Genomic DNA, 72,089 nt, shown 5'->3' with positions numbered 1-72,089 from the left:
TTAACAGTTCAAAATTACTTGTGCATTATTATTCGCACAGCAAACCTAGGTGTTTTGGATCACATTGCGATATACGGTAAGAGAAAATGACTTCTTCAGATAGCAAAAAATTATAGATTCCTTAACTGCGTGTGCGCATATGTCTTCATAGAGAAAAGGAGAGTGCAAGTGTAGGTATGTATGGAGAGAGATCAAGATCATTTTGTATTATTCCCTATCAGACTAGCTACTGTACAAAGCAAACATTTTCATCACCACATGACATTTTTTTTTTTTCGCCAAACCACATCTTAAAGAAAACAGGAATATTTCTTTTTTTCCTCTCTCATGTTATACCAGCATGTCAGCCTTTTCCTAGGTCATTCTATCAATCTTGCTGATTGTTCAGCCCACTGTGATCTGCGCAAGCTGTTTCAGCAGTTGTGTACCAACAGCAAACATTCGCCCTTTGCCTTCCTGTGTCACTGAGCTCCTCTCTTTACCCAGGAGCTCCTGGCCAGCTGCCACAGACAGTAAACTCACCATCTTGACTCGGTCATATTTATTAACTCAGTCTAGATAAACACAGCTGATCAGTAGCAGCCAGTGTACCTTACTCAGCTATTTTTCCTGACATGCTCTAGTCATAGGGCCCAACTCGCTTGCTGACATTATTATTATGCTGGCTTACTATTCCAATAAAGCTCTGGAGGAAGAACGAGTAGCATTGAGAAGTGCGCAAACACACAATTCCAAAACAAGCCCTCTAAACTTTTAAAACTCCTAGGAAATAACCTTTTGCAGTTCAGTTGAAGCAAGCATAAATTAAAAGATATGGGCTCAACTAATCTGCAGGTTCCAATGGAAAGTGACATTTCTTGACCTGCCCAAGGAGAGGAAAGTATGTGCATTTAAAGATGGGAAAATATTACAGCCAAAAGGCCATAACTATCTTCAGGGAGGTTGATTAATTGCCTGAGAATTATGGGATCTGAAGGCTGGCGTATGAACCTTCAGTAAGCATGGAAGACCAGTTCATAACAAATTTCCTTGAATTTAACTTCTGCCATGCTTCACACTTCTGCTTTCATCTTAAAGATGCAAGAATGTCTGGCATCAAGACTGCAGCTATACAAAAGATGAATGCTAAGAATGGGTATAGAGCTTACAAAACTAGAGTGGCTGCTGCTTGCAAGAGGACATTCTGGCAGCCAGTTGCCACTAGCATCCTACTTCTCATATTCAATATTTCTTGGGAGGAAAAGGCAAAGATATATGAAGCTGAAGTTTCCAAAAGACAATTCTTGAGTATCATGATATCCAAACAGTGAGCACAATGATTACATATAAATATCCAATCTTTCTGCTGCTTAGTTTTCTTTCTGTGCATTGATTTTTTTTCATTTCCCAGTTTAAGTTTTTGTCTCATTGAGTGCTGAAATTCTGTGTTAAATGCCTCTGTTAAGAAGTGCTCAAAAGAGGAGAATTTTTTTGATGGGCAAGACTAGGAAAACTCTTGTTACTACCATGGATCCATTGTATGAGGAAGGAGAATGTAGTCTTTCCACTAGTGACAGCTGTAACAAAACTTTATTAGTTTTATTGTGCTTGATTAAAATAGTTCTGAGCTGGGCTCTATAAGTCTAGGCTGCCATTTGACCCAGCTCTTCACCCTGAATTTTCACCTCTTTATCCAATAATCGTACTTCTGATGTCTTGAGCTACATTTTACTCTAGATGTAATGTCTACTCTTGCTTCTTCCACGACTGTCTACAGCATGGATAAGGTATAGCGCTGAGGGAGCCTGTGTGTACCATTGTTCACCCCAACAGGACATGGAATGGAGAACAAAAAAAGAAGATGAATAGAAAGCAGGCCATATTCCAGTCTTATTAACTGAATAAAATTACAGAACTGGGTAAAATATTCCCTTTTATCATGATACCATCTGCCTTGGCTTTGGAGTCAACTGCAAGCTGGCTTTGTTTTTGTGATCAAGCCCTTGGGTTGTGGAACAGGGAATGGCGCCAGTTGCCCTTGCCTTTTATTGGCAGGTAAGGGAAGAGCTAAGGGAATGCTCTTTCCAGGGTAGTAATGGGTAGGTCAAGTGGATTTATGTGTACTGTGCACACCTCAAAAAACCCTCATTTTCCACTATTTTGAAGTTATTTGAGCAAGCACAAACCTTTTCCATGGAAAGAATGATATAATAGAAACAATATGCAATAGTTTCCAAGTAAGATTGCCCTCTCTTACTATCTTAGAAAAGAAGTTCATAATATATTTTAACATTTATTCTGTTCTATAATAAAGCTATTGAAGTATACAGCACAAAAAAAGAAGGAGGTACACTGTAACTGCTAGCGATATGCCATTTTCCCAGGTGTTTTGTGTTTCAAAGTTTTTTTTTAATATCATAAAAATAACTGACTTGTTTTTAAAACTTACAAATGAATTAAGAATAAATATGTGCAGTAAGGTCTGGCCAGGTCTGTAAGAAACCTGAGAAAAATATTGAGTTTAGAATTACTCATAGCTCTGATTTTTAGTAATCTCAATTCAGGAAAATGCTGTTAATCTTCCCATGCGTGGTCAAAATGTCAAGGAAAAAGAAAATCATAGTTAGAGATGGTATTTTGTATTGGTGTATACAACTGCACTTGCTGCATAAGGCAAAAGTTATTAATGCAGAAAAAAAGCTGAAAAAGAATAGCAACAGTTTTTACTGAATTATTCAMCTTTCCAGTACAAGGACTATTGTAAGATAGCTTAGCAGTGAAAGTTGCTACTAAAGCTTTCCTGTCTGTTCCCATTTATAAATTCTATTCTCAGTTGTGTCGTGTATAGTTTTCTGAACATTTGGACAAAATTTTCCATGTCTAGTGCCTGTTTTAGGCTGCATTATTTATGGAAAACTTCAGCCAAATTGTTTCACTTCCAAGTAAAAGTTGAAGTTAAAAAAAGTTTTAAAAAAGTTAAAAATACATGTCTTTCACACACTAAAAACACTTTGGTCCYTTTTTCCTGCACAGATTCAAGCACCCCTCTGGAGAAAAACCTGGTCTAGAAATTTGGCATGGCACAAAGGATGGAGAGAAAGGGGTGCACAGGCAGTTGTGGGCTTAGAGCCACTCCCTTTTTATATTTGCCATTAATACCAACAATACCAGCAATTCTCAGGGACTCCTTACAGGACTCCTGCCAGTAGAAACCTGTGGTGGGGTCATGCATCTTTTTCTACTATTCCCTATCCACTGCCCTGTGCAGATCCACCAGAACTGACCAAAATCTCATTCACAGTTGCTGGTAGGAGCCAGGGATCTGCAACGATGTGGGAGTCATTTTACCCTTGTGCCACAGGGTGGCAGGGCCTTCATTTTCAACTTCTGTTCTGTACTTCTATTTTACCTGTTTCTCTCATTTCGCTTTAGTTCTGTATCATGCTTACATGATGTTACATGAACAGTTAGTTACTCTTGCTTGCATGATTTGTCCTCGACAAGCTTAAACAAGGAGTTTAAACTTGGCTCAGAGTGATGAGGGTTGGTTTGCAAGGTGTTTCTACTCCATCTCTAAGGTAGGTTAATTACTTTCTAAAATAACAGAGTTTTATGAGGATAATCTTTACTGTGAGCACTGCTAACCCAGGACAAAGGCTCTTTTTTTAGAACCATTTATTTCCTTGCTCTGTTGGGAGCAGACCAGCCACTGCAGGTGTTTTTTTCACCAACATACATTACAGACAGCATCATAGTTTACCTATACAATACCTTAGCTTTACTGCCAGACAAATCCTTAGGAAAACGACTTTTATTTGGAGAAGGCGGATGTTCTTTGCTGTCATAAGGATAATTTCTGAAATAAAATGACAGCTCCCGCCACTGGCCTTGCCCGATGTCAGTCTCTTCTCCGTCCTGTCCTCTGCACCTGCACAACATGCTAAAGCAGTAGGAGATTTAACCAGGCTGGGACTGGGGACAAATTAGATGTGTGCTCCCCTGCTCAGTGCTTTCATCACTACTGAGTTCTGCACCTTGGCTTGGAGGGCAAGTAGTAGGGTTTCACCCAAAACAAAAATATATTGTTGTTACAAAATATGTTTTGTATATAATATATAAAAATATATATACAAATGTATATATACATATAAAATATATGTAACAAAATATATTTTCCACCGTCCTCTCTAGTTCCCTGTCAGAAAAGAGTATTTTCTCCCCATCCCACAAAGTGTGCATTTTAACATTAAAAATTTTGTACTGATATCACATGCAAATATCTCAGGAGGCAGCAGAGAGTGCTGTTCAATAAGCAGTTATTTTCTTATGCCTGTTTCTTTCTTATTTATTTTATTTCAGTGCAAAACTGCAGAGGAAGATATAAAAGGAAAGAAAAATATCATTAACTCTTTTTGYTCATAAGAAAGAGCCCTGTGACCTCTGCCAGATAGGTGGCATATTGCATATGAAACAAAGTAAAGACAAGAGCATCCTGTACTGTACAAGCCTTGCACTTCACTGTGTGCTTTGCAGGTCCATTCCTCCTACCTGGGCATCTCACATTTCTTAAAGCCTAGCAATGGGAATACAGGAACAGATCCAAAGCCAGACATGGTAAAGGTGGCAATTGCCTGCTACAAAGAGAAGAATTTAGCAATTTAGAATTCCTCCTCTAGCACTGTTCCTTGTGTTCAGACCTGCTTTTCCATACTTTTCCAGCCTTGAAGGGCCAAATCTTCTGGTGTTGAAGGACAAGAGCGCCTTATGCAGCCCTGTAGTGTATTTGGGTCATTTTATGCCAGTAAGTGAATCCAATCTGTCAAGACTAAAAATGTCTCCAGACGTAGACACTTGGACTTTAATCTCTCCAGAGACGTGAGCCTGGAAGTAACTTCTCCCAGATCTATTACTCGATGGCGCAATAATGGCCAACACTCGAGCAGCTTTTAGGCCTCTCACAGCATATTGCAAACTCATAGCTTGATGTCTAATAGACATCAATACTGCTTAATGGACCATATTTATAGGATTTGCTGCATTCCTCAGAAATGCTTTCAAGTACACCAGATTGCAATTAACATAGATTATGAAGAAGTTTTTAAATCCTATCCCTTTAAATATCTTAATATTTCCTCTGACAACAAGCCAGGTTTCCAATCTGAAAGCAACCAAGCAAAAGTAAAACATACAGCATGCACATGGCCTTTTAGACCAGAGAGCAGAATTTTCCAGCAAAATCAACAGCAAAATCAGCAAAAGTCAAGGAGACTTGCAGAAATGCTATTCCAGTTGATGGAATCTCTCAAATCTTTTCTTTTTTTTTTTTTTTTTAATGTTTTCTCTTGTATTGATAATCTATGGTTAAACAAAATAAACCCAGAAGTATTTGATATTGTTACATTATCTTCTTAAAGTGCGACTTTTTCCAGAATTGTGTTAAGCTGTAAGAACTTTTTATTGTCAGATTCCTTGGATAGAGCTGGGCAAAGAAGCACCATTTTTAGGTTAGACAGGTTTCCTTCCAAGAGATTAGAAATTAGCAATGAAAAACTACTATATTTTTCCTAAAAATCACTGCAAACAGGAAAGTCCATGAATAGTTAAATAATGATGTGTTGAGGAAATGATTGCTCAGGTCTATAAAATTAAAGGACAAAGTTTTTTTGGAGGGCCACTGGTCTATAAGGGAATTGTAATTTACCTGTAATGAGGCTGCCTCRTAGTTAATTAATGAGAGCCAGGTTCAGCTCCTAGCTAGATTCTTGCTTTCTAGGGTGGAAAAAGCTAGGAGAATTTACAAGGTGATATATGTAACTTATGGGAGACATAAACAGAAGGGAAGAGGGAAGAGAACAAAAGGCAATTTATTTTTTTCAGTCACTCTCTGATCTCCAGGAGAATTAATAAAGTCTATTTGTGCTTTATAATAAGAATTTTCTGTCTCTCTGGGCTCACCTCAACCCTACAGTGAAGCCCTTTGTTAGTGAAAATGCAATCTGCTGTCCTGGGTTAGATGTGACTTCTCACATTCAGTATTACATGCAGMGTATTTGGAAAATGTATAAAGAGATATTTGCTTAAAATAAATATTTTGTTAGTGTGATCTTGTAGATAATTTTTATTCTTGGGAAATACTGGCAGGTAGAGTTGACTCTCTGGGAGGACTCATGCTCTGCACTGTCCTCTGGTATAAAGAGCAACTAAAGATCTCAGGTGATTTGTAGATAGAAAGAAAGAATAGCACTTGACTTCATTTAAGGAGCTCTCAGGATCTCCGAGGTAAAATTAATAGTATTTGAGCATGAACGACTAAGAAATGAGCTAGGAAAAAAATATTGCAGTGGGTACCAAAGGAAAAAAAAAAAAAGAAAAAAAAAAAGAAGTTTAAATGCAAGATATAAAGCATAAATTGAATGAAGAATATGTCCCACTGTATATTCCATATCTTTCCAATGACTAAAAGATTGATGTATTTCTGGTAGGCAGTCCTAAGATGGGCAAGACTGGAAAAGCCCTCTCTCAAAAAATATGCTTTGCAAGATAAAACATTTACAATATTTATCARATTGGTTATTATCTGCATAACATAATGAAACTTGATTCCTCTAGTATAGTTTGAATAAGAAATTAATAATTAAAAATGTAAATAAAATAATTTGACTAAAATAAAATGAAATAAAATAATTTAATTCTAGTAAGTGGAGAGATGAAAGCTGTTGTCCGTCGTAGTTAYCAAATCCCTTCTGTGTCTGTCCTGGAATCTTTCAATCAAGGGAACAAGCAGAAAACTGAACAATGATTTTATTCTGAGAGAGTGGTGATAAAGAAGTTGCTACCAGCAGAGTCTGTAACACTATCTCTTACAAAGTCCCAGCAGACCAGCCTTCCTTTTTCTGAAGTCATTTATTTACAGAATTAGGGTTGCTTCTGTTTTGACTAAAGAGATGCCCATTTAATTCAAATGTCTCCTCAAAAATGTTATCAACACAGTTCAAACACTTCTCATTTTGAAAGGACCCTTGAAAAGGCAAATAATCAGCCACAATTGCACTGCTCATCAGCCTTGCTAATCATGCACCATCTAAAGTAGGTTGCAAAAAAGATTTTGTGTCTCAGGAAGATTTTCAGTGAACATTTTTTGCTATATATAAGTGTAAATAACCTCCTTTATATTGTTAAAAAATAATGCTTTCATTTTCCTCTTAAGTTCATCAGAATTCTGCTATTTAAAATCTTTTTGATATATTGATATTGCAGCAATACAAATGCTTCCATTCAGAGTTCCTAGCATTTTTTGGAGCATTCATCTAACATTCATCATTTTGGGGAACTCAGTGCTTGTATTTTAAAAACAAGGAAACATATTTCATCTAATCCTTTTCAGTTTCTTTGACATTCAAGGAAATTTGCAGAGCAGATGGGAAAAACYCAAGGAGCACAGTCAGTCCTACCCTTTCGCCCCATGGCAACATGGCCAAGAGCAGCAGAGAAYTGGAAGACCCTTTATGTAGATGCAGAAGACTGAGTGATCAACAGGGAGCCTTTAATGCTGCAAATACTGAAAAGGCAGGACCCTGGAATGTACAGATTTTGCAGGACTGAATATTTAACTCAGTTGCCTTGAAAAAGCCTCAAGCTCTCTTTATATTTTATTACTTGTCCTAAGTAGTCCTGAAAGCTGACAGATGTAGGTTTGGTACTGAAGTGAGTTACCATTCTTCCTTACCTTCTGCAGTTACATGAACTGGGACAAAGTAGATATAAAAACAATTATGTTAATGATGGCATTTAAAAATCACTTTGCACTGCTTAATGTTGGCACTGTTATACAGTATAGGAGACAATGCCCCTCGGTCAGTATTATTTCATATGAATTTAATTTATACTGAAAGAGAGCGGGATGAGTAGGAGAAGCAACTACAAATTTATCAATAAACCTTGGTACATGTGAAAAATCACAGTGGAACTACAAACTTCACAATAGTGAAGTCTGTACATATAGTGTGGGTAATGGAAAGAACTACATCTGGTTAAGTGGAACAGTGCGCTCCCGTCTAATAGTGATAGGAGCAATTTTTGCTCATTGGTTTGGAAAAAATTTGTACTGAAATTTAGCATTTCTGATTAATCTTCTGAGTAGAATGTGATAATCTCAGAACGAGACTATAAATCACATTTTAGACACTTTATTTAATATTCTCCTGAAATCTTACAGTTGTCTTTCAAACTAGTGATACTGGAAAAATAGTAATTCACTTTTACACTAATATTGCAAATAATAATGCATAAATATTGCAAGTTTCAAAACTTTTTTTTTTTGTCACAATAGAGAACAGAATCAACAGAGCTTTTTGTTTCTTCATAGAACAAGAAAAGCTCATTAAACAAGTCTGTAGTGAATGAGAGACAGAAGATAAACTCACTACTTTTGCTAGTTTGTGTATGTACACGAACAGTGCTCATAGCTGTATTGCAGGTGAGTGCTCAGGGCCCTAGGACACAGATTCTGTTTCTCTTGTCCAGTGAGTAGCTATTACTTTGTACAGGGTAGCTTAGTTTGGCAGGGAGGGAGGAAAGGGAAAGAGCAGACCTACAGAAGTAATTCTTTTCCATTCTCAGAAGAGCAAAATCTTTAATTTTTGTTAACAAAATAGTTGACTTCTTAGTAGAATTCTCTGGTTTTGAATGAAGCATGAGAAGATCAAAAGAGATGATGGAACAAACAGAAACCGGGGCAAAGTGTTAGAATAAGAGAGACACTTTGAGAGTAAAGAGAAGAAAACAGATGACAGGAAGCTGCAACAGGAAGGCAAAGGGGTGAAGTAGCATTAATAWATGCCATCAGAAATTATCAGAGACTTGTGTTTTACTTTGATGTTCTAAAAGATAAGTATTAATAAGCATTTTCCAGTCCCTTTTTTGAATATTTCTTGAGCACAAGGTTAGGAACTTTATTTTGTTGGTACTAATTGACTTCTGTTTGCCAGAATCTCTTTCTTAATAAAAAAATATGTGATTTACAGTAACACTACAAGTGCTCATTGTCTTGGCAGGTTTCACACCATATTATTCCAACASATACTGTCTTTTTCTGATTTTCTCCACAGCACAGAAGGACCAAGGTTGTGACTCTGGAATATGCTTACCTGCCTAAGACACAATTTGGTAGTTGTCACATATTTTTCTTTYTAAAAAAATAAAAATGAATATTTAACATCTGTTACAGCCCACCAAAGACACAGCAGTTGAAATGCTTTAGAAAACTGACCACAAGTGATTTATGCTTGGAGTCACACAGAGATCAGAGCAGCAGCAGGCTGCAGGGCCCTGAAGTTCATCCCTTTAGCCCTGAAGGCTCAAAAATAAGAATGCAGCTCAGAAAGGAGTGTTTAAGATTGCCTTTAGAGACAGCTTTTGTTGGTTGTTCCAGTAGACTGTGATATTTATTTGTTCCTGGGATCCATTTCATGATTTCTAGCCTTGCAATAGCTCCATTTGGGGCCCTGCTGTGGCACAGTTCGTAAGAGCTCCCCAAAGCAGGAATTTCTCCCAATATTTGTGCATAAACAATGAACTCATTGCTGGATATGTTCTGAATTATGAAGACTTGCATGAAACCACCAAGTGCAACAGTTTTTGCATGCATGTGAGTCAGTGAGCCCTAGGTTAAACCCTGATGGTCAGTGCATCTCCCTGATATCTCCCTTATAGCCTTGACAAATCTGAAAGTTAAAAAAAAAAAAAAACTTTAATTATAAAAATGTCTCATAATACTTAACAATACAAATAAGTAAAAGATGGTTTATGTCATGGCTGAAGTCTCTCAATCATGTCTAAAAATTTCATGGCAAGTTTGCTATCTCGTTCAAGTCAGAAGTATCAGAGAGCAAGGACCAGAAATTCTTCAACATTTCATAAGTAATATATTTGATCTAAAAACAATCACATTATGCATGAAAGGGGGAGAGTGGAGAATGAGACTAGTGTTTTCACAAGGTGTTATTTATTAAATTTGTGCCTCTTCAGCATCTGGGATAATATGGTCATACAGTCCCTCTTTTTAACCAGCCAGTCTGTTTATAAAAGAAGACCTTGCCAGTGAAAAGGCTTTAGAGCAGCACAGTTCCATTTGTAGCTGCTGGCTGCTCTTGCACCGAACAACACTTGCAGCCAGCTTAGTTGTCTCCATGATCCAGTCATGGATGGACTAACACAGGATCTTATGAAACACAAGACACATCTTGTCAGAGACACATCAACATTTGCCCMTGTATGGGCCAACTCCATAAAACCCAAATGCTCTTTTCTCAGTATTCTTGAATCCTAAATTTATAATAAAGAGAAAAAAAGAAAAATCCCAGATGGTTATTGATTGGGGTTATGTGAATATTTGGCATGTATTCATTACATAGAAGCTTCATGTTGAATAAATAGCAAAATAAAACCGACATCATTTTAAAGTAGCATACAGGTGTGTATATATATGTATATATATTTATATATATACACTTCATACTGTATATATATATGTGTATATATATGTGTGTGTATATATATATATATACACAGTATATAGTATAAAGTAGTATACAGGCAGCTGATCCATCGTGTGATTCCAGAAAGCCCCTTCTTACCCTGCTAAAACATCAGATACAGAACTATTTACATATTTAGGCTCTCACTAGAAACTCTTAACTTATTTATTCACACAAAATACTTTTGAATGGCAAAATTATTAAGAAGAAGAATCACATTTGCTCAAGAATTTTTCTGCTTATTCTCTCTAATCTATTTGTTGACATTTTAGTGTTTACTCAATATCTTCTCTTCTACTATAGTGTGCTTGAAAACAATATTTACTGTCAATTCCTTTTAACTATAACTATTAAAAATGCTATGGGTAACTAACTTACAATGCCTAAGTGTATATTTAGCATAGTACAGTACAGAAAAAGAAAACCAGATATTTGTACCTGAGGGCTTTTTCATATGTAGTGTGACTATGTGTATTTTTGTATTACCTGTATTTTAACAGTTAGCTTGTGTCATTTCTCACTTTTACGTTCATTTAATTTTTTGACCATTTCAGACTTTCAGCTTTTATTTTCTTATTTCAAGTGCCGTAAGTTAATGTGCTTACACTTGTTCAATTCTCTTAGTTAGTACCCCAGAACAGTATTGTTGATCTCCCTTTCTATTTACCCACAAAGCAATCTTTTGCCTTCTGTTCCTACAGAAATTGTAAAATAGCTGCAGGTTAAGATAAAGCAAAGTTTTACTGTATAGAGCAAGTCCTCCTCTTTCACTGGCCATTATCTTTCACAGATATTCTTTCTGAGCCTGCTTTGCTTTACATCATCCTATGGCATACTAGATGGCAACAACAAACACACTTCTGTTCTGATCAAACACTACTAGGCCGGGTGCCCATGGAAAGAAAATCCCCTTAGATAAGCAAATGCATCAAATCTAAAAACAGTCAAGTGAAAGGAAAATAACCCTAAGTCTCTGCTTAATCTTAGTAGCAAACCAAGTCAACATAGGACTGATGCCAGGAGCCCACGCGTCTGCTAGCAATATCTGAGAGAGCACACTTCGTTTAGATAGAGCACCCTGTCCAACATTTATCCTCTTTTCTTATTTAATCTTCCCCTCCATGCTCTGACAGCAAGTTGTTCAAACCTGTCCATTTCTAAGGATCAGTTTCATGGTAAGAAACGGGGAGGCTCCCATTGAGTGTTTTTGCAATAAGATATTCACTGGAGTCCAATGATAACTGTGGAGAGAAATCTATTTTTTTTTTCATGTCTCAGATAAATATGTACAAATAACCATTCAGTTTTTTTTTTTTCAGATAATTTACAATATCTGGATTTTTTTTCCATTTTTCAACTATTTTTATCCAGGAATATGAAACAGAAAAGCGTACTGCTTGCAAGAAGGAGACTCTTCGGTAGTTGCATGTGTTTATTCAAACTTAGGATTTTGAGTTGCCTTTTTTTTTTTTTTTTTCACTCCAAGTGCAGACTGCAGCATCAGGAAGCTGTAAGTAGTCTCTGTGATTCTTTATCTTCATGGCTAATCTAAGCTCCCTTTGTACATAAGCATCCTAATGAGATTGCTATCTCTCACAGACGTTTAATCTAGCCTTGATTAATTTTCTCATCCCCACTGGAGGCATCAGCTTCTTCAATACCACTTTCTGTGAAGCAGATAATCACATAAATTGCCTTTTTGCCTATCCATGCAGGAGACTTCCCTTCTCACTTCTCAACTACAGAGAAGACAGTTTCCCAATCCTGCCCTTATCATGCCATTTGTCAACATTCACTGAACAGATATCTGCAAAATTAGTTCAGCTCAGCTAAATCAGGTTCTTCACCCTCTCTGGACACTGTACAAAAATGCTAAACAACACATAATGTGTGTAACAAAACCCATGGTGGTTAGTTGTAGTGCATGCACTACCATGGCCACAGAAGCACTCACACATCCAAACCAGCTTATTACTGTACCAACACGGCATCACACATTTTATGTAGCACCATGGACAACTTTTATTTCACTGTGCAGAAGTATTGGTTTAAAAATACATTTTTTTGATGTTGAAAGTAATTTTCCACTATGTTGCATAATTTCATTAGGGAGCTGAAAGGTCCTTAGTTAACAAATTGGGAGTCTTCCCTGTTCAACACCACCTGAGTAAAAAAAAAAAAAAAAAAAAAAAAAAAAAAAAAAAAAAAAAAAAAAAAAAAAAAAAAAAAAGGCGGGGGGGAAATCATACATATGGAGTGCAAAAATAAACTTTTAACAGTTTGGCATATCACGGCATATCATGATGCTCAGGATGTGTTAACAGTAGCTCCCAGTAGGTTCATACTCTGCATCCTTGTGCATGCCAGAGACTGGCTACAAGACAGATCTTTATTCCTGTTATCCATATCAAATCTAGCAAACGTGTGCCCAAACCTGCTCCAAAGCTTTATTTAATATTCAAATACCTTAAGACACCTGAAATACAAGTAAAACACACTGAATTGCCAGGGATATGGTAAAAGGTAAGGAACAGAAAGGGGGTCCTGTGACAAAGGACCTTTATATGAATGACTGTAGTGAGTTGGGGCTCTGGCCACATTATCATCCATCTTACATCTCTGGCACTGGCTTCCCTGAGGAGGAGAAAGGTTGCCATACATTCCTTGCAGAAATGTTCTCTCTAAACAAATCCTTCCTGTGGCTTTACTGCAGGTGTCAGCACAGCATGCCTAAATTTGTCTGCGAGATCTGCCCATACATCAATAATTTCATAACCTGTGGATGTCAAGAACCAAGATAAAATAATAAGCACACTCCAGGTTGAATGAGGTTAACTAAGTTGCGTTTAGTTTATTAATTTTACCCATATACATAGCTGGTTTTATAAACACCACGTGAGGAGGCAGGATAAAACGTAACAAAGTGGTAGGGATAAAAAATTCAATATGTAACGTGCCAATGTACCAACTGTGCTTTATATATACTTTACAATGAAAACCAAACAAATCAGAGCTTTTCAGAGGAAGTACACATTTTATTTTGAACTAGCAAATTTAGTTTATTAATAAGTAAAAAAATAAATCTACAATAGCAACAGTGCAAACACATCAGAACTTGCATGGCATACAGAACACAAATGAATAAAAATTATTATACACAGGGTCCGATATTTCCTATGTTCCTGGCCGTGACATGTGCAACAAACAACAGGGAGAGGAGTATATTGCAACATAAACATGAAGATGAGCTGCATATTACTGGTTCTGTCTTGTATGGTCTTTCTATTTCAGGAGGTAAAGCTGTCATGCCTTGGATCTGGAATTAAAATCACCAAAAAGGGTCAGAATTTCTCCAGAGAAGACTAGGAGTCTCTGTTTTGCTCTCTAAATATTTAGCTTCTTGCATCACAATCTATGTTCTGCTCTGTGTTGCGGTTGTGATTCTTACTGTGGAAACCTCAAGCTCAGTAAAAATTCGTATATTCATATATTTCATGCTCTGTTATCAGTGGCATCCRTTCCTTTTAATTTGTGATTAGCCCTGGCATCCTAAACCAGCAGAGTAAGATTAGGCTTTCATTGCMTGATTTGTATGCGTTTTCTTTGTTTTGTAGAGTTATAAGAGATAAGAAAAGAAGCATACATTATTAGAGTGTAATAGTCATATTGAATGATATTTGAACCCATTCTTTTGTACATACAAAGCTTATATTTGTATGTACAATGCAATTAATCAGGCACTCATCTATTTCTATATATTTTCTATTTCTTACTCCTCCCTAAGAACTTCGTATAATTTTTAAGCAATTTGAGATATTCCCCTGCCTGTCCCAGCTTTGATATGAAATGGGAAAAATGTGAGTACACTGTTTGGTTATGTTTTAATGTGCTCCTTACTTGCATAGTTTAATTCTTAAAGTAACACTGCCAAGTATAGTATATTGAAGACAGAAGTTCTGTGAAAAGCAAGCGACTGAGCACAAACATTTCTGAAAGTCTGAATGTCTACTTATAAAGTATGAGCTTGTCTTCAGGGTTTTTCATGTTGCAATTATCCTGCACTGCTGAAAAAATAAACCCTCCAAATATTGACTCAATCTAAGCAGATGTAATACAAACCTAAAACTGACACCATCCCCAGAGAAGAAGGAAGGTATTTTCAAGTCACTTCCTCTGTTCCAAGCTTTTTCTTTCTTCTAACAACTCACCGATTGTTTGGCTATTCAGTTTAAGTCTGTTCTTGATTTTGATGAGGATGGCAAATTAAATGTAATATTGTCCATGAGGGAAGGAAAAGGAAAGAGTCCTGATCTTAGCTTTGACGACTATGCCTTTAGTCATTTGAAATCAGAAACTAATGATAAAAAGCAAGAACTAAGCACTCTTAAGTTACAGTGAGATCACTCTTTGACTATGTTCTCTAAATTGTGAGCATTATTCTTTCATTCTGTAAGATAAAAGGGAACAGCATTTTCCAGAAAGCATATCATTTAAAAAGTAAAGCCCATCCGCTCCTGATAAAATTTACATGTGTTTTCCATCTTTTTAGCTTGTCCTCTGGTAAATAATCAGGGAAAGAGTGGCTATGTAGTTGCTACTGACAAATAGTGGTAAAGGTCAAGAAATTTCATAAAAAATAGTGATTAGTCATAGGTACTGTCAATAACTGCTTTTCACAGAAGGACCGAAGTACAGTAATATAAAGAAAAATCAGAACATCTTTGATTAATAATAGCTCGTGGTATTTCATGCACATCCTGCAGGCAAAATAGTCTGATCAATACTGGAAATATTGGAGAACACTGTTGCAGGAAAGGGCGTTTCTCCACTGTCCTTAAAGCAGTGTGTGTTCAGCTAAGAGATAGAATGGCCTCTTTTGGGGTGAAAAAAGGTCCTTTTTTCAGGGGGAAAAAAGGTCCCTTCTCAGAAGCACTTCACCAGTAGTGTTTGGTATCAACTCTGTGATTTTAGACTGGCTAAAAATCGTATTAGGATATTGAGGAAACAATCTTGAATTTGGCCTCAGTATAGGAGTTCAGAGAACTTTAAGTCACAACATATGTTTTCAGAGTCTCTTTCATGGATCATACTCTGATGATCTAGTAATTCTTTACCAACACATATTGACACTGAAGATAATATTTTCTCCCTGAGGGTACTCTTAAAATACCATTAGACATTTAGAAGAAACAGCTACTTACTGGCCAATTATTTTTATCTTCCAATTTATTAATCAAGAGGAATGAAGAAAGGAMGAGCACAGAAGATAAAATCTTCAAAAGGGTACATGGGAGATAATTAGTGTAAATGTATTTTTTGATCCACTACTGAAGATATCTCTGAGACATAAGCCTAACAAGAGGTAAGAGATGTAGGGAGAGCATTTATATAATCTTAGACCACTTAGAGATCTGTGTTAAAGAAGAAGTTTGTTTCCAGATACTCCTTTGGCAGTTAATACAGCAGAGTGATTCAGACAACAAACCTGCTTTAAATTTAACTCATTCATTTAAAGACCGTAACTGACAATGGAGGGAGTCAACGGAGATTTGTTTTCAAAGTTGGACACCTTGTCTGGATACACATGGATGTTCTCACCAATGTTCCAGATGCAGTGGAAGACTCCATGCTTCCATTACTGACTTCAAATGCCACTTGCAGTTCTAGCTTTTCTACTCTTTTTAAGATACTTGGAACTGGAGTTAGGTGGAAACAATAAAACCATTCTCATCATTAGGTATTTCATTTCTGAAATGGCCATGTAAGCTGTGTGAACACACACAATCAGCTACTTATTCATACCTGATCAAGCAGCAAATGTCATATCAAGCAGTTTCATGTCATTGTCATTAATACTCTGAAAGCTCAGGAACAGACTTACCGACCACTCCGCATTGTCTGTTTTTGAACATCGCACATTCACCGGTAGTTTAAGAACCAGTTCATTATAGGAGAAACCCTCTGATTTGGACCATTTGAACTTGTTCATTGCATCCATAAAAGACAGGTTTTTGTATTGCTTAGGACTCTTGATAATAAAAGGCCAAGTCCTAAAGAATATAAATAAATAAATAAATAAATAAATAAATAAATAAATAAATAAATAAATAAATAAATAAATAGATAAATAAATAAAAAAACAAACAAACAAACAGATAAGTGTAATGCTATTCAGTTGAGAGAAATGAGGGAAGACTTTTGGATAATCTACTCAGAAAACAAAACACTTTAAACTTATATAATTACATGTAACTCACATTCTCAGCTGGTAAGAACTGATGTAGTTTCACTGACTTTAATAGACCTTTGAAAGTCTGGTCTCAGTGTCAGACCTGCTGCCAGATACTTTTAAAAGTGAAGGGCATTTAAGAAACAAATTACATTGCTTTTCTCTGATCTACAAACTGAATACACAGGAAATTCAAAACAAACCTTCTTTGGTGACTTTAAAAAAAAAAAAAAAAAAGAGAGAAAACAAAAAGGCATCCTCCCTGTTAGGCTTGGCAGGCAGCACTGCAAAGAAATATTTGCCATTAGAAAGCTTCTTCCAGATCCCTCTGCCTAGCTGTGGTCACAACTTGGATAATAGGACTAAACTCAGCATAGCTCCTGGGTTGCTCTAACATGTATCATTTGGCAACTGTCATAAAAGACCAAGTGAAAATAACTGGAATGGAAAGTGTCCTGGACATTGCTGGTTGACATGTCCTGGCACCCTGTCTGCAAAGAAACTTTTGGTAAAGCTTGAGAAAGAAATCTGTTATGCTGTCTCTAGAGATGTGACAATTCTCCCATTTTTTATCCCCATCAGGAATGAGTGAGGTCCAATCCTGTTCCCTTCCCGAGATGTGGAGAGGAAAAGAATGATTTCTCCTGCCAGTCCCAGAAGAGGGAATAGAAAAAAAAAATGAAGAAATCTTTTCTTGATTGTTTCTTATTTGATTCCAAGAGAATTAACAAAAAACAGCATGGTGAATACGGCAGGCTTTTAAAAACAGAAAGTCAAAAGCTGCTAGTGCAAAAATGAATGCTATTGACTAAAACTTTATTTAACTGATGGAAGTATGAGTGACTCTTTGAAATAATTTAGACAGATGAAGTTGAGATGCATTCCATACTTAGGTATGTGGGATATAATTTTAATCCCACCTTTACTTTATATTATTGTATCCTATTACTTTTTCATCTCAGCTTCTCATGACTTATGCCACTGTCTGTATCAGAGTAAGGAAAATAAGAGTTTTAAGGTGAACCAATAATGACTTGATTCTGCTTCCAGTTTGTTTTCATGTGTAAGTCAAGTGTGAATTTAGAGAAGTCAGTGAAGTAATTCTAGTACAAAACTGACACAAGAGAGATGAGCATCAGGTCACATATCCTTAGGCTGACAGAGCTTAATGAGACAAGAATTGTGGATTAGGTCATAAATACTAGAGGCATTAATAATCTCGTCTTCTAATTACTATTCCATACACAGCAGACAGTCTGCATACTTACTCTACTCAAAACATCTTCATTTCCTCAGGCCAAATGTACTTTTTTTTTCCTTAAATACAGTTATCATGAATGAACACTAAAGAGAGTTAGAATATTTTCTTTCTAAGCTCAGAAAGACTTTCTTTGGTAGGAGCTGTTTAGAAATTATGTTCTTCTAGTATTAAAAGAAGTTGTAAATAGAAATGACAAGAAAAATGAAGCAGGCACTGCACTGTGACTTTCTTCAAACTTTTCTGTTGCAGATACAGACTTAAGACCAGTAAACTTGTACAACAAACAATTTTGCAGTAATAAATTTAAGAGGTTTTGTTAAGAGTTACTGCATAAGGAAAACTAATTTTAAAACATGATTATAGGCTATTAGTCTAGCAATTGTATTTTAAAATCCTACTAGTGCCTTCATTTATGGCAACTAACTTTATCAATGTAATTTGCACTTCAACATTAACAATGTACTACGACAAAGAAGTAAGGGTCATTTGAAAAATCAGATTTGTAATCTCACAGACCAAAACAAATGACAAAAATATATACACACATTAATAAATATTTCACTTGCCTGACTGGTCGATATATTTCCTTTACACCAATAAACTGTAGTTGTTCCATTATGTCTGGAATACTTGCACATCGGGTGAGGTTGATTCTTGGGTAATAGAGTAGATACGACAGGCACATTTCATCCCTGGTGCTCAGACCACCCTGAAAATGAAATTTTTCTTTTATTTAAGATAGTTGTGGAATTTCACAGATAAAAGCACTGATTAGCATTTTTATGATAATTAAACRTGTAATGAGAGGTCCAATTTGACAGGTATCTTTTGCTCATTAGATTATTAAGTAAAAAAAGTTACATAATTAGTTACAAAATATCTTTCAAGCTCAAATGGTATCACCTGAGCTTAAAAGACATCAGAAAGAGTGTCCACCAACTTAATTGGTAGTAGAGTAACAGTAAGCTTCATATTATGTTGAAAAGTATGATTTGAGAAGAACAGATCTATTGCAGACTGTCTCTAAGGTTCTTATATTCACCATGCCTCAGAAGGATGGATTCAGACTGGAACAGATATAGAAAAAGTAGAATGAGCTTTTTTATGAGAAGAGATTAAATGAATTTTGCTTAGTAAAATGGAGGTTGGGACAGAATATATTTCTACATGTAATCTCATCATAAATACATAAGTGAAAAAGAAAAAGAGTGGTTATCAACAGATAATGTTGACTTAAGAACAAATAAGCACTAACTATAAATGAATACCTAAAAATAAGAATTTTCAACTCTCAAAAAAAAAAGTCATGAAATATTTTTCCATTGAGAGTTGTGGGCAAACTACTAATTTAAAATTGATCTTGAGAAGTATGGACAAGATAGTGATATGCATGTTCCTAAATCCTGTGTGAGAACAGTGCCATGGATATCAAAAGTCTGTATTTTAAAAACGATCATAATAATCCTTATGACTTTAAAATCTAAGAATCTGTGAAATGAACACTAACAATACATAGCAAACTGAAACAGTCTAAAGTGTACACAGGATTTAGCAGGCAGGTTCACACTTTTAATAGCATCCTATAAAAAAAAAAAAAAAGGTCTTTAATATTGTTTTTGTACTTATGTTGATCCATTAATATTTTTTCTTACCCATGTCATACGAATTCGGTCCACAGTACTGTAGTGACATTCTGTGATTAAATTATCCCCCTGAAACACAAGATTTAAGATGTTCACTATTATTTTTATTAGCACTAGCTTCAGGTGACCAAAAATGACTGTGAAAACTTAAGCAATAAAGGTTATAATAAAGGTTATAACAGTCAATGTGAGTTTTTGAAAGAGCATAGAATTAGGTAATTGGTCTAGACTAGAAYTGAGCATTTAGCATTCATATTGTCTGAGATCCTCTGTGATTTGTGACTGATTAAATGGAGTCTTATCCTGTATTTCATACATTTTTTTTTCAAATAGCAATGAAAATGCCCAGTTATGATCCTACTTTCAGGGAAATTATATATGCAGACAACGTGCACACACAATTTTTGCTCCAAAAGTCTTCCAGTGCTACTTTGGGTATCTTGCCCCAGGCTCTTTCATCCTGCCAAAGTCAATAAATTTGTTGCTAAATCAGGAAAAGAAGGTTTTCCACATCACAGTAACAACGATTTAACTACCAAGCCTCGGAGTAGAGGAGTGGCAGGCAAAGACTCATCTACACTGACAGATATGTATGGGAAAGGCTGAGTGATTACCTTCTCAAGTACCTGCAACTAACTTTCTGCTGTTTTGACAAACTGATCTACAGTGTTTCTAAATAAAAAGAAATGGTAGTACATTTATCCTCTGTACCTAACTAAACGCATATCTCAAAATCACCCATATTATCAAGTGGAAATAAAATTATTGAGGCATTATGCTAGAACATGTAGAGAAGTGTGCTATAGAGAAGTATTTTTGCATAAGGTGAAAGCAATAAATGGCATTAAGCAAGGCGCACTTGGGCGCACTGAGTATATCATATACTGTCAGATACCCCGTTTCTCTTTCTTTGCTGTCTACTGCCTTTTGTCCTGGAATTTTAAAAGGCCTTTCTCTATAATTTACTTGCATTTTCCTAAAAAGATTACAGGCTTTTTCTGTAAAAGGCATCTAAATTGGTCATTTCAGCCAGTCTTCTTCCTAAACCCYGAAACGCTTCTTTCCTGTAGGAGATAACACAAGTTTGTCTTTGACGTCCCAGTAGAGCACAAGATCTTCAAAGAGTAAACGTCGCACCTGCATGTCTAGGTTAAATTAAATAAGGAAGTTGCTATTTGGGATTCTTGCCTTTAAAGGACAAATAGCAAATTTGTCCCAGTTGGGGACAGAAGATATAAAGAAGGAGGAAAATGTGAATGTCTCAAACTATGATGTTCCTGACCATACTCATAGTTCAGTCATTTCATCGGCCTTTTCAACTTCCTAGCTTCAATTATGAACAAAATGTAGTTGTTTAGTTTTTTAGTATGCATTCCATTWGGTTAACAGGATTGTTCATGTGCACGTGCAACACAAGCGCAGCTATTCAGCTGGCCAGATCTGGAACAACCAAAACTCTGCAGCACTTAACTTTCTGTCCTCAGGCCAAAGCTTCAGAAATGCATTGCCAGATAATGAGATAAGTAAATAATTTTTTAAATGAGTACCCATTCAAAGAATGTAGGCTCTTTTCATGAAAAATCTATGGATAGTTAATCATTTAAAGTTTTATAATACATTTACATCTTTTTTAAGTATATTACATTATTATTACAAGAAGAGCAGTAGGGTTGCATAGTTTCTTATTCCAGAGTGCTTTTTTTGGTTTACTCAGCAAAACCTCATGTGGAACATTAGCAGTGAGTTTTTCTCCCAGCAGGAAATAAAAACATGAAATAACAGAAGGCCTACTTGGCTGATCTGTAAAGGCAAGTTTGCAAAGATGAATGCTTGCTGTGTGCAAGTATTTGGGATGGGCTGCTTAGTTCCACTGGCTCAGTAAAGCCACATCATGGTGTTTCCATTCTTTACTTGGATGGATAGATGGATGCACAAAGATGGTACAACCACACGTGCATGAACATACAATCTCCTTTGCACAAACATATATAGTAGTAAATTTCAGATCAGCTAATTGTGGGCATCAAACACACCCCAAACTTAGCTTAAATGGATAGTTCAAGTCAATTTTTTGGTGAATGAGCGGAGACATTTTTTTGGGCAGTGCATCTGTGACCTTGTGTAAGTGGAAACACAAACAAAACATCAAAGAAAAACAACAACAACTAAAAAGAAATTAAGCAAATCCTGCTGCAAAAATAATCCTTAATGTGAGCAAATGTTAAGCACACGTTCTCTTAAAGCACACTCTGGAGAACAGTGATGGGTGTCCTACAGGCAATATGGTCCTTTCTTCTTTCAGATACTGAAACTCCTGGAAGTTGAAGTCAAACTCATCATCATAAGCAAGCAGCTTCTGTTCCTCGCCGTTGCGGAAGTGGCGCATCCTGATAGCTCTGCCGGCAAGATGAGCGTGAAGAAGCACCGCAAACACATGAATCCCACCAGGCCTCTCAGCACCTAGAGCCTGGCCACGAAACCAACATCATTAGTGTGCCCAGACGCCAGGGACAAACAGAGCTAAGATATATTCAGAAATGCATTTCATGTTCCCTTAATCTACAGTAAAATAAGTGGCATACAGGCAGGAGCAAAAACAAATCAGTATGTGAAATTAAATGCATATATAAAAAGGGCGGTTTGGAGGGGAATTTCTTCTGTTTTTGGTAAAGATGCGTTTTAACTTGATGCACACAGTTTTTATCAAAATCAACTGGACTGCCAATAATGCTCAATCAAATATGACCTGTAAGGGTATTATATCAAAACTGGCATATTATTTCACTCCTTGGACTGATAGGGCTGAATGTGGATATTTAAAGTGAAAAAGCTTTTGAGTTGAGAATGTTATCTTCAATGTTGTGCCAAGAGAAGCAGTTTAAAATAAGATGATATAATTACTGTATGCTCTACTTCCTATCTTCAAGTAAGTTGGTAGTAAAATATTGAAGATTTATATCTGAAATTTTCTTTCCAGGTCAAAGCAATTTTAAAATGAACTTTGCCAGAACAGCACATATCTGACATCATTCTCATTGCAACAGAGATAAGCAGATCCAAAGTTTGGCTGTACTAARCTCTGACTCTTGGCTTGATCAGAGYCAAAACTGGAAATAACCTGTAATTGGAATACAATTTAAGTAAAGCTTTTATGCTGGAAACCTCAGTAACAACATTCAAAATTCAATATCACTAAGAACAAGCTTAAATTCTGTATCTAACATGCTCTTTACACCAAACTATAACATAAAATACAAATACTGATTTGGACAAATGACAAAATATCTGAGAATCAGAGCTTATGCAATACTTCCATAATGTACACATTAAAATCTTCCGTAGAGAAATTATTTTAACATTTTTAACAATTAAAAATTTTAATTTTAATTATTTAACAAAACCCAGGTATTTAATGAGTTCACAGTTTTGTGCTTTGGGCCATACAAAATAAAAACCTATTCAGGTTTTCAGTTTCTACAGTTGATCTAAGAACACTTCTCAGGCTTTCACTTCAAGACAAGGAGTCTTTTACACATAGATCTCAGTTAATCTCTCTCCATTTTTCTGCCGACTAACTATTCCAGCCACTAACAGCTTTGCYATAGAAGGTAAAGTATAAGTATAAAGTATACATTAAAGAGAAAATTAAATCAGTGTATACATTGCATCTCTCAGTATTACTTATATCAATAAAACAACATGAATACTGAATATCAGCTTAACAATTTAATAGAACTTTCTGAAATCTGAGATGACAATAATTTAACAAACTCTTTTTTTTTTTTTGTAAAGTACTAAGGTACCAAAAAGGTTCAGAGTTCTGGTGTGTACCATGAAGCAAATGTTATTGCTCACATGTCTTCAATGAGCATCTTTCAATCTTACCAGTAAGTTAAATAGGCTGCCCTAAATTATGTCTGCGAACACAACCCAGCCCCGTCAGACAGGAGACATACCTCTTCCAGACATTCCAGCGTGCAGTGACCCTCTGACACAAATTCAGGCATGCCTGGTGGGATATTGTGGAAGAGGCTAACCCAAAGACCGGCTTCAATAACCCCAGCATCATATTTCCTTAAAACTGGAGTATAAATTAGCCTCAGTCCAGAGTTATCTATCAAGCCTGCAACAAAAGGACACAGTCAATTGTGGCTATAAATCTGTACAAAAAAAAAAAAAAAAAGAAATCGAATCATTTCACATCTTTCAAGGTTTGTCCTATTTTTTTTTAAATGTATATTCAGGAATTAGCCTCAATAACCCACAAAAGAGTCAAATCATTCATGGAGATGCAGAAATTGTCTTGTGGGCAGCTTATAAGAAGTTTGTTAAGCATAATATTTTGGTATCTGCAGTGGTCAGAGGTGAATGAAAAACCTGTCATTTCTGTTAAGTGTTCCAATTGTTGCACAAGTGTTAATTTCTGTGTTAGCTTATCTATTATTCTACTTTGTTTTGCCCTTTTAAATGTTAGCTTTAAAAATTAAAAATGCAAATAAATTTCAAAGTACCTGAGAGAAAGCAAGGCTTCCCAGTGACCTCTATAAGTCTTCTTACAGACAAAATAGACATAATGGTGTCTGAAACCAGTTTATCAATATGAAAGCAGCAAATGCTAGAGGTATAGAGTAGGGTCTAAGGTGTCTAGTCACCCAAATAATTAACAGAGAGTAGTATATTACTGAGGAAATTACTRAGGAACAAAGGATATGACCTATAGACAGCCAATTAAGCATGATAATCAAGAAACCAGTAATGAGACTTYCCAGAGGATACAAATGATAATCACTGCTGCAGTGATATGTGCTGTCCCACAACATCTCAGTTTTAATGCACTAGGGAAACCAACTTCCTTTCCAATGCTCTTAGTACAACCTCATCCAGATGAATTTTTCCCTTGCCACGAGCTATTCCACATTCGGCCTGCCTGTTACCAAGACCAAAGTGTCAGACATGCTTATGTGATCTAAGGAAATGTGTTTCTGATAAACAGTTTCAAAAGCGACTGTCTTTCAGATTAAAAGCGAATGTTAACAACTTCAGAACCAGCAACATTCAAAAAGAAGCAAGTTAGGAGGAGTTGAAATATCTGTGAGTCTAACTGAGAGCCAACAGTTCCTCGGCCTCTGAGTCACTTGGGAAAACATTAGGCAACAGCACTAAGTGGCCCTGCTGGTAAACAGTGCGCTCCTTAACCGCGAGAGGCAAGCCTGGGAAAAACAGAGCTGGAACTGGGAGAAAAAAACTGCTTTTGTAGCAGTTTGACCACCGTGCCCTCAGTCCTGGCAGGATGGAGGTGGGGGAGCCAGCCCTGCACAGCAGCCTCATCCCTTCAGCAACCCTCCAGCTCCTCACACTCTTGCATCATTTGCTATATTAGCAAGCAGAGAAGGACAACTTCATTCCYGACACCCATTCCTGCCTCCACAGTCTGAATTTTCCCTGCTCTTCTGTGGACATATGAGCATCCCAACAAGGCCAGACTGTCCCCACTGCTTACAAAGGGGCAAGAAATGTGATTAATCCCTGGCCTCTTTAAGACACACAGCATCAGTGATACAAATGAAGTTTATTGACTCCCCTGCAAATGTGCATTCTGAATGGATGGCATTTGTCATTGTTTGTCAGTTTGTCCAAGCAATTTTAAGATATCTCACCTGAGTTATCACAAAGAGGAGAAGTCGCAGTAAGGCAGAATGCACTAACCAGCACAGAGAGCACAGAGAGCTTTATTTAAATGCATGGGGATATAAAATAAGACCAGTGCATTATGCATTTTACCCAATTCAAGTGCACCAGGCATCAGAATATATTCAGGCATAGCAGCTCAATATAGTTTTGTTTAAGAACAAAAAAAAAGCACTACTTATCTTCTCAAGAGTCAGCTTTGAACTATCCTAGATTTTCTGGGGCACTTGGCCTCACAGGAAAACAGCTTTTTACTTCCTTTAAATATAAGTAAATTTTAGAATGAAAACTTAAAAAGAAATAAAAACCCTTCTCTTTTAAGGTAAACTGCTTTTACTGAGGGAATAGTCTGGCAAACTGAGACTTTCACGTTCCTTTGCTTTCAGAAACTGCCCTCAGCTGAGGTCTTAAAAATACTAGAAAAAAATAAATAAAAGGCCTTAAATGACACTTATTTTTAGTGTTTCAAGGCCAGTGAGTGCTGAGTAATTCTGCTCAGCTATGTGTCAGTCTGATTGGATCTCTCTATGAAAGGACAGGATATAGAAAGAGCATAAGAAATGTAGTGATAAAGAGATGCATTCATCTGGTCCAGTTCTCTGGATATCTGAATCTCTCCCTTGTAATTACAAGAAACTACTGACTGGAAAAAAATGAACCTCATATTGGTTTTTGCTGTTTGCAGTGGGATGCAACAGGAAATGCTTGCATCCAGTACATTTCCCAATCTTGCGTATTTTAAAGAGTATGAAGGTACAAACCTTCTGTATATGATGGGTTGTCATAATGCACCTCCATAAGTACAAACAGAGGATCACCTGCTGTGCCAATGGATAAACCAACATGAGGCGGGTAGGTGAAGCCCTGGAATTCAAAACATATTGCTGTAAGATTTTTTTACAATGTTTATTCCTTTTTTTAATCCATCCAACCATCCATCCATTTATCTAAATGTATAATTGTAACATTATATTTTTATATACACATATAAAGAGAAAGCAAATACTGAATGCATTAAATCCTTATGTCAACATAAAATATTAGGTTCTCTGCTTTCTAGAGGATATAGCCCAGAGGAACCTGGTCTGACCTCACAGCTGACCCTGCTCTGAGCCGGAGATTGGACTAGAGACTTCCTGAAGTCCCTTCTATCCCAAATTATCTTATTATCTTATGATTATTTACCTTGCATTTGTTACTTCAGCTAAAAAGGAAAATCCATTTTAAAAACATAAACATTGCATCATTATGCAGTTAGTTTGACAATAAAATCCTTATTAAAAAAAAAAGAGACTCTTCATTTAAAATGTCCCTATTTTTAAAAAGTGGTAATTTACAGGGGATACTGAGGTTGCATGCAATAACATTGCTTTCACTGTACAGATCCTTAAATTCTGTATTAGTAGGAGATGTGTTGCAAATAGTTTGCAAAATTGCAATAGTTTGTGCTGGGCCTGTTGCCCCCACGCTGTGATTCAGGGTCATTTCCTTTGGACAAGCTCTGGCCTGACCCCATACGCTTAATGCCATTAGTGGCTGAGGGTGCAAGGTTCAACCTCAAGATGTGCGAGGTGGATTTCTCCCAAGGGAACTGTGCACAACCTCAAACTRTTCATCATGCAAAACAGATCTTTGTATGTGGAGAAAACTTAGAGGTTTACTTCAAAAGCACAATTCTGATCCAAAGTGCAATGCTTCTAACTACTAAGTGAAGTCATCTAATGAATTCACCTTATCAGGAATCATATCTGCAACATTTTAGAGAACAGATATAACAATATTTTATTGTGAAGTTTGAGATCCTTTATAATTTTGATGTGCACTAATGAAATAATCTGATTGATACACACCAATAAATATTATCACTTCTGTATCACATATGACAGAATCACAGAATGGTTGAGGTTAGAAAGAAGCCCTAGAGGTCATCTAGTCCAACCCCTTCTGCTCCAGCAGGGACACCCAGAGCACAGGACACAGGGTGGCATCCAGGTGGGTTTTGAAGATCTCCAGAGAAGGAGACTTCACAACCTCTCTGGGCAGCCTGTKCCAGGGCTCTGTCACCCTCACCGCAGAGTTTCTCCTCATATAGAGATGGAACATATGGGTAAACCGAAGCCCTGTGATCTTCATGGCAAACCTTAGGGTAACCCAAATCTGCCAGATTCTTCTCTACAGAGTTTTAGCAAGGCAGCCATGCTTGCAAAAGCCTTCATAAGCCTTGTTAAATTATAATTTATTTATATAAGTTTTTTATTTCACTTGGTTGAAAACAGTTGAAGGTACAAATACTAGGTCAGAGTATAGCTGATGGCAAAAAAAAGGCCCAGAGTACACATCAGGGACAATGCTCAAAGTGAATCAAAGCTGCTTTTGATGGGTATGTGTTGCAGCTCTGTGCACAGCAGCTCTGAAATCTCTACCAACAGTCCYCTGGGCCAGTCCTAGGGCCACATGATGCAAACAAAGGCCATAGATATTGCAATCTGCCTGGTGTCTGCATCACTGTTTGTGTGGGCACACAACAAATCAGTGGGGTAATGAAGGGGTGGGATGTTTCTTTTGTAGTAGTGCTGAAAGTACTGATTGGAGTCTAAATATGAAGGAATATGAAAATACAGCTTGGGATCATTAGGGCACCACATACTCTTTTCTGTAGATGTAGCCAAATGCCATGAAGCAAGTGATTTTTTTTTTTGTGGGATTTACACCAACATAAGATTGCTCCTACATGGAAATGTCTCTTAGACCTGACTAGGGTAATTTCAGAGTCACAGAAAGGGGCAACACTGTAACCAACATGGTGATGAGGCATGAAATTAATTGAAACAACACCTAACTTAATTAGGAAAGTGTATTCTTGCCTCCTTGTCCTTTATACAGTTGCCTATATATGGTACTTTCACTGCTCTCTTTGGCTACAAGCAACAGATGCTGGCTGGCCATTAGCAGTGGCAGTGCATTTGATCAGATGGAACAATCTGATAAGGAGACAGACTTTCACGCTCCTGAGTTGCCTTTTTCCCTATAAGGCAACAGCTACCTCTATATTATTTTCATTACATTTAGTTTTTCACTCAGGATGTTAAAAATATTTCATACTTAAAAGGTCAATAAGAATTTGGTGGTGAGGCATTTGTGGACTGTGGTTATATATATACACACACCTTTAAAAAGAGATAGATTAAGTAATCATTAATATACTAGGAAGAAGCTTTATAGTAATACTCCCTTCAAGCCCTGTTGATGATCCATCTAGAAAGCTATTTATCCTACCTCTCCTCCAATGGCCCATGCAAAAATGACTGTCTCACACGTGAGAAAAGAATCTGGCATATTGGGGTGGTAACATTCATGTCCATAGTCCAGCACACTGTCGTTCAAATTGCTGYTGCACTGATAGAGTAGGATATGGTGCACCAGATTCTCATGGCCTTTCTGTATTAACGGTTCAACCTATTGACATTGAAATAAAAAAGACAGAAAACACATCTCAGATTTGATCATTTCAATGCAAATATTCAGACAGAACTGCAAGTTATGTGGTACATTTATTTTAGAGGAGGAGGTATTAGACTGCATGTAGGTTGAGATGAGCTTTGGCTCTCTGCAACTCCAAATAATAAAACAAAAAAAAACTCTTACCTCTACTCTGTCAACAGGGAATAGAAAAAGTTCTGCATCCCAGCCAAACCTATGATGTTGTGAATTGTCTTGTTTTCTATTCTCCCACCCCAGTCTTGCACTCTCTCTTGTCTTTCTCCCTCCTTGATCTTGCATAACCACATTTAAAACTGAAATAGATATAAACCAGTCAAATGTCTTTTAACATGCAACAGATTGGTATTTAAAGTACTCAGAAACTTTTGTTCCCCTTTTTTGCCTCTTCTGTCCAATCTTAAACTAGAAGTGCCCATAAATTCTATATATTTAGGGTGAGGTCTGCAAGTACACCCCATATTCCTTAGAAGCTTAACATATACTTTCTGTTTCTTTTGACATCCATAAAAAATAGAAAGTTTCCATTCTGCTAAACTGCATGGAGTTTATTAACATGAACACATTCCTTAGAGGTTGGGTGTTCCTGTCTTTTTTGYGGCAGTAATCAGCTAGAGGGCTCTTAGGAGTGCCCTGGTGCCTCCAGTAAAATTTCACCACCGAACTTAAGGGTAGGTTGAACTGATTTCATTTCCATCTAACATTTTATTCACTCTGTCTTCGGATGGATGATGTTGTCATGTCTGCCTGAGATCTTATCCCTAGGACAAACATGAATACTACTGAAGCAAAATTATTTTTGATTTTCAAAAAGATTATATTCAAAAAAATCAGCATWTGGAAAATAATATTCAAATGAAAGGAATGCTTGCTTTTACTTTCAAAGATTTCATCCCATCCTCTACTATATCTACCTTAAATCAAATAAGAAACATTCTCTGCAAATGTTTTCACAAGAAAAATAAACACTTTTGGCAAAGCAGTATTTAATATGTGGGTATATCGTGCAATATTGCCTTTTAATATTACTAGGAAAAAGAAGTTACTTAAACAAGGAAAAAATGCATATGCACCCTATATTTGCATCCATTGGTTTTGCAGGCACAAGCACCCCAGGCAGTAGAGGTACAAATACCATTAGTAAGAACTTTTTTTGATTTTTTTAATTACCCTATTAAAATATCTTCAGTACAATACTGTTACCAGAAATGTCTCCCTCTTACCTTATACAAACCACTAAACTGAAGTAGAAAATAGGTCAGGGGAGGAAGAAGCAATCAGAGTTTTTGCATATCAAGACCACCCTTGTTGACATAAATCAAAAAAACTTCACTGAAGTCAGGCTCTAGGGGAGTCCAGTTCCTTGCTGAGTATCTCCATGTCTGTCCAAGAAGAGCAGAGCTGAAAACCACCCACTTCACTGTACTCAGAGGCCAATGGAATGATGCCAATTTAAACGGATGAACCAAAGTTTTATTTTGACAGCAAAGCTGAAATACTTCTTTGCATAGAGATCTTTTGTAGTAAGTAAGCCCTATTTTGGTTAGCATCACAAATTATAGTACTATAATTTTCAAAGTATTTTTAAAAAGAACTAAGATAATGCAGTCAGTTTTCCCACCAGATAAGAATTCATTCCCAAATATATTATAGTAAGAGACAAAGATTCAGAAATTCACTTCAGTTTGATAYTGCTCCTTACCTCTTCTACTTCAAATATTCACATATTTATAGAAATCACACCCATATCACACTATCTTATACATCCATCCATGTCTCAGCGTATCACATAATGTATAGACTAGTCACTGGGGCTATTATGGGGACATAACCTGTATCTACCAAGAAATAAGAGTGTTCAAAAATGTGGTAGTTCTGCCTGCTGATATAAGATCCCAGCACCCGCTGTGCTTACAATCACTGCTTCAAAAACAATTTCCCCTCAAAACAATGGGACATCACCAAAATCAGAGGCGCTCATCCGCCCTTGGTTCCTCAGTGGCAGTTACCTAAACAGTAACAGCACTTCAGAAAGTATTTTTGTTCAGCTTTCTTTAGCTAAGAAAAGTAGAACAAACCCTCAAGCATCTTTCCAATGCATCCTGTAAAGCATTTTATATTCTTCAGAGCATTTATAAATAATTAAGAGCAGCAGTTTGACCTTTTACATATTTTTATTACAATTTGGTTAAGGAATGCTATCTTTCTCACCTTTTAAATAAACACAGGAAAAAATTACTAGGATGGGTAAAAAATACATTTTAATTGTAAGAAAATTTCATTAATCACAAGTTGTTTATTTCCCAGGAGTGTATGGGAATATTTTCACGATCAGATCTCACAAATTTCTAGTCTCATTTCTGACTGAAACAAGAGAAGGAAGAAGAGTAGCCCCACTGATCTCTTCAGGTTCTCTTTTTCTACTATAAAGAATAGCTAAATATGTGTACTAACTGGAGTACAACTGAAAAGAAGAAAAAAATATTTTTTCTATTATCTGTCTTAGTGATAAGCTAGAGAAGGGATTTAAACCTCCCATTCCTACATCCTAGGTGAGTGTTGTTCTGATTAATCTTAGACATTTGTTATTTCAGTTTACAGAATAATCCAGTTGCTTACTCTGTTTCCCTCTTCTCTCATTTTCCATGGAGAAAGAATATCTGTTCAACTTACCTTGCTCCAAGTTGAAAAGAAATTCCAACTTTTATTTTTTTCCCCCCAATAAACAACAATGAACAATGATTGAGTTCCTCAAATACAAGACCAAGTCCAGCAAGTCACCAAAGAACTTAAATGTGCAATCCTAGGTGTAAAATGAGTTGCTAAAACAGGTAACTACAATAAAATATGATGACTGTGGTCTGGTTTCCAGAATACTCACAGCCACAGTGAACCGTAACTCAACTTGTAGGCCTATTTCCTACTAGCTTATTCCTACTTTAAAACTAAATATCAATTTAAACCCTAAATATAAGCAACTAGTCTTACAGTATGAACTGTTGAATTTATAAGTTCAAAGTTTCAATTTATTTAAAAGATTTAAAAATAAAATTTGAGAGTTTTGATAGCCTTTAATTCCCAAACCACAGAACTGAAAACAAAGTTTATCTAAGGTCTACTCTTATAAATCTCCAGTCTTAATAATAGTGGACTAATGCTGAAAAGTTACCATGACTTTCTTGCTAGTTTGTCTTGGGAAATAACCCAACTTTCAGGCAATTATACAATAATATAATGCAGTAACTTAGGGCAAATTATTGAAAATACAGACAAAAATGTGATAAAAGTAGACATATTACATAAAAATCAACATATTCTACAGATTTCAGTGTCAAAATGATTTTTGTTTGAATTGTCAATTATATTTAGGCTTGTTTATATCATTCTTGTAGTTTAAAGGGACTCTCAGAGATACTGGCACTTGAGGAATTTAGGAAGTGCCAATGGAAGTCGATCTTTCACTTCCAGCAATTACAAGGAAACTTGTGGCTTTAGCATGTAATTCCTTCCTCTTTCCTTGCTAATTCCTACCCACATCTTGTTGGCCATGGGAGTCAAGAAAAAGTCAATATTCAGACACCGTTACTTAATTGAAAGAGGACTGTAAAAAGAAGTGTGTATATAGTTACTGACATATTCATTTCTCCATTTTACCCTATTCTGCTCTGCAGTGTGGCAGAAATGCAAGGCAAACTCAGCTGTCAGGGTTCATCTGCTCGCCATGTCCAGAACAAGCCTGCAGAGACAGCGCCCTGCCAGGGCAAGTCCTCAGTTTGGCCCCTGCAGGCAAAGTGCATTTTCTGCTTGACATTTCCTAACTGCCAGAGGCTCAGAGAACAAAAGCCCCATATCCACCCTACATCCAAATACTAAAAGCCTTTGGGACTGCAAAAAAATATGTAGACACACAAGACGCGATCTCCACTGCTTTTCACCAAACTCACAAAAAAAACCCTGCTGTATTCATGATGATTTACTTCCTGCATCCTGCTTACCTTTCTTGCAAATTTGTTCTAAGGATATTTTCTAACCAAGTACGCCAATATGTATGAACAAATCYGACTCCCAATGACAGACAAGCAAAAATGAATATGCTATAATTCCCCAACCCATCAGACTGCAGTTTCCTAGGAAAGGAGCATCTAAAATATGCTCAAATGCATATTTTCAATTTGCATATGGTTCAAATGCAAAACAAAGATCATGCCTTTTGTAATCAAAAGTTGAGGTTATGGTGTTTAGGCTCATTACCATGACCTGCACCAGCTGTGTAGTTTCTGAGGCTTTTACAAGCACTGTAACTTCTCTCAGCGGATTGTGTCTCTCAGCACTTCTCAAAATGTTTACTTTCAAAGAATATAAAATAATAAATTTTCATCTTATTGTAATGTTAAGGTAGGGTGTATTTCCTCCTGCTAACAGAAACTCTATTAGAGTCAACGAACTTACACTAACAGGAAATGCTTACATTTTCTAGCACATGGCTGTTTGGCTTCAGCTTTTCTCACTCTTCTTTCTATTTCATATTATTCCTTCTCCTACTGCACAAATTGAAAATACCCCTTCTTTTTAATAAAAAAAGAAACAAGTCAATATAGTCACATCACAGAAGCTTGTATCTCAACCTGCCAATAAGGAGAGTAAAGACACTAATGTAAGGCATAATAAATAGAGTGAATATGCAAACTGTTCAAATGACCCAAGCAGTCAGGTTGCCTAGCAGGGGGAAAGAGCTGCACAAAGTTGGAAGTTTTTCTTGCTTATTCTTATTTTCTCTTCCTTTCTATTTGCTTTGCTTTCTTTGATGTCACAGCTGTGGTTTACTCTTCAGGCCCGTTTATGTGYATGATGAAAATGAGTAAACTATATACATATTCTCCTTGTAGCATCCTTGTTAAAAAAAAAATAGTCCATTGAACTTAAGGAAACAAAATGCTGAATTTATTTTTGTATACAAAAACAGCAATGAGTTTTTGATCTAGTTCCAGTGATGTTTTTACACTGAAATATCAATGAAAAATACTGTTTTATTTGCTCAGGCTCAAAAGCTAGTTTCCACTCAATTTTACCTTTTAACATCCTCAAACGAAAAGTGACACTATTGCACATCACACAGTGATATCTAGCCTTCTTTGGCTGAGTGTATACCAACAAAAAGTGGTGAAGGACATTTCCTCAGTCTTGAAGCCTTCTGAGATGGCACATTCCTATATTCATATGGCTAAACTCTCTACTACTTGATTATGTAATTCCCAACCTAGGTAAGAACTATTGCCTTCTTATTGATCACTCTGATCATTCTCACTCTGCTGCTTCTTTCACAAATCCATATGCATATTATGCATATATTATTTGTTCTTTAAAGTAGACACTGTCTTCTTTCTAGAGATAACCGATATTCTTATGRGTTGGGTTTTTTTGTTTGTTTSTTTCTTTCTTTCTTTTTTTGTCTTTTCAGAAGTCTAGTCCTGGAATAAAGAAACATTTACCTAAAATATCTCTTTAAATGTTTCACGTTTTTCACCAGAAAAGCAAACATTGAAAAATACTTGTCCTTAAAACGTTAGGACTTTTTTATCAAAAACTTTTTTGATTTTTTTTATCAAACACATATTTCAGCAAAAAAGTCAATACGAACATGGAGTTATGTTCATATAAACGTCCAGAAAGAATAACACTCATCATTTTCTCTATAGCATTGCCTCTTACACTCAACCCAGAGGTGTGCTAAGTGGAAGCTCCAGGATCTGGAAAGACACCTCTGCAATGGGACAGACATCAAAATCCATCAATGTAGACAAGGATTTGAACCTCTACCATCAAACAGTGACCTTGTGTCAGGAGCAAGGCCTGTCCTGGCCAGCCTCTGGTCTCAGTCTAACCTGCTGCAGACCTTCACCCCGGGGCTCAGGAGCGCAGGGGTCAGGAAGGGACCACCCTCCCCACTGATAAATTACTGCAGCAGTGTGCAGCACCTTGAATGCTCCATGGGCTACAGCTGGGCATGATCAGTGGCGTAATTTGCACATATACAGCCACTGTCCAGAAAACCCTATGTTCCTCTCCCTGGTGTTTCTGATACTTTCTCCATAAAAAGGAGGTATATTCTGGTGACTGACATGCGCTCAGTGGAAGCCACTGTTCACATACATTCACAGTTACCTATGCAGTGAGCATTGAAGCTTGCCTTAATTTATTCTCCAAATGTAAAACTGTTAATCTAAATTATTTTCATATACAGCATTCAAATTCTGAAGATGGGGAAAACTTATATACCCTGTTTTGTTTTTAATAATAATCACGCTTTTCGTATTTTAATATAAAAGAGATGGACATGAGAAAAACGTGCAGGCAGAAGCAACTTCCCGGCACTCTTAGAACCAAAATAATGCAATTAGGTAAAGTTTCCTTGGAGAATGGAAATTTTCCAGATGAAAAAGAGAGATTCCATACAACTTAAGGCATTCAAATTTGCTTGATTCATCCTAATATGTGTGTATTTTTCCCCCAAAGTAAGATTCAAATACACAACTGAAATAACAGTGCTGTCTTTTTTTTTTTTTTTTTCAAATTATATTGTTGGCATTTGGGTTTAACTGGTTCTGCCTGTAATTTAAAACACGTAACAAAATTCTAACATCAATGTGAAGAAAAAACCCTTAGCACATGAATTAGAATCTTATTTAAAGTGTTAAAAAAGTTATTTTCTGTTCTTGATGTAAACAAGAATATATTTGTTTACTTGGTGGCTATGTTGTTTAATGAAGTCTTTTATTCCAACCTTAATGATTCTGTGATTCTAAGATTCTGTGATTTAAGATTTATTAATGGTTACATTATGAACTAATTACAAGACTGTAGTTTTAAGCTGCAGAATTTTCATAGGAATAAAATATGTAATTTTAGAGAAAAAAGTTACTGTTGCATTGTTAGTTTGGAGAGGAGGCTGTATTCTTGAATTCACACAATTCCTTTCATCCACACATATTACTATAATTAAATAAATGCTAATGCTCAAGCAGTTCTTCTAGAATTCTAATCATGAGAAGAACAACTTAATTATTTTTATTGAGGAAGATTAATCAAATAACACAATAACAAATAAAAAAAGAACCATTTTAAACTGAAAACTAGACATGGGCTCGAAGTTTCTTGTTTTTACTGCCTTCCAGTCCTTTCCTCAATCTTTATTCCTAACTAATTGCCTGGAACTCTGTCACTCATAAGAGTTTCAGATTTTAAAAGGCATTCAGTAATTTAGAATAAGACCAAAAGAAGCCAACCTCAAAGTGATACTCATAAAAAAAAAAAAAGTTTCTCCTTCGGGTATGTCTGAAGATTTAAGATAACACATTTAGAAACAGTTGAAAAATACAACCCTGGGGAGCAATTTGATAAAATGGTTGGGTCAAGAAGAAACATGTTTAATTTGGTTATGCTTCCTGACAATACATTCATTGCGCTACTAAGCAAGAGGAGTACAGGCAGAGTAGCTGCTATATTCAGCATGGTCATAGCCTCCCAGTGCAGTTGACACACACCAAGCAGAATTAATCTGCAATTAATCAGTAACATCATTATTTGTCTGTGAAAACAATGTAATAATAAAGTTGTAGGCAACCAAACATGTTTCAGATCAAAAGCCCAAATGAGTAGCCTGCAAAGAGCTTATATTTATTCAYGACCAGTATATAATTTGAATAATATAAATAATAGAGTCAATGAAGGTATGTATTTTTGTTCATGAAATCACCGTCAACACGCAGTGAGGTCTATCTGTTTCTTTGAGGTGGCAAGGGAAGGGTTTTTAATTCCATTGTACCTGTTCTCTTTGATGATTCAGCTTAATAATATTATATGTTTTCTCACACTTTATACACTCCCTCATGGGAATGAACAAAAACTCTTGCCCAAAGACTGAATGTATTTACAATGTGGCCATTTCTGGTATATGGATATGAAATTTAATTTCTGACAAGTAAATGCTGACTTCTACCATGGAAAATCATAAGAAAGCATATATAAGGAAGATATTAAGTTTCCATAATAGTCACCAATTCATACTCTCTGGCACTTAAATCTACTAAAGTGAAAGAATAGAATAAAAACAGTAGAAGTCTTAAGATTTTAAAATGGTATAACTTCATGAGTCAGTAGAATRATTTCTGTTATGTTTAAAAAATTATCATAAGCATGAAAAGGAATCCAAATATATATTGCTGAGTAGTGTTAGGCACTGTCTATGTTAATTTTATGACCTCAACTTGAGTCAGATTCTGGTACCCTGCTGCAGAGTCCCAACAAACGTGAGTGGCACTTACTAACATAAAATACTAACATAAATCTCACAGAATCACAAGGATCATTTTCAGGTAACTTCGTTCTTCTGGAGTATCTGAAGAAGTATTATATATGCCAAGGAAACCTTCATTTAAATCTCAGTGCAAAGAGAAAATGTTCATCATSTACCCATGATTTAGCTTTCATTTGTGTGGATTCTGACACTATGTATGTTATGTGCAACTTCAAATAATAACTTTTGTCATGTGGCAGAGTGGCCACTGCTGTCAATTTTTTTTCTTTTGATTTTATCCTCAAGAGTCACTGAATCTATACTCTGGACTAGTATAACTAGCCACAAAGTATAACTAGTGAGCATTCAATACCTGGTCACTGGGAGCACAAGTGAAGAAAGTATAATACTATTCTCTGAAGACTGAAGCAATAGTTAATGCTGGGGTAGGAGTGCAAGCAGAGTACTGAAAGGAATCACTTCAGAGTGAGATCGGAAGTAAAATTTCTTTCCAGCTGCAAAACATATAAATGACATTGGAGCAACTAAAAGAGAACTTGCCCCAAAGAGAACTTGCTTAGGATGTTGATACTATGTGACTGCCAGATACTATGCGGACTGCCAGAAACAATTTTAAAAAGTTAGCAAGAGAGATRTCCTGTGATCCATCCAGATGATCTCACCTGACAGAGAGTAAGCCAAACCCATAAACTGAGATTTCACTACCTACAAACCTGCTCTTCTGGCATGCACGCAGACATGGTTTATAACTGCTTATCAGAGGCCCAGTCCTACTTTTTGAAATATTTTATTGCCTGCCACAACGAGGAGTGAGGATAGATTGACTGCAGACAGTTCCCAGGCATGTTTTCCTTAAGTTCTCAGCACACTAGCTAACTAAAATTAGCTGTTATTTTAAAACCATATACATATCTAAGGATGAAGAAGTAACAACAAAACAAAGATACAGCACAAAACCAAACAGGGTCATAATAGGAATCCTATACTGATGAGCACTTCGTGAAAATCTCAGAGATTGGAGATAAATCTCAGAGATTCACAAGAGTCATACCTTCCTCATGCTTAATTTTAACTCATGTTTTAAGTTAAAGTTCTTTTCATGTAAGATTTATATCTAACCAGAATTTAGATAACTTAAGACTTTCAGTTAACCACCAAGTCCCCTAAAACACTATTTTCCAACTACATGCTAGCATAGTTGACACATTGCCATAATAGGTGTTGGTTTAATTAAAAAAAAAAAAAAAAAAAAGGAATCAAAGAAACTAAAGTAAATTGAGTAGATGTTCAAGTTTGCTGATGACAGAAATCGAGTAGATTATTTCTGTATGCTAAACTTGGAATAACTAATGCAGCATTAGCTGCTTACTTTAAATTTTCTTACTGCAAATTACACAACAGAAATCAAAGATGATGACCACAAAATGAGAATATTTTCTACTAAGAAATAAAAAGTTTGGTATGAGAGTAAAATCTTCAGTCCCATCTACTTTCATCTTTGATCACAGAGTCTTAGGTATGCATATACCTTGCATATGAAATAATTTAGCAGGATATTAGAGAGGACAGTATTTCTCTTATTTCCAGAGAGAGCTCCTTGGGAAAATTTGAATTTCCAGCCCGTTTGGGTACATGATTCTTTCACACTGCAAAAACGAATGGGTCTATTCAGGCTCGCAGTGACGAGGGAGCCCAGCTGATCAAAGGGCAGATAGCTCATGAGCTCTGCCACGCATGATGGTCACTGAGCTGCCAACCTAATTTACTGAGGCTGAGATTGCTTTTCAGGGAACCATGCCGTAAAATACAGAACATTTGTTTGTTTCGGGCTGCATGATGCAATTTGCCAGAGTTATCACATTTAGCAAAACGTGAAAGTTCAAGCCAGAGAGGAACAAGCAGCTACTGTCTGGTATCACCCAAGTTAAAAATCAGTGCCCTCATTTAGGTGCTGACGGCTACAAGCCGCCCCTCTGGCTTCCAATCAATCAGGCTCTTAAACTGGAGTCCCTTTGTGTTTTCACACTGGGGTCTTTGGTACTACTAAAGCATTCCACTGTCAAAAGCCGAGTTCCCCTTGGCAACAAGATTTTTGGGAGTTTTTGCTGCCTTATCAGAGATTGCCCTGAAACTGAACATGAAGATTAACTTGCAGCTGCGGGGGTGCACTAATACAGGCCATTCTTTAATGGAAAAGAGGCTCCCTTTTCTAATGAGATCAACAACGGAAACTTTGGTGCTTTTATAAAAATATGCTCAATGCAACACTTTGCAGCTAACACTAAACAATTAAGGAGTTTTGTTGKTGGTGGTGGTGGTGGCAGTGGGTTTTTTAACTGAGAGTCACATATCTAATCTACTCCAGGCTAGCTCTCTAGGTTCTTTCTCCAGCCAAAGGAGAGAGACTGAATCATACCAGGAATGTCTGAATTCCTGTATTTTAGACACCTCTTCTAGGATGACATAAATCACTATCGGAAAGTATCTATTTTTTGCCACTGTCTATTGATGTCATCTAAAGCTCAGACTTGGAAATGGTTAGATGAGAGACAGACCAACTTCATGTCTGGAAATTTACCCTCTGTAACATGTTGCCTGGGCTTAATTTAGTATGCATGAGGAGTACTAAATATATACTTCATCTTGACCACATAAACCTAATCCCCAGCACAGGGCTTTTTCCCACTTCATCAGTGGTTAACCTGTTCGCTCCATGCTCATAAGCAGGTTCAAATAACACACATGAAAAGAGTGCTTTATGCAGACATCCAAGAGTACTTTAAGTGCTTACTAAATGCAATGTACTGTCCTCCTCTCCACCTCTGAATGGCCTCTAAAGTCGAGCTTCCCGTTAAAGATGCTCTCTTACAGCTTTTGAAGTATTTTATGCTCTGAGCACAGCTATACCACAACCTGTCTGCCAGTATTCCTCCAACTCTGCTGCTAGTTTCAAAATAAAACCCAGAAAGTTCAGAGCTACATGAACATGAGTAATTCTTAAGTAAATACATGTGCATAAAGATGAATGACTCTATTACTCTCCCTGTTGTGTTTTTTATTCTATATAGACTTGTTTTTCTATTCTTAAGAGTAAAATTCAGTGACAGACATGCTTTTGTTTACGGGATTATCACTGCTCAAGCCTAGGAAACTACTTTCCCTAAGGTAAACAAAGTACATTGCAAAGATGCTATGAAAATAAGAGGGAAAATGGATGGAACATTGAAACYGGCATGGTCGTGCTAGTCACCAAAGCTGAAAAAAATCATGTAAGTAGATTATGGCATGCCTGATATACAATATATGTACCATTTCTCCACCAACAGTAACTGCAGATTTTCACAGGTGTGCCCTCAGCATTAAGCAATTTGCCAGGTGTAGAGATTGAGCATTGTCTCCAGATAAAATCTAGAGACAATGAAAGAAACATGGTATTTTAATGTTTTTGATTGTAGCAGAAAAAGCAATGATGTACATGGGAAACTGGATGCTAGTGCAAAGCCAAAGCAATGACTCTTTAGTACAAGACCCTTTAGTATGGGAGACAAAATAAAGAGATATCAAGAATGGCCAGTTTACAGGACTGAAGGTGCCGCACAGGCAGCTCTGTTCAATGTGGGCTTCCTTCAGTGAGTCCCTTCTTGCCATCCAAGCCTCTCCAGCCCTGGCATGGCAGTGACTGACCCTCTGTCAGGCGTATCCACACCCAGGGCGGCTCAGACRGGCAGACAGAAAGCTTTTCATGAGAAAGGTGGTGCATGGGCATGCCTGGGTGTCAGTTTTACCAGAAGCTTTGGGAAGCTCTTCTGCAGCRGAGCTCCTTCTCCGGGTGCATTCAGCAAAGCAGGAAAACTGTCTTTAGCGACAGGATGAAGAGGCCCAAGCAGGATCAGTCAGAGAGATGATATTTACAGTGCACTACAAAAATCTTAGCAAGAAATAACCTTAAATCCAACTCGAGAAAGTCTTGTATAATAAATGAAACTCCTTCCCTTCCCTTCCCTTCCCTTCCCTTCCCTTCCCTTCCCTTCCCTTCCCTTCCCTTCCCTTCCCTTTTTGTTTTTTTTTTCCCTAAGGAAGTTTACTTCTGAGAAAACTCAAGACTAACTTCTGTATGCAAGAAAAATAAAATCCTACTGTACACGTAGTACTAAGCCCTAAGCATACAACACAGCCTGAAGCTTGTAGCACTGATGTGTGCTCTTCCACAAGAAGGGCAGTCAAAGCCTGGGGTTTTAGGACCACCACTGAGCCACCCTGCAAGATGTCTGGTTCTGCTACCAAAAAAAAAAAAAAAAAGGATAGGGATAGGATCTTATAATTTTATAGGATCTTATATAGTATCTTATAATTTTAAAAATGTTGAGGTAGCCATTGCTTAGCCAATTGGATAGCTTGAAGTTAAGGAGCTTGAAGCTCTCCAGCTATTTAAAAATCATCTTATTTAATTTTATTTCTTAGCATGTAAATTATTATTATAAATAGTTTTAAAAGTTATTTCTCCAAGACTTCCCAGAGGCATCAGAAATCTTGTCATCAAAGGCACTGCAGGGACATGTAGGAATACACCGTCTCTTCTCTAGGGAAGATGTTGCAAGAAATATAAAACAAAGGAAGATTAAAAAGAGAAATYTTAACCCTGGCTGAGTACCAGAAGCACTATTCTCCAATGCTAAATGCAGTATAAAGAGAATTTATTTATCCATGTCCTTATTCCACCTGATAGGAATGCAAGATTACAATCATATCTATTGCATACTTTACATATAACGTAGCAGTTTGTTCAAGAACAGTCAATGAAATTATGCTGATTTTCATTACCTGAAGTTCTTGGAAAGTATCATAATACTATGTAAACAGCAGGAAAAGACAGAAGATCTTACATAATCTATCTTCCAATGATTTTGTTATCTTTTATGCCAGTTGCTTCATTATATTGTGCTAACAGAAAAATGCAGTAYGCTGAGTCTTTACCCAAAAAAAGCAGTTTGATTCTCTTAAAATTAACAGRTTGCTCATGTGAGCAGCTACATGTATGGCTGTGCCTTAACTACCTGAATGGCAAAGCTGGCATATTGGGATGTCTKCAAAGGAACTCCTCACTGCCTCAAGAATCACTCAACAGTTCTTCTGTTTCAGAAGAACACATAGTYCAAAAGCACAGAAGAGAAAAATCGTGTGGACCTCACACCCACACTACCTACTGCAAAGAATTTTTTTATTTGGACATACTCTGTCTGGGCCCCTTGACTGCTGGCCATGTGCCCCTGGGATATACCCAATGTGCTCCCAGAGCACACTCTTAGTTTGCTGCCATCCAAAGGGATTCAGTTCATGACCTCCAAAACTATTCCATGGTACTAACCAAACCAGTGTAAGCAGAAACCACTTAAAGATTCAATTCAGAAGCTCACTAATGTTCCAAACTAAAATACTGATGTAGACGCATCCTATGACCAAGCGCATCACATCACACAACTGTTAGACTACCAACTTATATTTATGAAACATGTTCGCAAATGTTTTGAATATGTTTTGCATGAGACCATGTATAGTTACTCATTTTAAAAATAATGTGAATCAGTTGAAGCTTAAAAATCATTTTCAATTTTGAAACTGTATTCAGAATCCAGAATTTCTAATTAAAGATGCTTAAGAGTCTTGGCCTCTACCTTAACTGCTTGTTCTATTTTTTCTTTCATGAAGGCATCTTCCTTCATGAAAATACTGTGCTTTCATGAGTAAAATGGTATTTTTTAAAAAATAAATTATTACAATTTTCCAGAAGCAAAAAAAAAAATAGAAAACAGCTGAACAATATGAAACAAATTATCATTTACTTGTGATTGTTGAAGGTATTCATCAGCAGGCACACCTGCACATCTAAGCACACAGTTCCATGTTGTTAATGGCACATCTCATTCAGCTAAAGTCAAACCACTACATTTATCATGAAGAAGTGCAGAAATAGACAAAATCAGCTCCCTTGTACACTATTCATGCAGACTAAATTATACCAGTAATAAATTTGTACTGTTCTATTTACTCCTTTTTTTTTTCCCTATCTATTAAAATGGGATGCATAGGTTGTATGAAAGTTGTACTACAGAAGAATTATGAATCGACATCTACACAGTTATTTAGCTAACAAATTTGATCAGGAGACATAATTCACCAGCCTTTCCCTTGGTCAAATTTAATCCTTGTTAGCATGACTTATGTCCTTTGGAGTACTCATAAGTCGAATCACCTGTGTGTCAGTAAGCTTTAGGAAAYGTTTAACAGGTTGCTAAGGATGCATAGACAGAATTCCAAAATAAATCTGTGTATGTCAGCTACAAAAGTCACATAAATGAAAATTTAAGCTGTAGGTCTGAAAGAAGATAAGGATGTATTTCTAGAGTAATTCTTTACTCTTTCTCTCTAACCACATTCTCTTCCTAATAATTTTTTGAATTAGAAAAGTAGTATAAAATTTGTTTACTTTTCTGAAGCCGGGAAATCTAGGAATGACATTCTCATTCTCATTTTAATGGTTAATAATAAATAAAATTCAGTCCTCAAATATGATTTCTAAAATTCTAATATTTTTATTCATCAAACTAAAGAATATGAACTTTTTCTGAAAAGTAATAAATGCATTTCTGAAAAAAAACTTTTTAGCTTCAGGTGAACACAAGCTTGGTTTTGTTTCTGTTTGTGTTTGTGTTTAGTAACTGTGTGTTCTGACTAGCAAAATGTATTTAAAGTATTGCAGTTAAAATCAGTAAATATAAATAACACATAGTTCCAGAGATCTCTGGAAATCCAAACAAACATATTTTACAGACAAGTAGAAATTCCATGGAATATGTTTTTATAAAATTATGCATGTGTTTTGTTGATTTTTTTTAAGGTTAGAAACAATTTTCACTCTTATGCTCTGTTAGGGCACACTAGAACTGGCCCTTGTGATACATACACAAACTCTTTGCTCATTCTTGTGAAAACATCCAAGAGGTCTTGTTTCTACTCCAACAAGTGGGGAAATAAGTTTTGAAAGCACAAAAAAATGATTTGAAGAGAATCTGTTATCATCTGCATTCCTCTAACTGTAAAAACATAAAGGGAATTTTTCACAGTCTGAACCACTCACCTTTGTCACATGATGCTTTTCATGCTGTACAGGAATCTTAAACATTTGGCACCAATATGTTGTATCTTTATCTGGTATAAGCACCTGTCTTAATAAAAAGGGAGAGAAATTACTATTATAAAAGTTGCATTGCCTGTTGCTTAGACCAAGAAGTCTGGATGCCACCTCACCCCAATCTCCACCTAACCCAAAAATCCAAGTAACTTACGTCTTTGTTTATCAGGTCGAAGTATTGCAGAGAGGTAGATGAAACGTCTGCTTTCTCGGGATTCAGTAAACGTAGACTCTTTGAGCCACGATTAGCCCCATGGTAATTTTGACCTGCTTCTCCCATGTCTTTGTGGTGATAGGCCCATATTACCCGCACTGTGCTCTCCTTAAAAAAACAAAACAAAACAAAAAAAGTATAGAAGGAATAGGAAGAATGTCTTCCTCATAGCGTGGTTCATTCAACTTCTGAAATAGATGGGACTTAGATGTTACTGTATCTAAACAATGATAGTTTACTCTAGATGAGAAAGCTAGATCTACAGAAGTTGAATCTCTCTGAGAGATTCCTTCCATTGATGTAGCAAACTTGACTCATATCTTCAAATAGTGTAAAAGATTCATAAAAACAAAGATATCCAACTAAGCACATAAAATGATTTTTTCTAGAGGTGTCACTCATTTGGCCAACAATTGGAAATTACCTATCCAAAATAATTTCCGGTCTTAACTGTGTAAAGACCTGAATATCTCCTGTGAATTRGTATCAAATATATAGGAGGGAAGACAGACATTAAATCACAAGAACAGATTTACATCTTAAAAAATCTCTCTACAGCAACAGTGAAGATTAATTCTTGTAACCTTTTCTCAGAATGCAATAACCACCCAGGAGACAAAATATTCTAATAAATAGCAAACTTAAGATATACTGAGACAATTTGGAGCAGGTGCAAAAATCATAGATCCATTGACTGCCTGGGCTTCTGACAGTTTATACAGCTGTGGATTTGCCTCCYGCTTCTTTCAGCTCCTCTTGTGGTTATTATCACCTCAAATTATGAAAACACAGATAATTAAAATAGCGTTAAACTGTTATAGCAATGCTTCTAAAACAAGAAGYAAAATGTCCAAAGTATAGAAATTGTTTCATATCTATTAGGTCCAATACAAAAGTCACCATAGTCAAAAATTGTTCATAGGAAAGATTACAGATGCCACTAGGACAGCAAAAGAATTCATCATGAAAAGCAAATATTTATTATCATACTCTTTAATGKTTTTTTTTAATACGGAAATGAAGCCATAAAAGACAATTTAATGCCATATTCTTGAAAACTTTCTTTAAGTTAAATTTTGAGAGCAATTACAAGTCAGTGTAACACTTGAAAAGTGTTTCTGAAGTTGTCATGATGGGGTATCCTGTTTCATTCCTGTATTTTTACACTGCCTTAGAAATTAGAGAATATTATGTGCTTATTTAGAAGAATAAWGAAAGTTGAAAATAAAATGCAAGAGTCCATACCTAATAAAATACATAAAAGTACTTTTCTTGGTAAATTTAAGTTGAAAAACTGAAGTTTTGGAAAATATATTGCAAGCTGGATAAACTCATTCTCTAGTCAAATTTATGTAATTCATTACTTTTTACTAACATGGGAAGATTTGAACAACCTGCTTCATATTCGGGTATGCTGTCTTAACTACTTGATCTCTCTACATATTGTTCGTGTATCTTACCGTTATACTCTTATCATTTGGATCACAAGTGTGTAATTCTCTGCTAAAAGCCAATATTGTATGTGTACTATTTTCCATAGCATATTCCAGATGGTAATCCTGCTGGGGGTCCTTTTTCAGTACTCTGTTCTCATCTGTAAAATAATCCTGTTGAAAAAAAAAGGGGGAATCATTATTAAAATCTAATATATTATTTAAAAATACAGCACAAAGACAAATAATGAACCACTTAAAATAGATATTTATGTAAAATATTGAAGCATCACAATTTTGTATGAAATAATATCTTTGGGGTGATACTAAACAACTTTATAACTAAAAATGTATAGTAAGCAAATTTTCTTGATAAACTACTTTTAAAAAGCCTTGATCTATAAATATATTCTGCTTGGACAAAACTAAAATTAAAGGACATACCCAAAAATCTTTTAGCCTACGTTATTGCACTGGAATGCTAGGGACTTCTGGGGAAATTAGTATGAATTTCACTTAAAATATTCACATCAACAATACTGTCATTACATCTTTCCCAACTGCTTTTTCTTTTCCCACAAAAGACTAACACTGGAACCAGAAAGGTTACAATTAACTGGTATAAAATAAGTCTTCTTCATACAAAAAATGCCTGAAGTGCTTTGGTGCTTATTTGATGATTTGGGACTTTTTTTTTTTTTTTNTTTTTTTTTTTTTTTTTTTTTTTTTTTTTTTTGAGTTAAAGAAAGATGAACCCCATCTCCCGTTTAGCAGAAGTATCGCATAAAGCAGAAGCTGCTCCATCATTAACCTCTTCACCCTTGAATTCCTGAATTCCTCAGGTCTGCAGGCAGCTGTGGCCTGGCTGTGCCCCACTCCCTGCTGGAGCCCAAACACAAGGCTTGGGCCACCCATTTTCAAGTTTTCAGCTCTTTCTGCTGACTTTGAGACAGGGGAGGGTGGGCTGGGGCAGCTGTGCTATGCACTGAACACTAGAGAACAGCATCTGGTCCTCGCTTAGAGAAACATCTCCTTTTCCCCAAATACATGACTTTCCTCTCTGGTGTCAAACTATTTTGTCAAGAGATTTTTTCTTTTTTTCTTCTTTTTCCCCCAAACTAGTAGAGCTCTTTCCAATGCCACACAGCTTACAGGCAGACACCATCAATCACGCAGCTTTCTCAGAAAAATAATGCGATGTCTGCTCTTCCTTGGAGGCATTTGCTTTTTAAGATATTTAGACCTTATTTTTACAAAGAGTTGCAACTTTCATATCCTTTTACTGAAGTGGACATAAGGCTGTAAATTTGTAAAATCTTTCATATTTTGATGCTGCTGAATTAGCTGATACCTTTCTAACACATTAAAGGATCATTTAGGAGCCTTAATCCTATGCTTAGACTTAATCTTACCCCTGACATTTTTGTGTGTGTACAAGAGACCATGTGCACACCAGTTGGCATGCACAAGTTGAACAGTCTTTATACATGTAGGAATAACAGTAYGCCTAAATATTAAGGTATATTACCTTATATGAACATTTTTATAAAAGCTTGTTTCAGTCAAGTTTTACTTTCCAGGAAGAAAAGAGTAAAAAGATGGTTATTTTTAACAGAATGAAAATAACTTCAGGCAGATTTTGGATTTTCTTTCTCTTAGAACAAACCTAAATTTCAAATTTTTTGAAAGTACTAAAAGATTTATTCTTTTCCTGTATCACTTTTCATGACTATGGATGTGAAAGTACATATATGACAGAATACAGATGTGGAAACATAATTAGCAACAAAGAGAAAAAGCAGGTCTGCTGACAGAAAGAAAACTGATGGACTATGTTTGTTTAGAGAAAGAATTTGAGATTTGCTTTTCCATATGGAAATAATGGACCTATTCTTGGCTGGTTCTTTAAGAAGGATATTTTATGAGATCACATTGATGGAAATCCCCTTTACTCCTACATCAGAGCTTGGGAAAAGTCTGTGTATATCTACATGCAGCACACTACATGCTTTGAAAATACAGCTTTTCAGAATCTCTGCTTTCATCTAAATAATAGTAAGGGCTTGCCTGGACTAGAAATGTAACCTTGTGAACACTCGACATATCTAAATGCAATAGCTTTGCAGAAATATTACGTTAAATTGGAAGAAGGCAACCTTTATATTGGAGTAAGTATACACACGTTGAATTGAATTATTCAGGAACAGAAATTTAAGAAAGGCTTTTACAGAGTAATTCCACACTGAAATAGATTGAAAATTTTTGCTTCAAAAGGCTATGAAGCAAACTTCAGAAAGGCAACGCAAAGGTAGTATTTTTTATGCACTTGGTCTACAACTGCAAATAATTTTGTGGCAGAACTGCACCATTTCTTAACAACTCCAAGGGACATAACTCTACCAAAAAAAAATTGCTTGTGCTAGATCTCTGACTTCTAGGAGCCTGCAGGGAGAACACAAAAATAATTCAAGAAATTGTATAATTAAGGTATTAGCTCAGATGTGCCTTGATAACAGTGTCAACGTAATTACTTCATTCGCATAGATGACAGTCAAAGAAAGGTCATAGATCTGATCTACTACAAAGAATTCATTTTGTCTTGACAAGCAAACGCTGCTTCGAAGGTGCGACCACTGTGGCCCATCTTAGCATCTAAAGCCACAGGAGAGCAAAGCTCAGCCAGGGAGAGCATGGGGTGCTCGCCTAGCCACRTCACCAGCTTTGAGCAGTTTCTGATGACTCACCTCAACATAAGTTGTGCATAGATGTTAATTTGACCAATTAATGCTAATCTGTCCCATGTGAAAATTTCTGCGAAGAAAGAAGATATAGTGTCTGTCTACATTTGCCACCTGGCATGTTCCACCTTGTCACTTCCCTTGAGTGTGTGGAGAACATTGCCCAAATCCCAACTCTGCAGAGAGCAAGGGGATGCCATTGGGAGACTCAGACAGTGAGCATGTTAGTGACAGACAGTCAATAACCATCTCTATCACTATATGTATTACTTCTGCTGAAAAGATGCTCATCACAAAAATCAAGTCAACTGACAAGAAAAATTCTGATCTGCTCAGAATTTCATTGCTCAACTTCTGACATAAAAAAGGTTTGTTTAGCACTTTGAAAACACAGTAAGGACGCAATGTCAAGGAAACATACARGCCTCTCTCCATTTCACACAGTGGATTTTAAATTGATCTACAGAGGCTTTGCTCAACTTAGCCATCACAGCTTAARAGCCTTTGAGGCCTGTGTAAAGCCTGTTATTCATTAAACAAATCTCCTCAGGCATTAGCATGGAGGACACATACCCTTTGACTTCTATTCTTAAAACATACCTAGTTAAGGTCCTGGCCATTTGGGAAGGTGATGTCACACACACCAAAAACAGATCTAGGGATGCTTTCTTTCACAGTCAAAAAATAAGAAGAAAATAAAGAAGAAGTCTTTTACAGTACAAATCCAATCAAAATGCCATGTTTGGGCTGCCAACACTCCACTTACGTCTGTGTCTAATCAAAGAGAAAACTGGGTACCACCCTGCCTTAGAAGAGTAACACAGAAGAACATAGAAGCGCAAAGAGGATGAATACACCAGAAGTCAGACAGGAAACATTAGTACATGGACTTCAGTGGAAGTTAGGGTAGCTAAATACCCTTCAAATTCTGACTGGAATCTATTCCCATAACACATCTACACATTTTATGGATTCACTTCTATGGAGAATCGAGGGCAAACATTTGCATCAACAGAATCAAAGTGCTTCAATATCTATGGTAGATAGGCTTAAATGGGCCTCCTGTTATAACAGTTTCTTCTTACTGAATAGGAAAAGACTCCAATGCCCTGGCTGCTTTCAGAGAGATTTAGTTTTGCTACTGCTTATAGCTGATCTGAAAACCTGTGTCTTTTTTAAGAAAGATTATACTGATCCAAGTTGCTTGGAATTTCACAGAGCTCCAGAACAGATCTGTGATAATCATAAAACTCTTACATTGAATTTCTGAAACAGGCAGCACAAACCAGAAAAATATGGATTAATTTACTAATTCAGCCCTTGAAACTAGATTCCTCAGCTTCTTGTACATACGAAAGTATGTATTATACCTAAACTCAAAACAGAGCTGCTGAACTTTTACATTAGCTTTAAAGAAGTGTAAGCAGTTGCAGAAACAGAAGATAAGGGTGAAATGAACTCTATATTTTTCTAGTACTAACACCTTATTTTGGTTATTTAAATAATAGACATTTAAAATTTACAAAGTTTTATAAGTGTAATTTGGCATGCTACATAAAAACAAAAAAATTATTTTTATTTGTGCATTTGTCTATGTAAACTGTTTATATTTGAAACATTGTACATTTAAGGTTTCTGCCTGCTCTTTGATTATGTTGCATAAGCTGGTATTTGAAGTTCCAGGTTAAACTGTGCCATTAGTGAATTAATTAGATATCTTGTTCCTTATGCCATCTAGAAGTTGAAACAACRTATGGAAAATGAACTATCTTTCTGATTATACAAGCTATTTTATGTTCTTTACCACAAAYGAAGCTGATGATGTTTCTTTGTTTTTCAAATTCTATTAACCCCTCTTTCTCTCTTAAAAAATGTTTTGCACCATATATGGTTTCTGATTGCATAAACCATCAGGGAAAAGAATTTCTTATGGTTAGAACAAGAAAGATTCAAATAGGCTGTTTTATCCTTCAAGAACATAAGCACAGCTGCACAAGGAACCTTGACTGAAAAAAATGCTCCCAGCTATCATCACCTACCTGAACAGGTGTCTATGGAGAGCCCTCCCCGGACCTYACAACATACAGGATCGCTTTGTTTATGATATCCGTTTCCTATGCTAAATTATATGCAGCACCGTTCAACCTCCAGGAGCACAAACTAACTCTCAGACTGAGGCCCCATCCAGCAATTTTCCAGCAGGCTCAACTTGTGAGCAAAGATCTGACTCCAGGATTCACAAACTCGGCCCAGCTCTAACYTGGATGTTGCCCTGGGTCCAGCACTGACTCAAGCTTCATGAGAAGGCCGAGGGATGAGCCGGCAATGGGAAATGGGAGGGAAAAATAAGCTATTTTGCAATCAGTCCAGGCCTAATGGGCCATGGCCAACTTTGAACAACCTCAAACTACCCAAACTTGTGGCAGAAAACAGGGCTAGCTCCAAGCCTGGCAAGGAAATGGGAAGGCTATATCCAAGGGGAATCTTGGTGCAAAGCAGGATCTATCTTTTTATAAACAGGATAGATGAATTGCTACAGTATGTAAAAGAACAGATTAAAACTTTTGTTTGAAAAATTCCACCAAGCTATGCCTTTCTGGGTTTCAAATAAAAAATCTCCTTTTTATTGTTTCATTTTAATTTAAATGGAATCCTCCTGCTCATGGTTCCAGCACACACTGGATAATACCACAAAAAAAAAAAAAGATGTTTTCACATTTTATTTGGCAAGAAGCAAACAGAACATGAGTTTACAAATAAGCAAACCCAACTATTTTCAACCTCAAATAAATTTCAGCTTGAATTGAAGGCAAAGATCTCACCATACTCTCATTTTATTAAAAAGCAGAGGACACAGGAAAAAAAAAAACTAACACAAAGCAGAAGTCTGAAAGCCTCACCGCATCACACAAAAACACCTTGAGATCATTCCAGTTGACTGACCCAAACTTCCAAACTTTGGATTGGCCCCAAAGGAAAAAAACAATTCCAAAGAAAAGGATATTGTGTCAGCAATTAAGCAACTGAAAAAAGTTCCTAAAGTAGTTGCACAATAGTAAGTTCAGCTGCTGCTTATGAGCATTTTTTTCATAATTAATTTATGGATATTTTTCTTACTTAAACACCAAATTGGTAAGAAATGATTCACTTCTTGTTAAGAAACTCGGACTTCACTCATGTGAATAGTTCCAAGAAATTGTATCTCCTTCTGGTACAATTAAACTGACTCAATTACATTAGAGTAAATGTGGCTTGCTTACTTAGGTAACTTTAATAAGGACAAAAAAAATTGTTTGTACCAAATACCTGTGGGGGTGTCTCCATTTTAAATGCATACATATACAAATCCACAAAGGCACATATTTTCCTCTTCTCTATTTACATAAATAGATAATGTGCGTGTACATGCATATATATTTTCATTGCAAACAAAGGCTGTCTACTCCTTACATGTGAGGCATGGTAATTTACTTAGAGACAACTTTTTCCTCCTTCAAACTGTTAGTCATTTGCATGCATTTCAGTGTGTTTCTTATATCTATTTAAATGCAGCCAGGGGCTGCTTCTTTTTTGCCCAGAAAACCCCCATGGTGTCTATGAAATTCCAGGGAGATTTACAAGTCAGTTATGACACATACAAATGAAAAACACCAAACTGTAGAGAGTTCTCTAGGTTATCACACAAAGACCTAAGAAGCATGAAGGTTAGAAGTTGAAAAATGACATCACTTTTGGGGATAGATGACATAGTCCCCGAAATCTCTTAAAGTCTTTGCCTCAAGAATGCGTGTTCATGTAAAAAGTAATCCTTTAGCTATATCAGAAGCTATAAAGCTAGATTAAAGGCTATTCTAACAAAAGCAGACTAGACAAAACATGCAGCAATGTGTTTTAAGGGAAAGAAAACCTGGAACTAGGAGATACTTTATGATCCAATCTCACAACTGTACTTTATCACAAGGAACATTCCTTGTACAGGAGCCACATTTAAACTGTTCCCATTTTCTTGTTTTAATTACTTTAATTATTTCAATTATGATGAACAGTTTTCAAAACACTTAAGGGATTCTGGAGCAAAATTATCAAAGATGCTGGTGCCCCAAATTCCTCCATGTGCCTAAGAAAATCTCTTCTCAACCTCCTGCTATTTATAAGCTCCCTATTTATGTGAAATTATCCCCCTSTTATTTAGAACTTTTGCATCACTCAGAGTGATGGAACCTCTTCCAGGTGTGAAATGCTGAAYGTTGAAAAGTACTGATTTTTGTAGACCTGTAAGGAAAAAAAAACGAGCTTTCTTGGTGTTTCTAAAATCTTAAGCACAAGAAAAATAATAGAAATACAAAAACCTCACCAAAAACAAAACAAAACCCTTACCAAACTCCCTACCCCCAAGCCACACAGAAGACCTACAGAAATATTCTCATCTTTTGTTCATCAGTTGTTGCTACCTTGTCCTAGATATTCTACCTGTGAAAGAGAAATATGAAGAAGCCAGTCAACAGAGATRCACAGGATAATGTCTCTTTATGCCTCGCACTGAGGCCAAGAGGGACTCATTTGTCACGTGGAGATTTTGCCACAAAGCCCAAAGGCATGAAATACCTCTGACAAAGCTCCAGCTGAGATATGTCAGTGTGGCGTGCACTTTGCGTGTCCCTTTTGGTGCCTTTCGAGTTGTTTTCCAAACACTTCTTTTGTTGCTGTTGGCATGAGTGCACTTAAAAGCAGCATATCGTTAAGTACAAAGAATGCTCACTCTTTTCTGGCCTTTAAAATCTACTCCAAGTGCTTCCCTGTGAGCAATTAAGCTAACGTTTGATAACAGATATTCTTCAGTTTGGGTGACAGTTAACAAGCAAGGCTGTAATGAATAATAAAGTACTTTTCAGCGATACACAGTCCCTATTCACCCTGAGTAAGGACTATTTCTGTGCAAGTTCAACAGAAGATTTGAACAATGCAACCCTCTTGTGTAACTTGCACAAAATAGGCATTCATCAAGGAGGATTACTCTCCCCAAAACTGGGCTCTCAGCAGCTACGTGCTGTGGGTGGGGATGCACAATTCCAGACAGGGGTGGAGACCAAGGAGAAAGCATGGCTCTAGCATGAAAATGCACGCTGTGTCAATTCATACGCACAAAAGAGGGATGTGTAGAAAAAGCAGAAAACCAGATGCAAAAGCTGCCCCAAGAACTGTTATGGAGAGTAGTACATGCTGTAAGGGACCATGGCAATACGTCGGGATAACATTTTTCTAAGTATAGACTGTTCTGCAAACAAAATTTTGCTCTCTTTTTAGGGCACAAAGCAGCTCTCCAGCTTTCCAGTGCCAGACTCCACTAGACTGTTCTTCTTTCTCTCAAACATCCTTACCCAAACCCCACATAATCAGCATCTGTGTCACCACATGGCTCTCAATGACATGCCAGAATAATTTGCTCGCTGATCTCTCATTTTCTCCATCTCCATGGGTGAGGCGGCTCCCTCAGAGCAATATAGGACACTATGCGTCTATGCTATCATGTACTCAATATCCTCCCCAAAATGTCTAGGTTTTCCTTCCGAACACTGAACTCCTGAAACACTGAGATAATAAATGTATCATTGTCTGATCATTCAAAGGCCTCTCATAAAGCTATTCTTGTACTCCATGAAGGCTCTTTCTTCTCTCACATGGCTTGAGACACTTAGAGGGAATTAAAATTCAGTCTTCAAAATCATTTTAGCCTTTGTTCCTTATGCTGGACATCCTTTTAGCTTCAGTATAGCTTCAAAACAGAGAAGCAAAGCAAAACAGGCAGAATATCTTGTTATACCAAAGGTSAGGAAACACCTAAAGAGCAAGAAAGTACAATCTACTACTGTCAAGTATCCAGGTCTTAAGAGTCATCACTTTTTTTTTCAAGGAAGCATTGGTGGGAACAGTATCTTCTTGCTGTGACAGGGTGAAGAACAAATGCAGGAGGAAACGCTTTCTGTCTTTGAAAGCTTTCCTCTACCTCAAAGCACTTTCACAGGTTAAGGAGTATCTGCTTTTACCTTGATTGATGGTAGTCTAAGTATATTTACATGTCTGCTCCCAGAAGATGATAGACTCTTCCTTGTGAAGAACACTTTCTACTTCTATTTAAAGGAGGACAGTGGATTTAAGGCAGAAGGAAAAGAGGCTAAATTCTCCCAAGAGACTAGCAACTTTAATGCCCACTTGAAAGGCAATAGAGGTGTTTTTCAAACTTCTGAAAACCAGGCTACTAACAAGCATCTCCAAACTTTCAGAGAAACCAAAAATAAAAAGCACTTTTTAAGAGTTTTGACCATGATTAACATTTTCCTACTGATGATCATGGAATAAAAACATATTTCTAAAACCAAAAAGAAAAGTAAGTGCTTTCCTTATAAGGTGTACATATTTTATAAAGCATACCTAAGCTGAAGGGCACTATCCATGAAAAAGTCTTATTAAGAATATTATACCCTTAATAGTGATTTAAAATATTAACTGTGTTTGTGGCTCAAATCAATGGGAGAATAAGATATAACTGAAATAGTATTTTAGAATGAGTTATTCTTTTTCTATCAACCTGTATTGACTGCCTAGAAAAAGTCTTTGGACAAATTTTGCTTCTCCAAAGGCTTCCAATCTTCTTTCAGTCTTTCAGTTTTYGGTCTTTCCTTCTGTTTCCCTTTAAAATGCAGTGAGGATGTTTGAAAAAGTTGCTCTGTTAACAGTAGCTCTCAACAGAGTAACTTTTTTTAAAAAAAGACCACACTCAAGTTTAGAAAGAAACCTTGCTGTCTAAAACTGAAGAAATGGGGATGGAGAAATGGATATGGAGAAAAAAAAAAAAAGGTTGCAGCAAGTGCTGCAAACAGCAGTATTTCAGCAGGGCTTTACCTGCTCTGAGAGCACAGCAGAATAACACTTGGCAGAGCAGATATTCTTATGTTAAATAACAATTTCAGGAAAAAAAAAAAAGACTAGTACTCTGTAACAGGAGGCACTTGCTATGATCCATCTCCTTTTTTATCTCAGTTGTAATTTATTGTGTGCTGACAATGAAAAAAAAATCTGAGGAAGAATGGGATTCTTGGTATGGATGAGTCCATTTTAAAGAATCTTGAAAACCTGTAAGAGATGTCAAGAGCCACAGAAATTATTTGGGTTCTAGGGAAAATGCCTTGTAKTGGGATCTTTAAACAGCTTGATCTAAGTATTTTATGCAATATTAAAACTGAAAAGTATCTTGATTACAGCACATAAATAACTATGAAGTGGTGGTGAGGAGTAGGCTTTTTAATTTAGTAAAGATAGTTAAAGCCTACACAAACTAATATTGGAAAGAAGAAATAGCAAAGACTCTCCATGTTCACAGACTACCATGAGAAAAGATGGACTTTCCATCTTTGGATGTCTTTAAAATAGGTTTGGATGACTTTATGAAAGGAACAGAATCTATGTATTAGCCAAAGACAAAGCTTGGGTTTCTTCTACAGCTTAGGAGGTGAATCTTCTTAAACATACATTTCCACCAGGCCTTATGTTCTGTGACCCAAACAGCTCCAGTGCTAGAGGGCTAGAATAGAGGGTTTTATTATTAGTGTTTTATTTAGACTGAGGTTTTCTGAAAAATGATCTTCATTTTGAAATACGGAGAAGACAAACAAACATTTGGAAAATCATTGGTTCGAACTTAAATAAGGCAAATATTTGCCTGCACTTTATGTAGTAAACTAATAGGAAAAAAAAAAAGAAATATTTATATCAAAAGCTCCCCTTTTCTAAAAGAAAGTTTAATTCTTTACGATTACAATAAATACATACTAGGAAAAATATTAAGTATTTTGTTTTCTTGTGCTGAAAAGATTAGTAAGTTAGTAGGAAATTAGAAGTTTAGAAGTTAGTAAGAAGTTAACAAGATGCTATTAAAAAAAAAAAAAAACTCTCAAAACTTTAGGAGTAGCTTCAAAGATCAGCCAGTGGTAGCCTAATGAAGAAAAAGATAACTGGACTGTACTCAAACGACTCAGCTCTGGAACTGTAAGGTCAACACGCTGCCCGCCGGGCGCGCTGAGCCTGCCTGCCCTGCCGGTGACCAGCTGGACACGCTGCCCCTCGCCCGCCGGGGCTTCCCCAGGCTCCTGTCCTCCTAGCTCCATGGAGCAGGATATTCCGTGCCCCTTCCCCTCGCAATTTCCACCTGGCCGGCCCAGCACTTACTGCTGAAGTCCTCTTTAAGGACAGGCTCAAAGCGCTTCCAGGTGAGGCAAGGAGAATGCAAGCGGCCGGAGCCACGGGATGCTGGCGGCAAGGAGCCCTCACTCCAGTGGGGTTAGAAAGAGGACAGTCCAGCAGCTCAGGACAGTCCAGCACCTCAGTTAATCATTAATTGCATGAATAATGTACAGCACTAGGAGGGAGGGAAGGAGGGAAAAGAGCTGCACCTCGCTGGAGCGGCCTCACCAGCTCTCCACCTTCCTCTGCGCTCCCAGGCTCAGGGGGCCAGCAGGGAAGAGTGCCCAAGGCGAGAGAAAGAGGCAGTTGCACCTTCTGGACGAAGAGGAAGGAAACCTGACACCTGGGACGAGCCCAGCGCGGCCGTTTGGAGGGCAGGTTGGCAGGGAGAGGAGCAGGAAGGCAGGAGGCGAGGGCAGAAGCGGCGCGCACAGCGCTGCCCGGCGCGGGGGGACGCGGCGCCCACGCGAGGCGGTCCCGCCGGCTCTCACCTGCAGGTAGGGCTGTCCCCTCCGCACGCCGCCCACGGCGATGTCGGCCGAGGCCATGCCGCCGCCGCCCGACAGCCCGAAGCCCACGTAGCCGCGGGTGCGCACCTCGAGGCGCAGCGCGAGCGCGCTGCCGCGCCGGCCCCAGCGCAGCACGTAGGCGCCCGCGCCGTCCAGCACCGCGCCGTGCGGGTAGCTCCGCGCCGGCGGCGGCTCCGCGGCGGCGCCCAGCGCCAGCAGCAGCGGCGGCAGCAGCAGCAGCGCCCCGGGCCGCAGCCGCCGCATCCTCCCGCGCACTGGCGGAGCGGGGGCGGGAGCAGCGAGCGCGGACGGGAGTGAGTGAGTGAGTGCGTGTGAGTGTGTGCGTGAGTGTGCGCTTGAGTGTGCGCTCGTGCGAGCGCCGGGGAGAGGGGCAGGCTGCCCCGGCCAGCCCGCCCCCGCTGCGGGCGGCCCTTGCCGGCCGCGCCGTCGGGGAGCGCGCCCCGCGGCAGCGCCTCTGCGGAGCGCCCCGGCCCTGCGGGAGCCCCCCGGGCCGGCCGCCCCACGGGGCAGCACCGCCCCCCCAGCAGCCCCCCGGCCCGGCCGCCCCACGGGGCAGCATCGTCCCTCAGCGGCCCCCTCCCCCCGGCCCAGCCATCCCAAGGGGCAACACCACCCCCAGCCCAGCCGTCCTTGGGGCAGTGAGTGCCGCTGCCAGCACCTGCCCGGTGCTGCTGCCCACGGGGTGAGCAGGGCCCCGTTGCAGTCCCCATGGGGTGTGGGGACCCCCTTCTGGCTTTAAGCCTCRCTTAGTGTGACGCATCCTGCCTCCGAAGGCGGTGGGGTGTGCAGATCTCATGTCGGAACAGAGGGTTATTCTTACGGGTTATTCTTACCCCGTGAATCGTAGCTGGGGATCCCTGGAGAGACTGGCCCCGAGGCAGCACGAAGAGTGCAGCTGAACACTGCATCTGTGCCCCGGGACAGGCCCCCAGCGCCAGCGGCACCATAGGCCGTGTGCTCTGGGGTACACGAGTAGCAGCAACTGCATCCAGCTCCCGTTTGTGTCCCAGTCAGGACACACCAGAAGGAATCTTTGGAGTAATGTGCCCYCTGCTCTCTGCAAAGAGGAATGGAAAGAAAAAAACAGCATGGCATCAAAACTGGGGAAATGGCAGTTGACGAGAAATCGTATCAGCCCTTGGAATCTCCAAGTGATGTGGAATTAGCTTTTAAATTAAGTTACTCTGCTGGAACTGTGCTTTGCACATGCTTACATGAGACAGCACCTGGCAGCCAAAACAAATGAAACATTACTTCTGTGAAAACCAAGCAAACTAGGACATAAAGGAAAATAGCAATGGGAAATTAGTAATGCCTCCTTTTTTGGTTTTTTTTTTTTTTTTTTTTTTTGAAGGCGTTTTACGTGATCTACTAATTACAGGAGAGACGTCGTGTCCTCCGACCATCTGGACAGCTTTAATACGAACTGATGTAACTTACCACAAAAAATCTAATCCTGCCTGGAGAATTAATAATCTCCTGCTTCATTTTTTTTTTTTTTTTTTTTTTTGGCGTTTTCATGAAAATATTTCATAAGCACATATTTCAGTGGGGATTCCAGAATGGCACCACATACTGCACTGTGAGGAATACATCAAGCTGAAAAACAATTTCTAAAACAGAAAATGGTAAGAAGTAATTTTTAAAAAAGCCTCAAAAATTACAGGGAATGGAAGCAAAATAATAAACAAATATTAGTTAAATAAAAGTATTTTTAAAAAGGAATGGATTGGTCTGACCTTTCTTCCAATTATAGCAGTAACACCAAAGATACAGACTCTGATGTCTCTCAAAATAGACAGCAGTGGGCTGAGAACCACTTAGTTTCTTTTCTGAAAAAAAAAACATTGCTGAACACMAGCAAGTCCCATCAATTTGAACAGCTGGTGTCCATTTAAGTCCATTAATTTAAACAGAAGTACCTCTCAAAGCCAAAGATGTGGCCTCAGCATCCAACTGGGGGAACACCCCCTTTGCAAGTCTATCTTAAAGAAAGGATCCTAAAACAACTAGGATAAAAAAGAAGTATGATTATGCTTTCCAGGGGTAAAGCCAAAGAAGGAATGGAGGATTTTTCTTAAAATTTGGCTTAATTTTCCTTCAGAAGGGTATATTGTATTCTTACATAAGAGAAACACTGAGGTAAACTTACAACTATGTGGACTTCATAAGCTCRTGCACCAGCTTCCCTTGGGAAAGAAAGAGGGGCTGAATTAGCCACTTGGCAGGAGCGTCGCTGCCATTCGACCACTACAGGCTGCAAAGTCTGGCTGGTGCCCCCCACCTAGAAGGCAGCTAGTGCTCTGTTGAAGAAGCATCTGTAGGAAATAATGGCAAACACTCATTTAAGAATATTCCATGGTGTTTCCATTTAGCTAGGGTGCTTCCGATAGCGCCTTAAAAGCAATCTGGGGTAGTGTTGTAGAAAGCAGCACGACAGGTCACCCACATGATCAATGAGTGGCCAGGGCCCCGTCTCCCAAGCTCTTGAGAGCCCGTGAATTGCCCCTGAATTGCCAGGTGTGCAAGTGTCCTGGGAATGCAGAGCCTATGGCCAAAGCTTCCCCGCTCCACGGCTCTGGAGCTAACACCCCATCGCTCTCAGGCGCTATTTCCCTTTGTGGTGAGAAATGACATTTTGGAGGCTGAGAGCTGCAATGAAAACAATACCGGAGTTCTCGGCCTGCCCCGTGGGACTGAGCGCTCTTGCTGCCACACAGCCTGGGAGTCGAGCTGCTGCTTCCCGAGCCGGGAGCGCCTTTGTCCCAGCCTTTGTGCTCAAAGCCTGCGTGAGCCCCTCTCCGAAAGGGGCCGTGCTAACCTGTCCTTCCATCCCAGGGCTGAGCCCCTGGCACCGCTCGCCCCGGCACGCCGCCTAAATCCGGGATAGGGAAAATGCCACAAGAGCGGCCCAGTTGCTCTCAAATCTCAAACAGATATTTTTCCATTGAAACAAACCATCCAAGCAGTTTTATTGAAGTGCACGCTTCAGCTACATACACAGTAACAAAACCAACCTTGTAAACTCGCTGCTATTTTTAAGCCTGAAAAAACAATACTGATGTAATAAAATTTTCCTAGTAGATTTAAAAGAGGCAGTTTGTGGGCAGAAGAATATAATTCCCAAAACTCGTGCTAAGAGATTTCGGTGACTTCACCAAAAATTCTTGCATCATTAAGAGACCAAACTCGTATGAAAACACACTCTAAATCCAATCTTTGGCTAGAAGTAATCTCACTTACACGAGCATATGTTGCCATCAAATTATCACCTAGTTGAATTCAGTTCCATCTCTTTCTTTTTAAAGGAAGACAGTCACCTAACTAAGCATAGAATGATTATGTGTTTTTCTGTTTTAAGTGTCTCAGTGTTACTATTCAAATGATCTTGCTAATTATTCTCCCCCACAATTTAAAGCCATGGTTCATCTATTAAATGCCAAGCAAAAAAGCTTTATTTGTTTATTTAAAAAAGCTTTATTTGTTTATTTAAAAAAGCTTTATTTGTTTATTTATATATTTATTTATTTTTAGCACTTTATTCTTCATATCAAAAATATTTGAGAAAAAAACACAAGTTCTCTAAAACTTAAAAAAATTCACTAAAAATGTAGACATCTTTTGATACAAGCCAGTGTAGTTTTTACCAGGAAACATCAATTCCCCAAGCTATGAGGAAAGAAAGAACATGTCACAGCTGAAACAACAAGCTGTGGCCATCAGGAGGAAAGCTGAGCCTCAGCCAAAGAGCTAATTAAACTGTGCAAGAAGCAACCCTGGTTAGCACTGGTGCTAACAGTGACACTACAGAACAACTTTGACATCTCTTTTGAACATACCACTTACCTAAAAAACAGTGCTGCAGCAGATACCTCATGTCTGATCAGTGTATGGGTGTTTCAAACTTTCTCTGTGGGGACTATGCTGTGCATAAAAAACAATTAAAATCTGTGTGACAGACACATGGGCAGACAGACAGAAATGTAATGATGTGTGCCACATATATGAAGCATAGGTAACCATTTCTAAAATGCCTCAAATGCTCTTTAAAATGCTTTTTAATCAGAGGTACATATTTTAAAAGTATTCCACTTCTGGAAACATCATTGCTAGTGTTAAGTGTTGATATATCTTAAGAAAATGTGAAAGAATAGAGAATGGGAAAAAAATCAAACGAAAGGGAAGGAAGTCTTCCACACACCTGACGAGAGTGGAAGTGTAGAGTATTTCTGAAATATTCCCTTGTGGCACTTGCTGTGAATTAGCTCCCAGAATTACATCCTGTGAGTGACTGAGGCTAAGCACTTCCTTTCACAGAGGTACTCTTAACATGACGTGAAAAGACACCAGTCACAACCGAAAGGAACGAGTGACCCTTTGCTTTCAAGCTTACATATTTTTCCAACACATCTAATAAGAATCTCTCCCTCCAATTTTCACTTCCAAGAGAAGAAAGAAGTTTATATGAGCTTGATCTAAGGTATCTGCAAATTTGGCAATGTCTGCAGATAGCAACCTGGGAGTTGGTAGGCTCCCAGGGAAGCTAAATAATTCTGCTTATGCTCCAAGCACAGGATTAGAAAAATACTTAAAAAAAAATATATTTCTAATACTGATTTTCTTTTTCTATTCTCAGGCAAGTAGCTTAAAATATCAACCACTATGCATTGATACTCATAGTACTCATCATGAGAATAGCTGAAAGCATATTATACTAGTTGGAGATTAACAACATAGATTGAAGGTAGCACAGATGATCTCCAAAACAATCCTAACTTGAGCCAAGGGCAGAGCTGTTTCAAGAACAGAAAGTTAGAAATATTCTACTTGTGTGCCCAGTGGTGCCAAACATTTCCTACAGCTTCAGTGCTGTAGGAAATGTGCATTGCCTCATAAGAAGAATTTGTGGCTCTATGGTATGCCAACCAGAAAGCAAGAACAACTTTTTCTTCTTCTTTACTGCCTCCCAGCAAAAGAAAAGAAAAATGCAAAACAGATAATGTACAATGAATAATAAGAGGATTAAAAATGACTTACAAAAGCCTTCATGCAGTTATTCTGCTTACAGTGATGGGTTAAAAGTTAGAGATTTTCCATTTTACAATGTAAAACTAATTTTCAGTCTCTGGGAAACAGGGTGGAAAAGGACAGGGAAAGAAACAAAACCCCTAGGAACAAAAGGTGAAGTAATAAAGTAAACTCCAAAGATATATACTCATATACTATAGTGTATAGTATACACTTTAGTATACACACTCATATACTATAGTATATACACAAAATATATACTGAAGTGCTGGAAAACTTACATCCTCATTTTGTCTGACCCATTCCTGTAAAAGGCCTTCTATTTTCAGGAGACTAATGGAACCCTATATTTTTCCACTCAAGAGGCAGTCAATATTTTTGATGCCTTCTGAGCGAGARCACAGTAGTACATAGAACAGTGTACACACAACTTCTCATGTATTTACCTGACTGTGTTGCTATTATCCTAAGTGTAGCATCAATAACAATTAATTACATTCACCGCCATGATCTTTTCTCCCCTCCTAATCCAGTAATTAAGACAAAACAGTTGTTCCAAGACTGAAGATTTTTCTCCCTCTAAATTAAGCACTTTAAGCAAACGCCTAGCAGCAGCCAAATCATTGCAAGTTTCTGAGGAAATGTTTGGCACTCATAGAGACACAGGTGGAACATTTCCACTTTCCTGCTCTTGAAGCAGTTTTGGCCTTGAATCAAGACAGAATAGTTTCACATCTCCTCTTGTTTGTGCTGGTAGTGATACTTGTTAGGAGTCTGTCGTGGTGCTTCACAAGGAATACTGAGGTCAATCCAAAGAGCTTCCTCCTCTTGTCACCCTGTCTGTGTTGAGCACAAACAGAATTATGCACCTCAGAGTCACAGACATTGGTTTTACTCCAGGTAGGCATCCTCCCGCTGTTATAAGCTAATAGGAAACCAGGAAACCTGCATAGGTTGAGACCTATGCAGGTCTCAACCATCCTCTTTGTCTACAAATTGACAGATAAAATAAACCACTGGGTTGGGCTGCTGTCTAGCAAAAATGCTTCAGTGCCACAGCACACCAGCACAGGATTCAGTGATCATCATAAATCATCGTAATCAAGAAATGCATTAAGGAGCAACAATGAGACATCATGTCCTCTTTTTCTGCAGCTCATATTAGCATCTTTAAGGGGTGGACTCAGTAGGGTAGTGTGAGGAGTATCTCGTATTTCCCAAAACTTGCTACTCCCTGCTAAAAGAAACTATTCAACACAGCACTAAAGACTGTCACATTTCATTTATGTATAGATGTTACAGATGTAGCATATAGGGATGAATTAATATGACAGTCATTATATGTAAAGAAATTAAAAAAATATATAGTTTGGAGAAAAATATCTCTAATTTTAAATGCACACAAACATAAGTGACAGATTAACTTACAATCCTAATATCTTTATTGTATATTTAGAGTATCGTACTACAAGAGAGTGGCCTGAGACTTCTGGTTCTGTCTGAAATGGTTTAGAGTACTCCAAAACCTCTGAAATTCCGACACCTGTCAGTTGGCTTCCCATAATCACATTAAAAATTCAATCCATCTTTTAGAGCAATTCAACAATTTTGAGGATAACATCTGGATTTGATTGACTAAAAGCCAACACAGCTGCTCTTGCAGCACAGCTTTTCCCTGTCCCCAATCCTCACTGTCTCATTCTCTGTTAATATAATTCAGTAAACAACCAGTAAACATATATTTTGAACCCACATGATTTTTAAGCAGCTGAAGACCTCCTTTATGTGTACTCACCACGAAGTTCAATAGACATCCATTTTTTTTCTGAATCTAAATAATTTCCACTTTTTTTCCTAATTTAAATATGGACAGATGGATACAGAGCATAGCACACAGACAGGATAGCTTACCTCTGGATTTAATTTCCCTGTTTTATTTATAATGTCAAAATTAGCAGGATGAATACAAAACAGAAGGACGATGGGAGATGGGGCTTTGGTCCCTTTATGGAAATACATCAATCTGCAGAAATGGAGTGCATCTCCCTGAAAACAGACTCCATAGCCAGTCAAAAGCTAAATATGCACCAGAAACAAAAAAAAAAGCAGCAGAAAGAGGATGCCAAACACACTGCATCTTTTAGACAACAACGACAACATCTGTCTTCCCAAGAAATTATGAAGATTAGCACGCAATTTGCCCATAACATAAAAGTTTCCAGAATTTTCAACACAGCAAAGCATTGAACCCAATCCTGTTTCCACTGAAGTCAGTAGTAAATCTCCCAATGCAAACAGGAGAAGTAACCTTCCTTTTGAAAAAGAAAACATTCCTAGGAGGAAAAAACTTACCATCTCTAAAATCTTCAAGAACTCCCTTGAACTAATTCTTTTCCTCAGAACTGATGCAAGACATTTTGCCTTTATATATAATACCTCTAATCCAAACACACACACTCACATAGAAATGGCTTGTATTTATGCAAACAAGTAAGTTTTGGTGACAGAAAGTTGTAAAATTAAAGTGTTTAAAAGCAACAAATTATGTCAGCTGTGGATATTAGTGACGTTAAGAACAAAATACTAACTTCAGGTACACAAACCAGACTTGAAGAAGAAACACGTAACTACAAGATCATAACATCAGGGGTAGAAAAAAAAATCACAGTTACAGATTAGGAGAAGCTTGGATGCAGTGACTCAGAAAGAGGCCATCGGATCACACTAAATAACCTACCAAACATAAACTCCCAGTGTGAAACACTGACAGGGAGAAGACCTTGGCTGTGCAGCCAATAGAGGCAACAACTATTTTTATGTTATGTTCTTTATATCAGGGTCCACATAATAAAAAGACAGTTGAGAAACTGCAAATATACATCAAATGACTAAAAGACTTACTGTAATCCTGGAAAATCTGTCTCCATTTCTTATATCTGACCCAATATTAAGAGGTGATGTAAACATAGTGGGTAAATGCTTACACAGTAGAAAATTACACTAAAAGAAAGATATTGCTTTAAAAATACAAACCAACTGTGTCACCAAAATCAAAAGCTACACAAATTCAGAATGAGGAGGAAAATTTTATGGAAATGTTAAATGATAAATATACCAATATCCTGTCGACAGCTTCCCAAAAGATCACAGCATCATGGAATGATTAAGGTTGGAAGAGACCTTGGGAGATCATCTAGTCCAACCCCTCAGCACAAGCAGGGTCATCCTGAGCACATGGCACAGGATCATGTCCAGGTAGGTGTGGAATATCTCCAGGGAAGCAGGCTCCAAAACCTCTCTAGGTAGGCTGTTCCAGTGCTCTGCCATTTTCACAGTAAAATTCTTCCTCAAATTTAGGCAGAACTTTCTGTGCTTTGGTTTGTGGCTGTTGCCCCTTGCCCTATTTCTAGGCACTGCCAAAGAGTCTGGCCCCATCCTCTTTACCCCCTCCACCACCCAGTGTTGATAAGAGCTCCTCCTGTCTTGAGGCTGAACAGGCCCAACTCTGTCAGCCCTTCCTCACAGGAGAGATCCTCCCGTCTCCTGATCATCTTTGTGGCTATACACTGAACTCTCCTGTAGCTCCATGCCCCTCTTGTAYTGGGAAGCCCATAACTGGACACAGTGCTCTGGATGTGGTTTCACCAGGACTGAACAGAGGGGAGTATCACCTCTCTCGGCTTGTTGGAAACACCCAGGATACCATTAGCGCTCTTTGCCACAAGGACAATTTGCAGGCTAGCAGGTACCTGTGGTGGCGGGCACTCTGTTACGGGCATGTCCAGGGCAGAATCTCTGGTCCTACACACAGATATGTGCCAAACTAACAGACAGTTGTGGACTTGAAGTAGCAGTTTCTCTACTAGCTCTATAATTCATTTTTTCTTTCTTGCTATACAGCCCTGCTCCATATTTCTCTAAGTATAATCTCTTTTTAATACTGTTTATGCTCTCATCAGCTGTTTACCTAGAGCCTGAACTGGATTGTTCTTTCATGTTCATTTTGCAGTTACTTTGATGGAAATACTAATAACTTTACATTCTTGTTCTTTCTTAATAGAGCTAAGCTAAGCATGCTTTCAGTACCTGTAATTTTATGAATCTAACATTTTTAAAGATGCTATGCAAATGTGCGAAAAGGAAGAAAGATTGAAAAAATTTTAGATTCCTTGATTCGTTAAGTTCATATCACAACAAAACTTAGTCATTTCTTCAAAATATCAGGAAGAAAAAATCTGTCAACTGTTCCCTTATGAGGACTAACTATAAAGATCTTCAGCTCCCTAAGGTTCACAGACACATGTATTTTCAGATTATGGCTCGCTTCACCAAAGCTAGAATCTTCCAAACAAACCGTTGCTCGTAGCACACAATACCAATCCAAAGCATGAAATACATGTTATTTCAATTTTCAGAGATGACAGGTTTGCTAAGAGACCCACAAGGCTGAAGTCTGAAACCCATACTTATACAAGCAACCTTTCTACATGTGACTGTACCAGATGAACTCAGAAATATCCACAGAATATTTGCAGAGGTTCCTGGGTGGAAACATTTTGTACTGGCGATATGAATTTGGGCCTCTCTACGTTTTATAAAACATCAGATGAGTCTAACTATGGTAAACTGTGTGGGTGTGTTGGAAGGGGAGAATATAAATCATGCAGAAGCAATTGCTTATTTGCCAGCTTTTGTTTTAACTGAAGTTTTAATTCCTTTTGTATTAGTCATAAGTCATGATATTAACAAAATACATAGATAATTCCATTTTGCTGAAACGTCACTGGGCTGTGGGAAAAGAAATTACCCCTTCCCRTAACCAAGCTTGCTTTAAACTTCCAGGAACTTCAGTTCTTTAATATAAAAAGCTGACAAGTAAGAAAAAAAAAACTTAAATATTTATTTTATTTTAGGAAAACATTTACTTTTAAATATATGACTATCAAGCCCAAAGACTTGACTCCTAAATTTACTTCAGGCCAGGTTATATGTGGCCACTTCATGTTTAAGGATAGAGCAAAGAAGGTAAAGGGATGCAGAAGAGTACAGGGGCCCTCCCTGCTCCTACTCTCCTGCAGAAGGGCCAAAGAAGGAACTGCTCTTGACCTGGTCCTGAAGGCTGCAAGAAGGCATAAAGATAGAAAAATAGCTCTGGTCTGGGGATGAATACGCCCCAGTCTACATACTTTAAATCAATGGGAACATCCCAATCAATGGGAGAGCTCCCTGTGCAAATGTCCCAGCGAATCCAGGGGACATTGTTGGTTTCCACTCAATCCATTTACTGCAATTGTACAGGCAGCTAGTGAATGTACAAAAGTCACCGGTCCTCTAGTTGCACTATCTGAATATGGAAAAACATCTGCACAAACAACCTTCTGGGCACTAGTAGGGAAGGTGGAAGGAAGTCTCAAAATGCACGTTTGTGAAATTTTGTTTTTTCCTTGTTTTCTGCCTGCCTTATTCTGGTACACAGATTTCCAGCAGCTGTCCTTGCTGCCGCTACATGGTGATAAAGTCTGTGAAGCACCTTGCAAACAAAAAACTGTTAGAAAGTGTTTTCAACAGACCATGTATCGCACAGGCCAAGATTTTTGAATCTTTGATAAGGCATTTTGAAATCAGTGATGATCTTCATCAGAACAGAAAAAAAAATTAAACATTTTTTTTTCTCTCTTCTTCCAGTAAATGAAAAACAGCCTTACTGAGATCAACGGAATACAAGAACAGTTCAGCAAGGAAAATCCACAGATAATTACAAACCCTGCCAGGAGTGACAGGTTAGTAGAGCAGATCTTCCATCTGGAAGGGATGTAGAAGTAAGATAGTCCTCAGAGATGGCAGTGTTCAGGAATCATTTGGGGCGCGAAGAAACTCTTGTGCCTCACGGACCCTCTTCAGTTGCTGAACTTGTACTGTTTCTGCTTTTGAAGCAGATCTTCTCAAGAAAACTGAATTCCGTGCTCTTCTCCAAAACCCTTTGTGGAAGATGAAGATGATGGTCATAGTACACATCCATCTGTGGTTGTGACCTCAAAAGACTCATGTGATACCCATGTTGTTGTTGAGTATTTCTTTCCAACCTAGATACGTAGTATTTCATTTGTAGTCAGCAATGGCATTACATGAACTTTAAATCATGACTTTTTCTTGAGCTTCATTCAGTTCTCTCTATTCCTACAAGCCACATATTGCAGCTGCTAAAATCTCAGTTTTCCTCTAAATAGATGGTCTACAGGTAGTGAACTTTGCTTCATTGGTGCTGTACTGTAATTTGACCATACTAAGTATAGATCAGAGACTGACGCCTCAGCATTCTTCAATAGCTTCTCTATTATTTTAACACCATACTCTTGTTATGTGCAATCCGAAACCCTGGTAAAGGAGTACATTCCAAACCCAAACTTCCCTGCAAAATGCTAGTTTACATTCACTAAACTGCAGTCTTTTCTCAGAAATCTCCCTGGGAAGTACATCACCACTAATTCCTCCTCCCCCCAATAAATTAATCTGCAATCACCTGTTCATTCTTCTAGCAAATCAAATCACCATCAGGGAAGTAGACTAATAGTCTAAAATAAACCTAGAGGGGTTTTCACCCCTGCAGATTTAGGTCTATGTTGTATTTTGATAGAATCTTTTCTTGCCTCCTCTTTTTTTCCACGTGGTATCCCTGATATGGGGTCTTACAGAAGGAGGTACAAGAGGCAGAGAAGTGTCATAAATGGGCTGTTCTGCAAATTGTCCAGCAGCTTCTGAGGCTTTTGAGGAGAAAAATATAGCCTAAATATTAGCTCCACAGTTTTTCAGACTTCAGACTCTACCACTAGGCTATCGTTGGAGATTCAAATAGACAGTCAGGGTTTTGAGTTCTTTTTTTAGGAAATGATTTCCCCRTGACCACCTTGGAAGCAGCATTGCTTTCAAGCACAGCCCTTGCCTATCTGCTATGTAGCAGGCACACACCAGTCCAGGCTAGATGGAGCCTTGTGCCATCCAATTAGATCTCTTACATGCCATCGCTCACAGCATCTTTAACAAAATAAACACTCAAGGTACTTTGGCACCCATTAAAAGCAAATCAGTACTATTAGCACTGTAATGACTAATAGTCATTAAGTACCACTCAGCTCAGTGGGAAGTATTCTGTAATGCAAATCCATGGAAAACTTTACAACTTCGGATAAGCAGAAAGAAAAAAAACAACAAACAACTCCTGAAAACAACTCTTGCCAGAGGCTTGATTAAACCTTGTTCAATTTGCACCATCCTTTCTCATTTTAACTTAAAAAATACACATACTTTTTTTCTTTGGCATTGGGGAATTCTTGAATAGACAGATAGTTTCTCGAAAGACCATTTGATCATGGCGTACTTCTACCTTCATTGAACACTTCTGGTCTGAATCCATTCAAGACCTCATCAACAGATGCTCTGTGTGTCTGCATTGCAGAACCTCCAAGCAAGGACATGAACCCAGGGTCTGTTTTCCTCCAGGGTGCTGGCCCTAACCTTAAGGCTATGAACTCATGCTGCTACCTGCTCTCTTGCTCCCTAAACTTCAAAACTTATCTGGGATGGAAGAGCCCACACAGGCACTGAGAGCAGTGGCTCTACAGAAGAGCCTGCATTGACAGCTGGGTAAGAGCAGGATTTAGGCTATTGGCACAGGGAAATTGTGGAGAAAGCACAAGTGAACAGAACATGCATTGGAATCAGCAAATTTCCTTCACCAGCACAGTCCTGATAAAACAAGAAATGATCAGGGGCACAGCCTGTGCTTCAGTCCTTAGTACATATTGTCTTAGAATACATTTCTCTTGCAAAACAAGAACATACTTGGGAAGACAGGAAAAGTTTAGGGATTTGAGCTTTCCCCTAAACTCATAACCGAAATGATTCCAGCAGTTACTTATGATCCAAAAGAAACAACATGCAGAAAAGCTAGTGTTTATTTTCCTCCCGAAAACAACAACAGCAGAGATAGTTTTTATAGGTGCAGAAAAGGACAGCTTTAGAAGGCTACTCATACACAGGTAATTTTATAAATCTGAGTCATCGATAATGGATGACAGTTGTTCATCATTTATTGCACAGAACAATGTTGCACAGTGTTACTCCATACAGCCGTCTGCTGCTACATGCAGTTTCTCAAGCCTGCACCTGTCATAGCTGTTTCTGCTTTTCTCTACTGCAGAAATTATAGAAAGATTCTTTTCTATCTGACCTAACTCTTCCTCAAATATTTTTCTGACTTTTGTTTAGTTTTGTGGTATTTATGGAATATTTCTGGTTTTCAGTGCCTTACTAGTACCTGGTTAAAAAAAATTCTTTTTGTCTTTTCATCCAGAGTTGTGTTTCTAAATGGATGAAACACAAATCTCATAGCTTTTTTGTAAGAAAGAAATCCACTGAAAATACAGAAGTATTGCATTTCAGCTAGAGATTTTAAGGATGTCATATACCTGAGAGAAAGGAGAAAGTTGAGGCCAAAGTTCCACACTATTGACCACATTCATAAACTAAAAGGGGACAGAAGAGGTAATGGAAAGGTTGACTTCCAAGGAATTACTTGACTCTATGTGCCCTTGTCTACCTTCAGGTGCAATCCCATCATAAAATCATAACTGGTGTGATTAAAATAAAACAAAAGAACTCAACTTTGTGCCTGCCAAAAGTCCTATAAAGTTTCCTCTTCAGGATCTACACTGAGATCAAGGTTTGTTGAGAAATGCATGAAATCTACTGAACTGATTATGAGAAATCACTCTATTCCTGAACATCTTCATTGCTGAGTGAATGCAAGTCTACTTCAAGATTAGAGCTACAGACTTGCACTGAGATCATGTAGTCAATCTAAAGGACTTCATTTTTCAGGAAGAAGGATTGAAAGACCCTTAAAGACAAGCTGATTCTTGTCTTTAAGGGCACACATGGGCTGCCAGACAAACTGGAACAGTGGAAATAGTTCCGGTAGAAAAGGAGAGGACACAAGGAGAAATTGTGCTGAGCTGCTCTTGCTGCCAGGGAAGGAAACAACCAAAAAACTGCATCTACTTCAACTATTAAAACTACTAAGCTCCTACATAAACAAATCATAGATGGTGATCTAGCTGGCAACATCTCAGCCCCTACAGTCCAATCTGCTCAAAACTAAATGTTTTGGAAATCTTAGCAAGACAGCCCATCTTTTCAGACAGGTGCCTGCTTAGAGTTTAGCATGATTAGCAACAAAGAAAATATTTGACACGTTTTACAAAGTCATACTGATGTTTTTCCTAAATAAATCTAAAATAGTATATAGTGGACTGCCCTCTCTCTAAACTCAAGTAAATGCATATATTTCAAAATGTATTTTATATTCCAAATTTATTTAACAAAATTCATACTGCTAAAAGCAGATTAGGAGAAGGTAATTTCAACCCTTTATGAAAACATCCAGACACCAAAGTGGTGAGTGAAACTTCTACAAAGGGATTGACAAAGAAATTCTTAACCCATCTCAAGGCACTCCAGTCTTCAAAAAGGGCAAGAGGGAGGAGCCGGGCAATTACAGGCCGGTCAGCCTCACC

General features: G+C 37.7%; 1 protein-coding gene across 1 annotated transcript; it reads right to left on the bottom strand.

Moving 5' to 3' along the window:
• Window positions 1-13,506: 13,506 nt before the first annotated feature.
• MOXD1 (monooxygenase DBH like 1) lies at window positions 13,507-57,732 on the bottom strand. Its single transcript, XM_026048212.1, has 12 exons — window positions 57,451-57,732; window positions 46,011-46,157; window positions 44,491-44,658; window positions 44,283-44,366; window positions 28,612-28,791; window positions 26,097-26,199; window positions 23,604-23,770; window positions 21,923-22,114; window positions 19,657-19,716; window positions 18,571-18,713; window positions 16,396-16,564; window positions 13,507-13,830 (listed from the first exon to the last, which is right to left on the bottom strand). The coding sequence occupies exons 1-12, from the start codon at window positions 57,730-57,732 to the stop codon at window positions 13,666-13,668; spliced, it is 1,860 nt and encodes a 619-aa protein (XP_025903997.1). The 3' UTR covers window positions 13,507-13,665.
• Between the last annotated feature and the right edge of the window lie 14,357 nt (window positions 57,733-72,089).

This window comes from Nothoprocta perdicaria, unplaced genomic scaffold (genome assembly GCF_003342845.1).
Source record: "Nothoprocta perdicaria isolate Ctin4 unplaced genomic scaffold, notPer1 scaffold_52, whole genome shotgun sequence".
Classification (NCBI taxonomy): domain Eukaryota; kingdom Metazoa; phylum Chordata; class Aves; order Tinamiformes; family Tinamidae; genus Nothoprocta; species Nothoprocta perdicaria.
The sequence above is the reverse complement of the archived record's forward strand: the minus strand, read 5'-3'. Positions and strand labels throughout refer to the sequence as shown.